Below are 72,089 nucleotides of genomic sequence, written 5' to 3'. Positions count from 1 at the left end.
CTGCGTGGGAAACACAAAAAGATGAGTGCCTAGTATTTTCATTATTACATGAAATGACTATTAACTGTGCTCTAATGACACCTGCCACATAATATGACTGTTGTTGCCCGAAAATGCCGTATTTAGCAGCGTGAGCAACACCACAATTGTTATTAAATGCTGACCTTTGTTGTGGTAGGGTTGTTAGAACAGTTCGACCAGATAGGTCGAATGAATCCCATCGATAATTTATGGGACATACATAATCAATAGGTCAGTTTCTGCCCAAAATTCTGCACTGCCGACACTTCTGCAATTATGGACGGCTATAGAGGCAGCATGGCTGAATGTTTTTGAAGGGGCCGTCCAAAGACTTGATGAGTCCACGCCGCGTCGATTTCCTGCACTACGCCGAACAAAAAGTGGTCCGACACGATATTTGGAGGGGTCACATGATATTTATTACTTCAGTGTCAAAAGTATCTCCACACCCTCATATACGTGACCTATTTCAAGATACCAGGTAAGATGTTTCTGATTTGAAATAAACATTTTGTGTTTATACAAGTATCATTTATTCTTATAGTAAGACAACTTATTACATTCATGATCATCATTGATGCAGTTCGGAGGGTTGCTCACCACAGTCGTAGTGACTCTTTCTCTCTATATATATATATTCAGTTTGAGGGCTGCAGACCCGTACTCATCGCTCCAGACTGTCCGCGAAAATAATTTCCGCGGCGGAATTTATCGACTCGCCCGCGATGTCAGAACGAGATACGTAATCCACGCATGGATGCGTCAAACCAACCCCCCCACTCGCTAATATAGTAACGGTTTAAACCCGCAGTGAAAACAGAGTCGTATAATTTGACAATAAATAGTGACGGCGAAACTCGTTCATAACCTTTTGTAAATCTGGTTTGATGGCGGCGTATGGTAATCGCGCGAGGCAACAATCGCGTGCCGGCTTCATTTGCATGGCGGCGGGCATACTCGGTGTAAAAATGACAAAAACGGCCGTGCCCGTGTGTGCTCGAGGGGCGAAAAAAGTGCCGGAGGTTTAAAAGCCAGTGGAAACAAAACAAAATAACTGAAAGGAGGAAGCGCGGTATTAGGATGGCAGCTGCTGGTCTGGGTAGACATCGCCCCATCACACAGCTGGGTTCATATAACGTGCAGTGTGCTCGCGGGCTATTCATTTCACGAGATTTCTGTGAGGGCTCTGTTTATGCCCGTCGGGAAACACGCGCCGCCAGATGAGCTATACATCAGCTGGGTGATGCACGTCGTACGTGAACGTGCTGTGCACCGACTCCCACCGTCCATTTCGCCATTTATGAATGCGACTGTCCTCTGCCACGTGACGTTATAGCGACGATACCGTTATCTACCTCTCTATTGTCCGTCGTGGCGTAAGAGATTCTTCTACCATTCTTAGCTCTGTTCCACAGTTATTTCTTTGCTGCATCTGGCTAAATCTGTTACAATAACTAAAAATAAAGAGACGGAGACCAAATCCAAAGTAAAATTTATGGTAGAATTGAGCACAGAATTTGAAATAGACACAGGAGTACAAGGGGATGTACTGTCCCCAGTGCACTTCAATTGTGCTCTTGAAAAAGTTGTTAGAGAATGGAAAAATGCAGGTGCACCAGCACACAGACTGGGACCAAGACATAAAGGCATAGAATTAGACTGTTTAGCATTTGCTGATGACATGGCACTGATCGTACAAGACATTACCGATGCACAGAAACAGCTAGAATTATTACAAGAACAGGCAGCTAAAATAGGATTACAAATTTCATTTGAAAAAACAAAATTTATGACTGACATCAAAGATGCACCTTCTGATATCAAAATTGGTAATAACTACATCTCTCGAGTAAAAGAATTTAAATATTTAGGTGAATGGATTGCAGAAAATTGTAATGAAAAGAAATCTGTCAGGTCAAGAGTCCAGAAAGTGGAGACGGCGTTTCAGTTAACAAAAAACATTTACAACAAAAAAAGTCTCTCGTGGAACTGCAAAATACGACACTATACAACAGTAATTAGACCCGAAGCTCTCTACGCATCTAAGACACTAAACCTTCAACACAGAACACTAAAAGAGGAATTAGAAGTGAAAGAACGTAAGATAATGAGGAAAATCCTAGGACCAAGAACTAAAGATGGGGTACATTATCCAAAACCCAATGCAGAAATATATAAAAATATCTCCAAAATAACAGACACAATGCGCATGAGAAGAATCCAATTCATGGGGCACTTAGAAAGAATGGACTCAAACAGGTCAACGTACAAAATCCATACATTTTTAAACAACGAAACTACAAGACCGAACTGGTACAAACAGACGGAAAAAGACCTGAGAGAATTAGGGTCTCCAAATCTACATGATAGAAATGAAATCAGAAAAATCACAAACACACGGTGTTTTGAGGAAGAAGAGAGAAAAACTAACCGACATACATTGTTTACGCAAAGAAAGCTAGCCCATTCGTTGTTTATGAAGGAATACTGGGCGAAAAGGAAGGCCAACAAATGTTGATTACGCGTGGTCCTAAGTGATCCATCCGCGAAGAAGAAGAAGAAGAAGAAAGAGGGGTTGGCATAAACAGGATATCAGATTTCGTTCTCCAGAACACTGTAAGGAAGATTCCCCACTGGTTTAGTGAAACGACACGTAGATTCCTCAAAACTGTAGCAATATTACCCTTTTATATTACCATAAACGAGACATAGGGTTTATTACACTGAAGAGCCAAAGAAGCTGTTACACCTGCCTAATATCGTCTAGGGCCTCCGCGAGCACGCAGAAGTGCCGCAACGCTGCATGGCCTGGACCCGACTAAAGTCTGAAGTAGCTCTGGATGAAATCGACAACATGAATCCTGCAGGGTTGTCCATAAATCCGTAAGAGTACGATGGGATGAAGATTTCTTCTGAACAGCACTTTGCAAGACATCCCAGATATGCTCAATAATGTTCAAGTCTGGAGACTTTGGTGGCCGTGGGAAGTGTTTAAACTCAGAAGAGTGTTCCTGAAGCCACTCTTTAGCAATTCTGGACGTGTGGGGTGTCACATTGTCCTTCTGAAATTTTCCAAGTCCAGCGGAATGAATAATGGACATGAATGGATTCAGGAGATCAGACAGGATGCTTACGTACGCGTCACATGTCAGAGTCGTTCGAGACGTATCATGGGTCCCATATCAATCCAACTGCACACGCCCCACACAGTTACAGAGCCCATGGATTCACGAGTTTGTCTCCATATCCGTACACGTCCATCCGCTCGATATTCAATTTGAAACGAGACACGTCCGGCCAGGCAAAATGTTCCCAGTCGTCAACAGTCCAATGTCGGTGCTGACGGGCTCAGCCGAAGCGTAACGCTTGGTGTCCTGCATTCATCAGCGGTACACGAGTGGGCCTACGGTTCCGAAAGCCCATATTGAAGATGTTTCGTTGAATTGTGTCTGTTTCCGGCCTCAGCGGTGTCCGTGGTTTGATGTTTCACTGGATTACTCATATCCACGGTATACTCGTGAAATGGTTGTATCTGAAAATCCACACTTCATCGCTACCACGGAGATGCTGTGTCCCATCGCTTGTTCGCCAACGTTCAAACTCACTTAAATCTTGATAATCTGCCATTGTAACAGCAGTAACCGATGTAACAACTGCGCCACATACTTGTGATATATCGACGTTGCCGCCCGCAGCGCCGTATTCTGCCTCTTGACATATATCTGCATTTGAACACGCATTCCTATAGCAGTTTCTTCGGCGCTTCGGTGTATATTACAGTGGTGTTCCAAACTTATGGACAATATTAATTTTTTTCATAATAAATCACTTCCAAGTAACACAGCACATGGAATTTGGACCATACGTGCAAAGAACTGCTACAGTATAGTACAGAAGGCAACTGAAAGAAATACACATTAGAGAAATGTCACTTTTATTGAAAAGACTATATCGAAGTCACGGCGATTTATGATTGTCCCCTGGACACTACAAATGGCCAGGCATGGTTATTAGTAGGGTGTATGATCATCGCTGACGGGGACGTATTCTCTACAAAGTGCTTTAACGCTGATGCCAAGGTTGGTACTGAGTCCTTGAGGAAGGGTTTTCCATTCGTCCTACAGTGTGGCTGGAAAGTGCTGAAATATCGTTGCGCTGCAAAAGGTCTCCCCACTGTATCCCTCACGTGATCGATGGGATTTAATCGGAGGAATGGGCAGGCCAGCTCATTTGCCGAATATCCTCTCGTTTCGAGAACTCCTCGACCTGCGCTCTTCAGTGATCTTGCGTTTTGTCATTCATATAAATGGAGGCAATGCCGCATGCACCCCTGAAAAGATGGATATGTGGCATGAGTACAGTGCAATAACAACGTTGACCTCCGAGTGTTCTGTGCTCAGACATAAGGACCAGCGCAACGCAACATTATGCATCCCCACACCGTAACACGTGGGCCAACAAAACGATCGTTTTCAGCAGTTTTGCTGTGTGCATTACATGTTTGCACCTCTCCCTGTGAGACAGCAAGTAACGCAACTAGGAACGCGGTCGAATATGTTCGTTTTGGTTGCCCAGGTGTTGTGGATTGGGGAAGCATAATGCCGCATATGCGTACTGAACACCTAACTTTTGAACAAGGCATGCTCACCGGTCACCATTATTACGACACTGTTCTTCCACCATCTACTCATTTTCGGGGCACAGTCAGCTCTGACTTACTTTTTGTGGGTGACAATTTCGATCGCATCGAACAGTGAAGGTGTTGGAGCGACAGGATATTCGGTGAACGGAGGTGCCTGCTCCGTCTCCCGACTTCAGTCCCATTGCGCAGCTCTGGAAAGCGTTGGGAAGACGCATTACAGCACACCGACATAGACTAGCGACATCCCAGCAGCCGTCGATAGTATTGGTGAAGGAGTGGAGCGCTCTACTACAAGAACTCCTCACAAAGCTTGTACCCATTTCGGGAACACGTTGCTTCCCGCGGTGACCACACACCCTATTAAGAATCATGTCCCGCCTTTTTCAATGTCCAGAGGACCGTCATAAACCGCGGTGACTTCAATACAATTCTTACCTTTGAGTAAATGTGTCAGTACAATTGTTGTCTTTAAGTAAATATGTCATTTCTGTTAGCCTCATTGCATAGTCCCTTCAGTTACCTTCTGTACTACGCTGAAGCAGGTCTTTCTCTGTATCATTTAATTTTGACCAGCTATGTTGCTTGAAAGTGACACACCACGTGAAAGTTACTTTCGTCCTTAAATTTTACATACCAGGGCAAATAGCGAAATCTTACGCTGGTAAAACTGTTTAGTGACATAAGCAAAAGCGTTCATGTCAACATGCGTCTGCGGACCTGTTGTTTGTGAGATGATCTCAAGAGTGTGCTCACTAGCCACCACTGACTTCAACATGAAATATTCTCCTAATTATTAAAGATGTGTTTACAATACAAACATTTCGATTAATTTCCGGTACAGCTGTACTCAGATTTCACCCATGCGGTACCTTAACAAGAAATCCAGTATTGGTACAGCATATTACATGCTAGAATTTACTGTACATCAGGCCCTTAAGGAAGCTGTTCCACGTGTATTGCTTGCATAGCTGCTCTCGCCAGTCTACTGTTACGAATTCCTTTAGACACATTCACACCATTTCGTAAATATTAACAGGACTGTCCAATTTGCAGCTACGGTTCCGCAACCATCTCAGCTTGACTACCGTTCACCTCACTCCTGAGATGAAGCTAGCCCTCAAGTTCATGGCGTCTGCTCCTGGTAGCTGAGTGGTCAGCGCGACGGAATGTCATAACTAACGGCCCGGATTCGATTCCCGTCTGGGTCGAAGATATTCTCCGCTCAGGGACTGGGTGTTGTGTTGTCCTTATCATCATCATTCCATCCCCATCGACACGCAAGTCGCCGAAGAGGCGTCAGCGAAAGACTTGTACCAGCCGAACGGTCTACCCGACTTGAGATCCTAGCCACACGGCATTTCCATTTCAAGTGCATAGCGGCGCATATCTGCAACATGGACTGTAAAATTATTTTGTGCACCTGTGGTGGGAATTTTGTGAACTGACCAAGTTCTAGAGATACACTGAAGCTCATAGAGAGTAACTGTACTAGTAGGTAGCTAATAGTTCGCTGCGCTGCAGACCTCCGCTAACCGCTTTGGACGAATCCACAGAAAATTTTCGAGTGCAAATTCTGCTTAGTTTCAGATTATGCTTGCCTCATTAAGAACCAGTTTAGGAAGAAGGAAGAAATCACACAAACTAAAGCTATGACCTCAAATCATATTCAACAAGGAAAGCTGTGCAAATTATTCAGCTTCGGATTTTAGAAGATAGTCTGTGTATGTTGCGCATGTGCAGCGTTCTGTGAATATTAACACACAGCTCTGATCAGGGTATTTTGCATTCTCACGATTTCTGCGTAAATGTTATAATTCAGTGGGGTCTTTTTTGCTGTTGGGTGCTACTTTTCACGCTGCTTTAGTTAATATGATAACTAATTACTAATATTTAACATGGGGATTTACGTTACGGATCAATTATACATTCACAGTTGTTTTTTGATTAAAGACGCTGATGCAGACGACGTAAGGCAGCTGCTATATTTATTTTGGCGAGTGGTGATGACCTGAGTGACTCTGGCGGTTGCAGTGATGACGATACTACGGTAAATACAAATGAATTACATGGTTACGCAAATTAAGAAAATGATTTATCAGCGCAAGATAAAACTGAATCTGTAGAGTTATCACATTTTTTTGTAAGTATCTCACAAAATGTTTAGAAATAACGTGTACCTCATTATGCTATGCAACTAACAGTGTCGCGCGGGGTAGCCGCGTGGTCTGAAGCACTTTGCCAAGCTCCGCGTGGCTCCCCCTTCGAGGTTGGAGTCTTCCCTCGGCCATGGCTGTGTGTGTTGTCCTAGCGTAAGTAGTGTGTACACGTAACGACCGGTCACCTCAGCAGTTTCGTCCCATAGCAACCTACCAAGAATTACCAACTAACCGATCACCATAGCAACAAAGCCATTGACTCTCCCCACAAGCAGTCGGATAAGAATGGTGAACCAAGAACAGGCAGCCACGCGCAGGTTGATAGCAGTCAGTTAGCTTGGGAGCCCGGCGGTGATGGTTTCGTATGGTGGTAAACAGGGATGAAACAGTACCTTGAGCAGCGTCACGGAATGGTGTGAAATGCTGCGAAGATATGTAATGAAACTCTTGGAAAATTACTAGCGGCTCATAAGATAACATAGATTCTAAGAAGAAGAACGGGTCAAACGCAAATGAATTAGCAAAATGGCTCACAAAATGATATTGATACGGGCACCGACGGAGAAAAATTGTGACCTCTTGCTGACGATGGATGAACGTGTGACGCTGCACCACAGCTTCTTGGCGAAGCTGCCAAGGACACTAAACAGAGGGTGTATCGACACCAGGGCAAAAAGTCTTCGCGACTCTTATTCCATTTACCCAGTTGGACAGTAACTATGCTTCCCAGACAGATGCGTGAACGATAAACACAGATTTCAGCATTTGAGAGAGGACATATAGTTCGTTACGCTAGTCGTGAATCTCTCGAAATTTAATACGAGCGGTGTCACTACTCGACGATGATGGAGAAAACCATGGCGGAACATAGCGGCAACAAGGAAGCAGTCTACGTAGAGAGACGACAGAACGTGAAGACCGAGCAATCTTCATCATTATCATCGATCTGACGTGCAGTTGATCCTTCAGTGACCAGAAGGACCATTAACAGAAAGGGGTGTGCCCCTTGTGCCGACTACCATTGAACTCTGTACACCAAAAAGCCCGACTGCAGTGGTTTCGGGCACTATTGGCCTAGAATCTCAGTAACTGGAGTAGACTTGTCTTCAGCGATGAGTCACGCTTCGAAATGAGCCAAGATTAAGAGAGACAACGTTTCTGGAAACTCCCCAAACTGCGGCCTGACAAAGAGGAATGGTGACCTAGACAGTCATTTTACATCATAGCAGGATCCGTTTGGTTGTAATCGGTCGCACCGTTACAGGACAGTGGTACGTCAACGTTATTCTACCCTACGTTTTGTTCCCTCCATGGCAAGCCATTTTGAGCTTCGATTTCAGCAATATAATGCCAGCAATCCTGCCTTGCCCAGAAATGTTGCCTGGTTGGTTGATTTGGGGGAGGAGACCCAACAGCGAAGTCATCGGTCCCACTGGATGAGGGAAGGAGGGGGAAGGAAGTCGACAGTGCCCTATTAAAGGAACCATCCCGGTATCCACTTGAAGCGATTTAGGGAAATCATGGAAAACATAAATCAGGGTGGCCGGAGGTGGGTTTGAACCGTCGTCTTCTCGAATGCGAGTCCAGTGTGCTAACCACTGCGCCACCTCTCTCGGTTCCCGGCAAGCTCGCATCCCCAATTTAGAACGTCTGGAGTATTATGAGCAGAGGCCTCCAACCAGATCGGTATTTTGGCCATCTAATGAGAAAATTGGACAGAAGTTTCCGCGATATCCTCATGGAACAACCTACAGTTCCACCAATCAATGTGAAGTAGAAAACCTGCTTGCATAAGGACCAGAGGCTGACCAATGTCTTAGACATTGCTCAATTTTGGAAGCTCTTTCTCTTGAACAAATTATCGAATTTTACAGAAACTGCAATCATTTGTTCGTCAGTACATGTATATCACATCTACCCATTTCCGTCTCATTCGAATAATTTCTTCGTGGTCCGTCTTTTTTTTCTTTCTTTTTCTGGTTTGTCTTAGAGTGTACGCCTGTTGTCGATGCCCTGTTCTGAAATGACCCAAGCTTGTTTGGATCTAAAGAACTTGAAATTAAACTGATTAAGATTTGTATCAGTAAACTTTTACAGAAAATATGAATAACACCTGTGTGTCACTTAAAAAAATTAACGAACTAGTACACTCCAAATGAAACATTAAACACTTAGAGCAAGATTCTGCAGACCAACACTTAAAGGGGACAGATGAGTACGTCGGTACACACGTAGGTTGAATCTTAAATATGGCAACTATTTATTCAAAGCCGATACAAAAGGGTTACATGTTTGTCCCTGTTACCTGTTTGCACCTGCCCTTCAAAGTAGTCACCAGCGTTATGTACAACCCGTTGCCAGCGATGCGGAAGGCGTCGTATATCCTTAGCAGAGCCCGTTCTGTTGATAGTGCGAATGGTGCGGTCTACTGCCTGTCGAATCTCGGGAACAGTTCTGAAGCGAATGCCATGAATTGGTTCCTTCATCTTCGTAATCAAATCAAACTCACAAGGACTTAAGTCCGGGGAGTATGGTGGATGGTACAGTACTTCCCAGTCCCATCGACCGAACAGAGTACCCACAGCTTTCTCTGTATGCGCACGCGCATTGTCGTGCAAAATGATGGGTGGGTTGCGCGGAATGCCTAATTACTTCCGTGCCATGAGGCGTCGCTGTTCTTATCCGAGCCGGAGTTGGACATAACGGTTATTAGATACGTGCTCACGATGTTCCTGCTAATCAGTGTACTCGTAACACATAATTACAGTAAATCAGAAAAGGTTTCTGACCAAGGATTCTACGGTAAATGAAAACAGAAAGGCTTAAAGTAAGAACTCTAAATACTATTACTAATCATATTCAGAAAATGGCTCTGAGCACTATGGGACTTAACATCTATGGTCATCAGTCCCCATATTCAGCAATAAGGCATCAATGTACCAAAAGTTATTACCACAATCGACATTTTAATGTCAACATAACATCTTTAAAAATTATCTTTGATACATTATTGTCTTTGATAGTATCTTGGCACCAAGTGTGGCAGTCATTCTGAATTTTGGTTAAGTTACGGACTGTGTAGGCAATGTAATTGACTTGCCACGAGATTATATGTGATAGGTTGTGGACTGAATGGACGTGGCAGCAAAGTTTTTAATGAAAAAAAATAGAGAACTACGAAAAGTATGTCAGTTATTTCATGACAAGCCAGGACCTTACTTTTGCAGTATATATGTGGGATTTAGCTTCTCCTGGACACTGGAACCACAACAAAATGAGTTAAAATGATTTTTTATGCTTTCTATCACCGCTGGTGCCATAATATAAATGTCATTCAATAAATATGGTAAACGCTTAGCGCGCAACGGTGATAATCCTTCTACACAGTTCATTATTAATTACTGCTCTACAACAGCCGGGGGTTCAGACCTTGTAAGTCAAGGTCGAGTAACTGCACCGTCGTGCCAGTCCGTAAGCAGCGGGTTCCAGACCAATACTACTGCTACACGAGTTGTTATGTCGCTCTGGCTTATTTCGTAACGAGAGCGCACAGCCTCCTCGGCGTATTCGCCTTGGCGCGCCGTCATCCTATCCGCTTCCGGTAGCCTTGCGCGCTGCGGGTTGCAGGCTTGCAGGGGGCGTGAGGCGATGTGGCGGCGTGCGGACCTGCGTTGCGGGCAGCGTCAGTGGGGTCCCCAGGGGGTCGCGGCCAACCGCGGCTGGACGGCGGGGACCACTTACTGGAGCCGGGCTGAGCCGAGCAAGGCTGCAACGCGACACCGGACACCACGCCGCCTCTTATGCCGCCCCACGGGAGGCGAACACGGAGCTCGCTTGCCTCCCCTCCACACGCTGTCAGCTCCTATCTGCTACCGCGTCCACCCCCTTTCCAGGCTCAGCCTGCTACCCACTCGTGAGGGCTCTGTGCTAGCGGCACTTCTGTGTTTAGTGCGAGCCTATCTCATATGGTGACTTCGGACTTCTTTTTATTCGAATCATTCGAGATCAGTAACATTTTATGAGTACGCTGCCGTACCATATTCTTAAGTAACCAGCAATGAATTGCCTTTCCCTAGGTTCACCAATGTACTATGTTGTTTAGGTAACTTGCACTGGCCACTCAAACGGAGACACCAGGAATGAGCGTAAACAGTATAGTTGAAAGTAAACAGTATAGTTGAAAGAAGACATAAATAAATATGGACATCGTCCGTCCAAAACGTTCCGAGACTTTATTTCTGCTGTGTACGACGACAGTGCAGCAACTTGAGCTTGTGAGACTCTTCTTGTATTACATTGAATTTTTTTCTAAATTTTACATTTTGCTGTGACTCTACTGTATTGTTTTTGTGTCACAGGTATGTAGAAATGGTTCAAATGGGCTTGAGCACTATGGGACTTAACACCTTAGGTCATCAGTCCCCTAGAACTTAGAACTACTTAAAACTAACTAACCTAAGGACATCACACACATTCATGCCCGAGTCAGAATTTGAACCTGCGACCGTAGCAGTGGCGCGGTTCCGGACTGAAGCGCCTAGAACCTCTCGGCCACCACGGCCGGCAGCATAGAAATACAATGTGTACCTGTCCTCATGCACTACGTGAAACGAAGCTTAGGTTGGCTGGTTTGGAGTATAAAGGGACCAAACTACAGGGTCATCAATCCCTTTTCCCTCAAGCAAACAAGTCTCAAGGTAAAACATTTAAATACAAAAGAGAACAGAGCTCCCCTCGAGTGGCTCCCATGGACGACCACCACATATTCATTGTCTCCTTGATAACAAGGATGCGCCATTCAGTATCCTAGATTGCGAAAACATTGCGGCGGAGGACCGATCGGAGATCAATCTCCGGCAGGCCGATTTCCAGAGATGGTTTGCCGGCAGCCTGTTTGGCCAGGCTGTCAGCAAATTCATTGCCGGTACCCCGACAAGTCCTGGGGTCCAAATTAGGGTCACTGAACGTCCACTCTTCCCGAGGGCATAAAGAGACTCCAAGATAACCATTACTGAAAGCCGTCGAGGGAAGCACTGGTTGAGAGCTTGTAGGATGCTTAAGGCGTCACTACAGATAACGAAGGATTCACCGGCGCTGGAGCAGATATGCTCAAGTGCGCGATAGATGACTAGCAACTCTGCAGTGGAAACACTGCAGCCATCCGGCAAGGAGCGCTGTTCAGTACGTCCAATGTGTATATAAGTGAAGCCAAGAAGTCTGTCGACCATTGATCCATCGGTGTAGACTATTTATGAGCTCTGGAACTCGCAGAAAAGAGAAAGAAATTGCCGGCGGAGGGCCTCAGGTGGGAACGGAGCCTTTTGGGCCTTGTTAAGTGTAAAATACGTCCTTGAATAGGGCCACAGTTGAAATTGGCCAATTGTGTGGATAGCAAACAGAATACAGTCTTCTTGCATCATGTTTTCATTCTCAGAATTTTAGTTGGACTCGATATCAGAAGTAATACGTTCGCTTAAGCAGCGCTGCAGCATATAATATCAACGAGTAAGAAGCTGGTTCTTACACATGTAACGCTAATGGAAGGATAATACAACGCAGAAGTGAATCTAGCTTTGTTATCGATACGTAGGGAAACCACCGAAGTTCTAGCACGAAAATCACAATTACATTTCTTAAATATAAGTTGTCAGGATCCCCTTTTGCCGTAGCAGATACTAGGATAAAACTATGGTTCATCAGAGCTTGAATACAAAAATACTAATATACAGTAAATAAATTAAACTTTCAATCAAATGAATTTTTCCAAAGAAATAAACCGCACCGGCTGTAGAGCACTTTTCATTAAAAGTCAGGACCGATTTCGTGCAATTACAAGATGCATCCTCAGGTCATACAGATTTTTCTTAAAATATCGCCACCGGAAAGTTATTGCTTTAGAGCCACTCCCCGTCGTTCACGTCATGTAAACAAATACGCTCTGAAACCAGTAGTCGTCATTTAAAATGAGGGGAATAGCAGAGCCTCGTAACAATCAGGAAGGTAGTTGAGCGGCAGCAGGCAAGGCTCTAAGGCAGAAACCTTTCACCAATGACCTGTTAAAAAGAATCTGTCACCTGAGGATGCGTCTTATATTGGAGGGAATCCTGTCATGACTTTTAATAAAAAGTATTCTGTAATCATGGTGGAATATTTCTTTAAAAACGTGGAAAACTGAGTTCGGTGGCCCTCAGTTTAAAATAACATGCCCTCAATGTACGGATAGCTATGAAGTTTTACGACGTATGGTAGAGATTTCGGCTGCACGCCGCTTGCTAGTGCGATGAATTCGGAGCCTGTTCTTCCGTGTTGGTCGATTTCACCATGCCCTCGAGTTTTATAAACTTCCTGAGATGAATCATTTCAGACTATTTAATTGTATTTATAATATTACTTGAAAATACAGCTCTTCGGTTGCACAGGTAAAAAATTTTCAACTTTACCTAGGTTTCAACTGCTCTAAGGCAGCCTTCATCAGAAGTAACTGTTACGGTGTTCCCTAAAAAATACATCGTAATGGCATGCCGAGATCTCTTTCAAGTAAATTAGCTATCCACAACTTCCACTTATAATCAAATGTCACCTGCTTGCATCATCTGAAGAATCCAATGAGCAGCAAGAACTTCTTCGAGGCACAACATCAATGAGAGATTCACAGATAACAGGCAGGAAGAAATCCTCGCGCCGATTCATTAAGATAATTCAAGACGTTTAGCTCAACTACCACCGTCTCGGGTGGAAGAATATGACCTGTTTTAGTGTACGTCATCTACACTACTTTCTAAGGAGCCATGTCTAAACCGATAACATTGATGAAGATTTGGTACTGTGAGGATACCTCCCTGACTATTAACTGTAAACAACGGATGTGAATTCAACCAGTCAGTTGTGAATACGCAGTATAAAAAATTAGGCCTGTGATCGTAGGTTTTCAAGGGTGTTTTGTCACAATCGCAATGGAAGAACGGACTGACGTTCAAGACAGTTCAAGACAGTCTCCAGAATATTATTAAGAAGAGAAAACTGTGTGCATATTTGTCTCGCATACACTGATTCATGATCAAATACAACGACGCATGGACGCATGCTGCGACTTGACTGAAACGAAAAATGTAGATCTTTTTCTGGAAAAATAATCAAGGTAGACGGACTTCGTAATATCAATAAAAAACTACCATAAAACGATGAAGTGCGGAAGGCGTGTCTAATGAATCATCAAGGTCGAAGAAAGTGCGAACGTGATATGCAAGATGAACAGCATCCGAAAGAAGGACTTTTAACACAGTTTCATATGGTTGTATGGACGTTCTGTATGTTGCACTCAAAAGCAGAAGACCATGTAGAACACTTTAAGCAGTAAAACCCAACCTTAACTTTTGTATGTTTTTATTAATCCATTTTCTAAACTTTTAGGAGTGACGAAGTAGGTGATTTGGTGATATACAGGTAAGAAGTTTAGTGCAGGGACCCGCCAACTCTGGCAGCAACAATGTCTCTAACACAGCTGGGCAACTGGCGTCCCAATTCCTCGCCTACCCGCGACCAGATGTTTTCAGTGAGTAAGATACCCAGTGAACACGCTGACCAGAAAAATGAACATCTCCTGTATCATGATAAGCAATAACAGCACGTTGTTGAAAGGTAACGTCTTAGAGACCTAGAAAATACTCACCCGCCAGCTTCAACACGTCAGAATTGTAAAAGCTGTTGTTCCAGTAACTGGTTATCTACATATGAGGTGACTGTACTTTTAACCAGTCGCGTCCCACACTATCGCATGATAATCTGGGCCTATATGAACATGACTAACTCAGTCTTTCAACTTCAGTTCACCTCAGAGCTTTTGTACACACATACTCCCATCTTCTTCACATCCACATCTACATACATACTAAGCAAGCCACCAAACGGTAAACTGGCGAAATGTACCACGTACAACTACTACTCACTGCTTTGCTGTTCCACTTGCAAACAGAGCAAGGTTAAAACGATATCCATAGCCCACCGACAGAGCCCTAATTTCTCTCCCGGTAGGAAGTTCGAGTCCTCCCATGGGCATGGGTGAGTGTGTTGTCATTAGCGTAAGTTAGTTTAAGTTAGCTTAAGTAGTGTGTGAGCCTAGGGACTGATGACCTCAGCAGTTTGGTCCCACAGCAACTTACCACAAATTTAAAAAAAAAAAAAATTCTGATTTCTCTTATCTTAACTTCGTGGTGCTTACGCTGAATGCACGTTGGCGGCAGTACAATCGATCTCCAGTCGGCTTCAAATGTCGGTTCCCTAAATGTTCTCAATTTAGCCTCGCAAGAAGAACGTCGTCCTCTTTCCACGGATTCCCGTTTGAGTTAACGAAGCATCTATCTCTGTGATACTTGAGTGATGATCGAACTTTCAGGTAACAAATGTAGCAACACGCCTGTGAACTGCTTCGATCTCTTCCCTTAATCCGACCTGGTGGGGATCCCATACATTCAATCAGTACTCAACAATGGGTCGCTTTAGTGTTTATATGCCACCTCCTTGACAGATGAGCTACTCCTTCATAGAACTCTCCAAATAAAATGATGTGCACCTATCGAATTCCCTTCTTCCAACCGGAGGTGCTGGTTCAATTTCATGTCGCTTTGCAACGTTACACCTAAGAATTTAATCGATGTGACTGTGTCAGGCAACACACTACTAACACCAAATCCATACTGAATTGGATTGTTTTACATTCTGTTGCGGCACAACTGATAAAACAGGAACGTTACATTCAGTGCGATGTTTCTGAGCGCACAAGGTACAGCCTTGGCGTGGGCCTGTTGACCGTAAGTTAGGCTGACCAGAGGAGCTGAGACAACGGGGATGGAGGCTGCTGAGTCGGCACATCCTGACATCGTCGAAACTCTGCGGCTGTACACGGCCGGCATGGGTCACTGAGGTAGCCCTTCCACACCAAGTCGTTTTGCAGACAGCGAAGTGGCGTCCTCGCCATCGCAGGACCCTGTGACATAGACAGAGAGGAATGCGGTACTGTAGTTGGGAATAATAAAACGCTTGAAGATCACAGCCGAGTTTTAATACGGCGCATACTGACAGTTTCCATCCACGTCCTACATTCCTCCAACGCACGCCAACATCTACATTTGGCAGTAATGGCTCCACTACTCATCCGCATTATCTTACATTTTTCTACATTTAGAGCTTGCTGGAAATTATCATTTAAACTAAACATTTTCTGTATGTCGTTTTGTATCTTCCTATGGTCACTCAACGGCAACACCTTCCCGCATACCACAGCGACATCAGTGAAGAGCCGTAAATTATTGCTGTTCTCCCAACCCGTCAGATCTTTATGTGTGCAGAGAATAAGACGCTCTGGCCACACATTCCTGGGACACTCCTGACGATACTCTTGTCTATGATGAACACTAGCCATCGAGCACCACTCATAGGGTTTTATTACATAAGGAGTCTCCGATCCGCTCACATATCTGGGAACCTAATCTGTAGCCTCGCACCTTGGCTAGGTGTCTGCAGTGGGTCATCATGCCAAACACTTTTCGGACATCTAGGAATATGGAACCTGCCAGTTGTCCTTCATCCATAGTTAGTATGATATCACCTGAGAAAAGGGAAAGCTGTATGCAGAGCTGAGAATCGTCTGAAAAGATGATGTAGTGCCATTCCTGTGTCCAGTGTTGCCGTTGGGCTTACCACGGTCACTGGTGATTGTGCATCTCTGTGCTGCGGCAGATCAAGGGGGTAAGCGATAATCGTCGCGGTACTGACATGTCATGTTATCCGAACCCCGTCGCCCTTTTCAACTGATTAATTGTCTTTCTGCAAAGTGGCCCATTTCTGTACACAAGATACGTGACATTACATGGCCGGAGAAAAATATGTATATTCTCTTGCGTGCTAGTCATGTGGCATCATTTATTCCTGTAAGGCATTATGTATGGCTCTCCTGAAACCTTCAGTTCCTTAGCCACAGCCAGCCGCCGTGGCCGAGCGGTTCTAGGCGCTTCAGTCCGGAACCGCGCTGTTGCTTTGGCCGCAGGTTCGAATCCTGCCTTCGGCATGGATGTGTGTGACCTCCTTAGGTTAGTTAGGTTTAAGTAGTTCTAAATCTGGGCGACTGATAACCTCAGATGTTACGTCCCATAGTGCTTAGAGCCATTTTAACCTTATCCACATGACAGTTTTGTAATTCCAACCAGCACGAGCACCGTTACTGCAAAATGATAAACAGCTGTCTACAGACTTCAATTCTCATCTTCTCCTAGAGTCCTTCCTTGTTCCAATCGACTACCGACATGGTCGGCATTGTTAGAACCTTGACGCAGTGTCAGTGACAGTGGGTGTCCGGACGCCATTCTTTACGCCACCACTGACCCCTCAGCACCTCCTCCCCCCCCCCCCCACCCTTACTGTGGCGAAAATCGTGTACCCCATCTGCATGTGTCTAGAGTGAAGCACATGTCTATGTGTGAGATCGTTTCCAAAATTTCCTAATTTTTGGTTTTAAAAGTGTTATTCAAGTGAAAATGTTTTCGAAAATTATTGGTGACATCTGAGGATGGACGTGCGAACCTGACTGGAGCTGTTCGATTTGGAAAATCGTCAACAGGTCAAGATTTTTCGGATACCTGCAATGAGACGATTCTCTTTCTTATATCAGGTATAACATGATCTTCTCACTAACAAACGAAACTGAAGTGTGATTTACGAATGAGGAATCTACTGTGTAATTTTTCCTTGAAGTAGGAAAGCTGAAATTGATGTGATTATAACGTTGTGACTTGTCTTGGTGTTGTATCGTATGTTGCCAGTGTAGTGTATTTCATGTAATTTAAGTATGTGTGGTTTGCATGGGTGAGTAGCAAGATAGGTACAGAGGCAGTGGGTTATGCATCTTCCTTTTTGTACCGCTCGGTCTGGAGGAAAGTTTTGTGATGATAGTTGTGAGAGTCGAAGTGTGAGATATAGCAAAAGATCCACCATCCTATCCAGAAAGTGCACTATAGCGTTAAATAATTACGAGACCATAAGATAGAGAATCACTAATGTAAAGCCATGTCCTCTAGGCGGAGTTTCTCATGTGTAATTGTCTTAGAAAAGTGTAATGGTGTGTTTAGGTTATAGAATTTATCGGAATAAAAAAGATAGTGAAAAGAAAAAGATTGGTGGCCTTTACCTTCGAATGGTATGTTGTCATGATATCCATAATTTATAATGTGTGCACCATTCATATTCAGTGCGATGGCCACGCGTTGTTCAAAGCCGTTGGGTAAGAAAGAAAATGTGGTATTGCCAGTGCGTAGTGAACAGTCAGAGTTGTGTAAATTACTAACAGTTAGATGTGCGTTATCCGTTGCGTAATATTCAAACAGGAGAATAATTTGTAACTTAACTGTGAGCACTAGAGCTCATGTTACTTGATAAATAAGAATGAATCCACTCGCTTGGCAGACCACTCATCTTGCAGGCCTGATTGCTTGTTGCCACAGTATGAGCAAGGCATGTGGGTGCCTCTCATAGTGAGTGTCAGTGAAGTGACATGAGAAGAAGATAAACTTTATGATCAGATGAATATAACAGCAAAGAGTGATATAACGGAATTAGGATTCATTAGGGTTTATGTGAAAGTAATGAACGAATAATTCAGTATATAATGGGATATCATAAGCTAATAATCGTGGTGGTTTGGAACGCAGTAGTAGGAGAAGGATCAGAAGAAAGATTTGCGAGTCGGAACGAGAGAGGAGTAACACTAACCGAGTATACAAATAAATTTCAGGAAGTAACGGCGAATACGCTGTTCAAAAATTACAGGAAGAGGAGGTATACAGCCGAAGACACGTAAAGATTCCAGCTGGATTGCATCATGGTCAGGCAGAGATTGTTGAATGGACTATAAAGCGTACCTAGGAGTAGACAGGTAGTCAGATATAGTAGTGAGATGAAGTTTAAGAGAATAACGAGGAAAATTCTATGTGGAAGGAGATGGGATACTGAAATACTGAAGAATTTTTATTTTCTTTTCTTTTTAATTACATGTCAGGTTCCGTAGGATCAAATTGAGGAGCTAATCTCCAAGGTCATGGAACGTGTCAGTACATGAATTTACAATATTAAATGTTTGTGAATCCGAAAAACAGTCAATCCATAAGCGTAAGTAAACGCAGTCAACTAACAACCAATTAAAAGCAAAAACCAACCACAATTATAAGTTTCTAATATTATTCTAAAACGAATTAATAAATAAACCCATACAAGAAGAATCATCCAACTTTTACAAGGAACTCTTCGACATAATAGAAGAGTGAATCATCTGGCAACTCTTCAGTTTCTATTTGACAACGCGTGGATTACTGACAAGATTTTTGAATTCGAGTGGTAGCTTACTGAAAATGGATGCAGCAGTATAATGCACACTTTTCTGCAAAAGAGTTAAGGAAGTCCAATCCAAATGCCAGTTTGATTTCTGCCGAGTATTAACTGAGTGAAAACATCTACTTCTTAGGAATAAGCTGATATTGTTAACAAGAAACGACAGTAAGGAATATAACACCAAACGACATAAGCGGATGAAAATAAGCAAAGTAGACTAACTTTCGTGTTAAACGCTCACTAACTTCAGATACCGTTCGAATAGTTAAAATGGCAGCATTAAGTCTTTGAGCACGATCATGAAAGAGAGCTTTCCACGACAGTTTACTATCTCTCTGAACACCTAGAAATTTGAACTGTTCAGTTTCACTAATCATATGCCCATTCTGTGAATTTAAAGCGTCAGGTTTTGTTGAATTGTATGCTAGAAACTGCAAAAACTGTGATTTAGCGTTAGTTTATTTTATACAAGCCATGAACTTAGGTCATGAACTGCCCTATTTGAAACCGTGTCAATGTTGCACACAACATACTTTACTGCCAAGCTAGAAATAGAAACATTTAAGAGTTACCTATAATATTAGCGGGATATCATTCATATAAATAAGGAACAAGTTTGTCCCAACACTTCTCCCTAGGGCACCCCCTAATTGACCATACCCCAACATAAATCCCACATCACAGCCATTCTCAACATTGTGGATGATGACCTTTTGCTGTCCATTGATAAAGTAAGAGATGAATCAGTTGTGAGCCACTCCCTGTATTCCATAAAGGTCCAACTCCTGGAGCAAAATTTTGTGATAAACACAATCAAACGCCTTAGTTAAATCAAAAAATACACCTAGTGTTCGAAACTTTTGTTTAACTCATACAATACCTGATAGAGAAAAGAAAATATAGTATTCCCACTTCTTAAGCGACTTCTAAAGCCGAACTGTACATTTGATAGCAAATCGTTTGATATAAAATGATCAATTATCCTTACATACACAGCCTTTTCAATAACTTTAGCAAACACTGATGGCATAGAAATAGACCTAAAATTGTCTACATTATCCCTTTCTCCCTTTTTATAAAGGGGCTTTACTATAGAGTATAATCGTTCAGGAAACTGACCATTCATAAAGGAAAAATTACATATATGGCTAAATACAGGGCTAACATGTTCAGCACAGTACTTTAACATTCTGCTAAGCACTCCATCCTAACCATAAGAGTCCTTAGTCTTCAGTAATTTAATTATTGACTCAGTCTCCCCCTTGTCTGTGTCACAGAGGAGTATTTCAGACATCAATCTCGGAAAGGCAAATATTTGCCAAGAGAGTTATCTGATTCCCTGTAGAAACTAACTTTTTGTTTAATTCACCAGAAATGCTCAGAAAATGATTGTCGATTATAGTACATATATCTCATTTATCAGTAACAAACATTTTTACTGCAAACTGATTTTATATTGTCGACCATATGGTGCTGACCAGAAACTTCCTTCACAACTGACCACACGGTTTTAATTTTATCCTGTGTATTAGCTACTCTCTTCTCATGCCACATACTCTTTGCCTTCCTAATAACATTTTTAAGCACCTTACAGTACTGTTTGTAATGGGCTACTGCAGCTTGATTGTGACTACTTCAAACATTTTGATATAATTCCCACTTTGTTCTACATGATATCCTGATCCCACTAGTCCACCACCTGGGCTACCTATTACTGCTAGTACCACGTTTAGAACGTTCTGATGGAAAGGGACTCTCAAAGAGCATGAGAAATGTGTTAAGGAAAGCATTATATTTATCATCTATGTTATTGGCACTATAAACATACTGACACTCTCGTTCCTTGACAAGGTTTAAAAAACTGTCTATTGCTGTTGCTTTAACTTTCCTACATGGTTTGTGGTTACATGTCAGATTTGTTTGAGTACAAAAGCGTTTTAGTGTTAAAATTTGTGGACCATGATCTGAAAGGCCTTTCAAACTTTTGCTAACAGAATGCCTATCTAGTAATGAAGAATGAATAAAAGTATTATCTATGGGTGTGCTACTGTTCCCTGCACCATAGTTGGTAAAATCACAGTCTGCAGCAGATCATATGAATTTAGAAGATCTACAAACATCCTTTTCCTTGCACCTTCATACACAAAATTTATTTCGAAGTCACCACATATAACTAACTTCCGGTACTTCCCACAAAGTGAATCAAGAGCCCTCTCTAGCCTGAGAGTTAGGGGACCTATACAACAACAATTAGAAGTTTAGTTTCATTAAATTCAACTGCCCCTGCCCAACTTTCAAATATCTGTTCAGTGCTGTGCTGTGATAGGTCTATGGCCCCGAAAGAAATACTGTTTTTTACGCCACTCACCCACCCTGCAAGGAACTCCTTGAAAAACAGCAAATTAATCTGTAGCCTCGTAAAGGAAGCCTCTAAATTGTCAAATTATTTAAGTGGTGCTCTGACATACCAATAATTTCAGAGTCAACATTTCAAGCATTTCACTAACTTTACCTCTAATACCTCTTTTATTTAGATGAAATATGCTAATTCCTTCTCTATCTGGAAACATGACGTCCTCTGAAGGTGAGCCCTTAGTTAGAGGGACCACTACACTGTCACCTATAAGCTTTGCCAGCCTCCCCTTCTCATACCTATTGAGGTGCAGGCCATGCCTAGTGAAACCTGATCTGCTGGTAGACCCCCCCCCCCCTCCTGGCACCACTGAAATGTGACCCATGCCCTCTGCCATCAATGCCCTCTCCAGCCCCATGTTAATTCTCCTATCAGCCACATTAAGATGAGGCCGATCATGACGCTGAAACACTTGCACGAGATGCACATTAGTGCCTCGAGTTTGAGTACCTATCTTTACCAGATCACTACCTACATCCTATTCCCCATCTCTATCAAGACTGTTCCCTGCTCCACCCACTATCACTACCTGATCCTTCTTTATAAAATTCCTACATAACTCCCCTATGCCGTCACTCACCTGAGCCACCCCTGCAATAGGCTTTAAAATGCTGGTGACCTGGTACTCATTCCCAAACACTTCCTGCAACTGCTGGCCCACACCTCTATTGTGCGAACTACATGGCGGCAGAACCTTCTTCTTTCTGTTTGACTTTGCAACTAGCCTAGGCCTCCTAACTGCTGAAGACTGCTGCATGTTCCCTACATCTACAGCTACAAGAGGATCCTCTCCACTCAACTCTGACAGCTGGTCAGATCTATTGCGTATATGCAAAGTATAAGTGTCTGAATACCTCCTTCTCCTAGCTGCCTTCTTGCTAACTGCCAGTTCCCATTCCCCACCGCCGTTCACCTTCCTCAACCTATATAGTTCCTCCTTTGCGCGTTGTAACTGCACCTCAAGGGCACAGATCTTACGCTCCTGCTCCTCTATCAACTTACTTCTACTACAGATTCTACTGCATACCACCCCCCCCCCCCCTCAATGAAAGTACTTCGAACAAGTCCCACACTGTAATCCACTGCTCACAAACCTATGACAGAGCCCTCAATTCTCACTCATGGTAAAATTTTACAGTTACTGGAAAAAGGTATACGTCTATGTTACCTAAGTTGAGTTAGATCAGTATAACTATGTATAGAACTAACAGTAACGGTCTCGTAATTCTCTGTCTCCTAGGGAAGGAACTACTTGTATTTGTACTACTACACCACAGCTAGTAGGAATACCAACAAAATTTCACAAAATTATTGGCTGAAACCTAAAATTCAAGCGGCCACTGGAACATTCAATGAAGTTAAAACAACGAATGAAAATTTTACAGAAGTATTTCACTAGAAACAATAAGAATCATCAGCAGAAAACTAAAGTACGAGATTTACTAAACTATTTCAATGCACAGAAAACTCTAAAGAACACAGCGAGCGAACGTTTCCAAAAGTTTATTAAATTGTTATTCCGCCACAAACAGCACGAAACACCGCCGAAAACTATTAAATTTAATAATAGTATAACAGTGGACAAATAACTTTGTCAGGACTAAGCTTTATACCCGCTACAGCTGCAACTGCACGACGCAAAATGTAAACATAGTACTGAGGCGTGAGATACGTTTGAATTTCATTAATGACGCAGACACTGCGATAATGAATACGACAGTAGGCAGTTCACATGATGAGGAACGGAGAGCTCTAAAAACAGCGATCAGAGAATTTGGCCAGACAAACGAGGATGAAAAGGCGAAATGACAGCAGGAACGACATGAAAAAAATGGTCGTCGGAAGGACTGATTCAGTGCAAAGAAAAGTCGAAGAAACCTTTGGTGAGTTTGACAACTTGAAGTGTGTAATTAAAATTCAACTGCTAAGCGCCGAGGAGAAAGAGGATAGGAGAAAAGAGTACGTTTAACGCCTGCACAAGGTGGAGAACTTGTCATGACGTGACTGAGGGAGAAATGGAAGCCATTATGGAAGATAGAAGTGATGCAGTGTTAGAGTCAGGGTTCAACAGAGTTTTGGATGTCCTGATATCAATTATGGCAATAGGGATGGATAACATTCCTGTGAAATATCTAAAATCACTAGGGCAAGTGACAACCAAACGACAATTAAAGTCGGGCGGCAGGAACCACAAGACCTGAGACATACCATCAGACTTCGGGACAAATATCTCTCATACAATCCCGATGATATCAAGGACACATAATCGCGAGAACTATCGCGCAATCGGCTGATGTTGCTGAACTGTTTACACATTTACACAAGAATTGATAGCAAAATTGAAGATTTGTTAGACGATCATGATGAATTTGGATTTCAGAAAGGAAATTGCACCACATGGACAGTACTGACTGGTTGTAGAAGGAAGACTTAAGAAAATTGTGGGCACCTTCATAGGGGCAGAAATCCATTCCAGTACGATTATGCCATAGGTGGTAAATCATTGGAAGCGGTAACGACCGTAAAATACTTAGGAGTTACTATCCGGAGCGATCTGAAGTGGAATGATCACATAAAACAAATAGTGGGAAAAGCAGGCGCCAGGTTGAGATTCATAGGAAGAATTCTAAGAAACTGTGACTCATCGACGAAAGAAGTAGCTTACAAAACGCTTGTTCGTCCGATTCTTGAGTATTGCTCATCAGTATGGGACCCTTACCAGGTTGGATTAATAGAAGAGATAGACATGATCCAGCGAAAAGCAGCGCGATTCGTCATGGGGACATTTAGTCAGCGCGAGAGCGTTACGGAGATGCTGAACAAGCTCCAGTGGCGGACACTTCAAGAAAGGCGTTACGCAATACGGAGAGGTTTATTATCGAAATTACGAGAGAGCACATTCCGGGAAGAGATGGGCAACATATTACTACCGCCCACATATATCTCGCGTAATGATCACAACGAAAAGATCCGAGAAATTAGAGCAAATACGGAGACTTACAAGCAGTCGTTCTTCTCACGCACAATTCGTGAATGGAACAGGGAAGGGGGGATCAGATAGTGGTACAATAAGTGCCCTCCGCCACACACCGTAAGGTGGCTCGCGGAGTATAGATGTAGATGTAGATGTAGATTTGTCGTGCTCAAATCAGCGTTCGATAGCATAAACTAGTGCAAGTGTTTGAAATTCTTGTAAAATTAGGAGTAAACTATAGGGAACTAAAGGTACCATACGATATGCTCTAGAATGAAAAGCAAGAATGGAAGAACATGAACGAGATGTTCAGAATAAGAAGAGTACCATAGTGGGACGCAGTTTTCTGATCCTAGTTTTGTGTCTACTCGTCGAAGAAGCAGTTACGGAAATAAAAGAGTGGTTTAAAGTGCAATGAAAATTCAGGATGATAATACATGAATGACAGGATTCGCTAGTGACATGGATATCTTCACCAAAAGTCCAGAAGAATAACAAGACGTGTTGAATGGCATGTACAGTCTAATAACAGAATATGGACCGAGAGTAAAACACAAAAAGGCGAAAGTAACAGGTGAGGTAGAAAATATGTCGTTTAACGTTCCAGTGACAACAAGGTCACTGGAGACGGGTTGCAGTACTTTTTTAAGCATAGGGAAGGAAATCACTTGTGTTTTATCAAATGAAGTGCCCTAGCTTTTGCGTGGAGTGATTTAGAGAAGTCATAGGGATCCCAAACGCAGATTGGCGGACGCGTATTTGAACAGTCGACTTCGAGAGTGCGAGCGCCACTTCCTTCGGTGAATGTAATAGGGAGTGACTGAAATGAGATTAACGATGAACATAATGTCCCAACGTAGAAGGGATTGTATGGAGTGTTAAGACATCGTTGTATGACTTCATGGTACTTGGATAAAGTAGCGCAAGACAGAAGATAGTGATGGGTCTACTCAAACTAATCATAATATTGATGGCCCAAAAATTACGTAATAATGAAAATGTTGTTCATTGCGCTTCTTCATTAAATACTGCCTATTATTCTTCTTTGCCTGTTAGTAGTTGTTAACAAGTTGTGTTCGAATTGGACAAAAAGAAAACCAGCTGTTCGCCTACTTGCCTGCTCGCCCGTATAGGTCAGTGATCAGCTCATCTCAGCCATCTGCTATTACAGTGATGTATATGAAATAGTTTTATGTAGCACTTGTATATTAGAGGATTCTGTAACTTTCCACGGGTTGCAGACTTACACTCAGTTTACTGTAGTCGGTAGTGGGCAATGGGACTATGGCAAGCAACCATTGCCTAGATACTCTCGCAACCCGTTCACACAGCGTGTAAGCCCCGAAGCAGTCGACTCCAGCATAACGATCGCTGTTCTTACTGATGGAGAGTTTCACTAGGATAAATTTCCGCCGCTGACTTTTCTGTTTATTGCGAAGTCGTTGGCAGGTATCCAGGAAATTCACTCTGAGAAATAGAATTGTCGGTTAGCATTAGCGGGCAGGTAGTATCGGTCTCGTTATGTTTCTCGGGTTTACCGCAAAACATCTGGCGAAATTCAGCGTTTGGAATGAAGTGCACACATCACTTCTGCTGTCTTCTAGGATTTGAGTGATGTAACTGCGGCGGTTGTGTCACAAGTAAGTTTTATTTGTTTTTGGTTGGTGAACGGTGTAATTTTCAGCCCCGGTTTATACTTTTTCAGGAAAGAAGCAATATTTAGTATTGATATTTAACTTGCAAAATGTAGATTCTATTGTATTATGTAACTCCGCTTACTCAAGCCAGTTTTTGTTTCAGCCATGCTTTAACGAGCGTTGTCAGCGACGTAGTACGGGTCATACCACAGTCGGGTGGTAGGAGCCATACGAGCAGTTTCTTTTGTTTTTAGGTCAGGACAGGTCTTGGATGGGGAGACGTTGCCAAAAAATAAACGTGTAAGCGTTTTGGAAGGCGAAGTGACCGAAAGACATGCTGCCGATCGCTAAAATATTCCGAGAACTACACTGCGAAGGCAATGAAAACCATTGTAGGACATCAGTACACATCTGCGACAGCTCAGGTTGGGTTTTTCAAACCAAAACTTGAAGAGAATTACGACGTAATGATATTACGACGAAATGCTTGTAGCACGTGTGAGAGATGAGGCCAATGCCGCTAGGGGAGACTAGTTTTCAAGAACTGGCATACCGATTGGCAGAGAATTGAAAAGTGCCTCACTGATTTAACAGATAAAATAAATTTGCAGATAAAGATTCGCCCACAACTATCTTGCACACAACCTCAGTCCACAGGTTCAGTGCAATATGTCAAATTCAGTTGACCACAAGCTGAAAGGTTTTTCAAGCACAACGTTTTTGAAATCTTACATTTTCGACATGTAAACAGATTAATTTGTGTATGAAGCAAAAGCACCAATTTTGTTCAGAAAGATATGTTTTGCTCTAAACTCTTTTCTTAACACCTACACTTGTAAGTCTTAGAAACTGGTTTATTGCTCTGTGTCGTTCTGGTTAGAAACTTTCTTTTCCCAATTTTCACCTAAAGAAATGTTCTAGTAAAGGTTCTATGCAGTTAGCCGTATTTCAAAACAAAGACAAGTGTTTGACACCACTTTGGCCTTATGTAGCCTAAATTAGCCCGCCATTTGGCTAATTTTTTTGAGACTAGGTACACTACTACGTCTGAGTCATAGTTTGTGATAGAAATATATTTGTTTTGATTGTGTAAATACTTGAAACATCTTAAGTAATTTTAAAAGAGGTAATCATCAGCTTTGCCATTTCAAAATGGATTATGTAAGTGTGAATGAAATGTATTTTCATGTTTTTCAACTACAGTTCTGCGTTTGACACATCTATCGTCACTTTAAGTGTCACAAGGAATTTTTATGCTACATAACCCTGTATGGTGGCTATTTGCTACATGTATATGCAGTAATTATAAGTAGCGAATGTAATTATCATAAATTAACTCGAGTGACATAAGCCTCTATGATTGCTATTTGCCACATGTCTATGCACTAATTATAAGCAGCGAATATAATTATCATAAATTAACTCTTGAAACAGAGTGACATCTCCAATACAGAACTTTGTGTTTCTCTGTAAGTTATTTCATCATTTTATGAGATATCGTAAGGAAACACCCTAAGCATAATAGGTATAGCTTACATTTTAGCACCACGGCTCCATTCCTTCACACACTAAAGTCCCACATACGACTCAGTGCAAGAACGGATGCCTGACCTAAGTCTAAAGTGGAGTGAAACATAGCTGAAGGCTTGAGAACCAACGGTGACTATGATATGGCGGGAAAATGGCTAAAGTAAGGTCAGTGCTTATTGCTATTACTAAGAGGCAATATCTATTGAAGATACAGAGCTCAAACTACATTTGTCAGCCATGCCACAATAATAGACAAACTTTTGTGTGTTATTGTAAACAAAAGCAACTGCCGTTTCTAAAATGTGACAATCGTTCCCGAATGTACACAAAGATGTATGAACTGTTATTAGAAAAAATGGTTCAAATTGCTCTGAGCACTATGCGACTTAACTTCTGAGGTCATCAGTCGCCTAGAACTTAGAACTAATTAAACCTAACTAACCTAAGGACATCACACACATCCATACCCGAGGCAGGATTCGAAACTGCGACCGTAGCGGTCGCTCGGTTCCAGACTGTAGCGCCTAGAACCGCACGGCCACTCCGGCCGGCGAACTGTCATTCGAACTTTGAAGTATGTAGGAGGTTATCGGAAGTGGATCAGAGACGACCTTGTTAAAGCATCCATCTCAGTTTTGTGTGACGGTATTACTCTTTGCATTACCATTGGTAAGTGCGCTATTCGGTTGTAAGCCATACATCAGGGAGAGTTTGTCACAGCTACATTACACACAGCTATAAATTTAATGTTGACTATCCTCGTTTAACCAATTTTATACAAATGTTTCCTTTTATGTAACTGCATGTACCATGTTAAGTGTGTTACTATTTGTCTGAATTGCGTATGAGCAGACGGTGCCCATGCTGTAAAAAAGTATTGTGAAAATTCTATAGTGAATCTTCAATGGTTATGTAAATGTATCATAGTTGTGTATTATCTCTGAACATTTTGAAATTCCACCACCATTTCAATGTCCGATAGCAAGTGACAAAAAATAAGAAACTAAAATATGGATACTGTAGTGTTACAGACTTTCTCTGATTTTGGTTATTTTATCTCGAAGGTCATTTTCTCCTGTATGGAGGCCCATTTGGTATTCCTCCAAAACTCAAACAGGAGGTTTATCGAGTGGGCTAAGACATAAATGGGAATTTTGATTGAGGAGAGAGGTAAGCTGGAGTATTCTGCGCAGTTACACGAAGCCAGTGTACCTGAATAACGTAGTGGTTGGTACATCTGCCTTGTAAGCAGGAGACCTTGATTCGAGTCCAGGCCTTGGTACAAATTAACATTCGTCGCTTCTGTCTGCATACATACATTGGAGCTGTAGATGGTAAAACTGCAGAGGAATGTACAGATAGGAGTATATCCGACAAATAATTCGGCGAATGATTGAGGACGTAGGTTGCAACTGCTACTCTGAGATGAAAGGGTTTGCCCAGGAGAGGAATTCGTGGCAAGTCCATTCAAACCAGTCAGAACACTGATGGATAAGTAACAATTTAAAAGAACCTACATTCAAATGCTGTTTTTAAATAAAGAACACTATGCGTGATCATTTGTTCTTAAAAGCATGTTTGCGTTCTTTGTACTAGTGAAGTTCTGTGAGAAAATGGGGTTGGACAGAAAGCAACATGTGACCCCTAATGTTGGGGTCCTCCTTTTTCCTAAGACATCATTATCACAGTAATTATTGTTTGTGCTCCACGTCTCTCCTTCCGACACGAAAGCGATAAATAAACAGGCGGCGTGCCGACCTGAGCGCATAATTAGGCGCGTGATTCGCTGGGGCGCGTGTGCTGCTATCTGGGGCGGAGATTAATGCGACCGCCTGTACAAAGCTTGCCCTTAGCCCGCTCGGTAAACACGGCAGGAAAAATATACCGCTGTGGCCGGGCTGGGCCCGTGTTGACTCGTTAAATAAGCAGTCGCGTCTCCAGCGTAGCGGAAACCAGACCGGCTCGCCGCCACGACCCCCATCCCCCGACGGCCACCCGTCCCCTGACCCCCCTCCATCAACCCCCATAAGGCAGCGGCCACTGCGCTTACCATGGTAGAAACTGCAGGTACGCGTCTCCGCCACCAAGGGCGCTACTGTCGTAGTCACGCGACGCCAGCGCCATCTCATGAGGCTGATTAGCACTAACTGGACGAAAAGAAAGAATAACGTCAAATAAATATCCTCCTCTAATCGTCTTTTTGATTTCTCTAATGTCCTTACCTTTCCCTTGACAAAACCTATTCCATCTACAATCCAAAACACTAGTTCTATCATCTCCAGAAAGTAGTCACTTATTAAACGTCATTCAACTCCACGATAGGATGACTGGTATAGCAACTGTTTTCTTATTGTATAACAAAAACGTTACAATGCTATTTTTGTTACAAATAACGCGTTTCGTCTGGTTAAAGCTCCAACAGATTTTATCAGAAAAGAAAATAAAAACAATCGCAAAGACATAAAAATGTCGACTAGGTCAATCAGAACAAGACCATATGTAAGATGGTAATAGGAATGAAATGGGCATTCATGTATAAAAGTTAAAGAAAGGTTTTTAGAAAACAGTAGAAGCAACGCGGAATTACTTTAGAAATCATGAACACCACGGAGCGTAGTGACGTGTAGAACAACACGTATACCACGTAATCATGAAAATCAGGTAAGTAAATCGTCTACAAGGCGGCAACATTGGAACTAAAGTGCAAAATAAACACATGTGCGCCGCGGTAGTAGAACGGAACGACCATAGTGGCGGCAAGTGCCTGAAAATGTTCGACTAAGCTACGCATAAAAAAGTGGCTAAGACAAAGATGCAAAATTCATTAAAAACATTATCATAAAATAACCAATCTGCAGAAAGCGAAAAAGACGTGTGGAATATGTGAGTAGGTAGCACCATTTCAAAAGCTAAGACCACAAAAGAGAAATACTGAGTATAAAAAACGTTGAAATTAACAAATATGAGAAACCAAATGCTTGTTTCAAAACACAGCAGTAAAGGTCCTGCGTATACCTGAATGAAAATGATTAAAAAAGGGATGTGGCATAAATCGGCAGAATAACATTATAAAAATAAGGGAAAGGAACCCGCTAGTATCTTATGAGATCGATTTTATAACAGATAACAGAAGATCAGGAAAAGCCTCAGTCTTACTGACCAACTGATCACTTAGAAACCTAACATTATTATAAGTTAAATGAAGGGTAATTTCCATCTCTTCAAGTAAGTTCAAGGTTTTCTCCCTCTTTTTCCAAATTAGGCAGTTTCAAATTAGTTATCGCCAGAGGTCCGTGGTAGATACACCTCAAATGTTTAGCAAGTGCCGAGTGGTGTATGACCTGACCTCTTTCGTTCAATAAATGTTCGCGCAATCTCGTGTTAAACATCCTACGTGTTGGTCCAGTATACCCTATAACCGTTAAATTTGTTGATTGGTGGTGTTAACCTTTTCCAAGGTAATTCCTCGTTGCTTCAGTCGTTTTATAAAGACTTTCCTTTTACTTTTGTACATTTACTTACACTTTATTCCTATTACAGACCTATGTATGGCATTGTTTCATGTACCTAGGCCGACAGAAATCACTTTTAGATTGTTTATTCGCTATCAGTTCTCACCACGAACCTTTTCTGTCTTTTCTGATTTTGACAGCTTTTCAAGACTGTTCATTCATTCTTTCGTTTTCGAAAATTCTGAGAATAACATTTTAGCTTAGCTTATGTTAGAACCATTCCCTAGTATTACACTTTTGTATGACTATGCGTTTGTTTTTCTTTTCTGTTTAGATAAATTGCTGATGAAGCCTTAAGCAGGCGAAACGCGTTATTTGTACGGTAAAAAAATAATTTTGTGGTTGAGACTGTTTCTTCATCTAAAGTCACATAATTAATTCCATATTCATCAAATATATGAAGTTTTTCTCTGCACCAGCCGTGATCAAGAGTTCATGAAACAGAGATAAATGTTTTTTCGCCCCTACATTAATCCGCAAGATACAGACACAAACTTGATTTCTTTCCAAAAAGTGGAATATGATGTATTTTAGGTAGAACAGCAGATCTCTATGACAAAAATTAAGTGAAGCAGCTCTTTTGTAGGATCAAACTGTGCAGTAAAAAAACACGTAGTGTGGTATTTTGTACTTCTGTTGCAGCTGTTGATTTGGTTCGACTCCTCGATGGTTACTCCACTCTCCACAGGAACAAACATCGCCTAGTTTAAAGCAGGCTCAACGGAATGCTTATGAGTATTTCGTATGAGAGTGCCAATTACAAATCGGTAACAACTGATTTAATTTTGTTTTTTAACCTAAATTAAATGCTGTCGATATCTTTAGTGATCTAAAAAAGAAAATGATAGTTATGATGATTCTTAAATCACCGAAAATATTTTTGAAATGGTTGGGAGGCCAGATCTTGGAGTGGTATGATGCTGGACGTGCAAGACTCAAACAGTCCTTACTTTTATATATATATACTTTATTTCATTTTCTATTTTCTCAAGTTACCGCTAAGGCATTCAAGGCTGTCAACAGTAATTTTCGAAGAGATTAGAAAATTGAGAAACATTTAAGAAAATGTACATTTAAAAAACAATCCACCGTACACCACCATCAGGGAAATTTAATACAGACGTTGAATAATCATCACTGCAATTTAAGAAAAAATACATGTAGCTCTGAAAATGCTTTAAAGTAGAGAACAAAAGTTATGTAGTTGGAAGAGGTTGTAATCGATTAAGTTTCCCAAAAAAGACAAATGCTCTGATTAACAGATTCGCAGAGTATTTGAAAGGGAGCTAAAATGTACGTAACCTTTCCAGGGTTACCAGCTTGAACTCAGGCCAGGAATCAAACAGTTGCTTGATTCAACTCAGATGCTGAAATACACGAAGGTACACATTAAAATAATGTAACAGATACAAATTATGGACCTCAAGTGGGTGCCTGCTCCCAAAACAAGGGAAACGTACCCGTTTATCCCACAAATACCAACAGACAACTGAATCTAAAAAATATTCTGAAACAGTTTGAACACCTGATCGTTTAGAATAAAATGCGGCTATAATTCAAAAGTCTCAACCCACTAGTGCCTTAAATACAAAAAATATGAGAAGATTTATGCTCCTGAACGGTTAAAAATATGCCGCAGGTACAGATGTTCAAGAAACAACGTCCTTACTTAATGAAGTGGTAGTGAAACAAGAGTCGGTCATAATGTGACCACTTACAACTGTGTTAAACATAATTCGGACATGTACCAATTACTAATGATGATGATCCACCTAATCCGTGTCAGAGAACAGCCGCTAGCAAAGACTACACAACGCTGTAGGTGTGAATCCGAAAGAAGTCCCATTTAGCAAGCCTCAACGAAACTCAAGTTTCCGCAAATCGCATCAACAGTTCGTCACAAGCAAACGTGATGAAATAGTACAGACATACCTTCGATTGTTCATCCAATAGACCTCAAAATGGATGACATCTCTGGCGTACAGACACAACTGAAGGAGTTGAAAACAAGTAAGTCACCTGATTCGGATGGAATCCCAGTTCTGTTTAACAGAGGGTAATCTACAGTATTGGCTCCTTACGTAGGTTGCATTTGTCGCAAATCCCTCGCCTGGAATGAAGTCCCAAGCGACTATAAAAATGCGCAGGTTACTCCTGTCTATGAGGAGAGTAAAAGAACAGACTTTCAAAATTACAGACCAAAATCCTTGACACTTGTTTGCTGCAGAATCCTTGAACATATTTTCGGTTTGAATATAATAAATTTTCTCGAAAGGGAGAAGTTTTCGTCCAATAATCAGCAAGGTTTTAGAAAGCATGGCTGATGCGAAACTCAGCTTGCCTTTTCCTCACATGATACACTGCGAACCAAGGATGAAGGGTAGCAGCCGTATTTCTAGATTTCCGGAAATCATTTGACACGATGCCTCACTGCAAACTGTTAATGAAGGTAGGAACGTATGGAATACGTTCCCAGATATGTGACTGGCTCGAAAGCTTCTGAAGTAAAAGAAGTAGATATCTTAACCTCGACAACGAGTGTTCGTAGAGAGAAGGGTATCATCAGGAGTGTCCCAGAGAATTGTGATAGGACCGCTATTATTCTCTAGGGTGGGCAACAATCTGCGGTTCTTTCCTGTGGTGTACGATAAGGTGTTCAAATTGAGTGATTGAGTATCTACATCGATACTCTTCAATCCACTTTACCGGACGCGGTGTAGGGTACCCTGTTCTACTACGTCCAGTCATTTCCTTTACTGTTCCACTCGCAAACAGAACGCCTCGGTGTGAGCCCTAATTTCTCGTATCTTATCTTCGTGGTCCTTACACGCAATGTATTTTGGAAGCAACAGAATCGTTCTGCAGTCAGCTTCAGATGCCAATTCTCTAAATTTTCTGAATAGCGTTCCTCTAAAAGGCCATCACCTTCTCTCCAGAGATTTTCATTTGTGATCTCGAAGCATCTCCTTAACACTTGGGTGTTGTTCTAACCTACCAGTAAAAATCTAGCAGCCCGCCTCTGAATGGTTTCGATGTCTTACTTTAATCCGACCTAGTACGGATCCCAAACACTTGAGCAGTGGTGGCCTTGAAGCCTTTCCAGATGCAAATATTTTGACATGGAAGACATGGAGTATAGCAGAGACAACTGGACTTTTGGCTAAACAGCCTTATGGTACACTTGTTCCCAGTATGCCATTTGTTTTGAGTACCCGAAGGAAGAAGAAATTGAATGCAGACGAGTACCTGTTTATATGGGCCAAGATTGGTAATGGAAATTGTAAAATAAAGATCAATGGTGACTGTATGTTATATTACAGACAATAAAGTTTGTCCTACAATAGATAGCACTAGCGTCCTATACGCCGCCCCTTTACTGATTAATCACACTTTCCTAAAATTCCCCCCATAAACCCATGTCTAAGTCATCTTGTATCCTTCTATAGTCACTGAATTTCAGAACCTTGCAGTACGCCACAGCAACATCAGCAGACAACAGTAAATTGCTGCCCACCCTGTCCGCCATATCATTTATCTGAAGCACTCCTGATGACACTCATGTCTCTGACGATCACACGCCGTCGAGACCAACGTACTGGGTTCTGTAACTTCTTAAGTCTTCCAGCCACTCAAAAATCTGATAATCTACTCCATATTCCCGTACCTTTCTTAAGAGCATGCAGTGGGGCACAAGTTCAAACACTTTCCGGAAATCTACACTCATTCTCATAAATTAAGGATAATTTTGATACATGGTGAAACAGCGCTCTGGTGGGCGGTTTGCGCGTTTAAATCACCTCGTGGTATGACCACGCGGTGCATTTGACTTGCGTTCGTCGCACGGTGGTGCTGGCAGCAGTCCTCATACGCAGAGGTGTGTTGGTGCATGTCAGAGTACGGTACAGCGATTAAGTGTGCAGATGTTTTAAGACGTGCTAATGGTGACTGTGTGCTGACAATGGCTCAGAGATCACATATACTAGGGCGACTAGAGGCTGGTCAAACACAGCAGGTCGTAGCAGGCGCCGTCCGTGTACCACAAAGTGTGATCTCAAGATTGTGGCAACGATTCCAGCAGACAGGAAACGTGTCCAGGCGCTACAGTACGGGACGTCCACAGTGTACAGCACCACAAGAAGACCAATATCTCACCATCAGTGCCTGCAGACGGCCACGGAGTACTGCATGTAGCCTTGTTCGGGACCTTACCGCAGCCACTGGAAAAGTTGTCTGCAGACACACAGTCTACAGGCGACTGAAAAGACATGGTTTATTCGCCCGGAGACCTGCAAGGTGCATTCCACTGACTCCTGGTCACAGGAGAGCCCCTAAAGCCTGGTGTCAAGAGCACAGTACATGGTCACTGGAACAGTGGTCCCAGGCTATGTTCACGGACAAGTCCAGATATAGTCTGAACAGTGATTCTCGCCGGGTTTTCGCCTGTCGTGAACCAGGAGCCGGATACCAGCCCCTTAATGTCCTTGAATCGAGGTCGTGATTTGATGGTATAGGTTGGGATTATGATTGGTGCACGTACACCCCTGCATGTCTCTGACAGAGGTACTGTAACAGGTCAGGTGTATCAGGACCTCAATTTGCACCAGTGTGTCCGCCTTTTCAGGGTTGCAGTGGGATCCCACCTTCCTCCTGATGGATGGTAACGCACGGCCTCACCGAGCTGCCATCGTGGAGGAGTACGTTGAAGCAGAAGATATCAGGCGAATGGGGAGGCCTGCCTGTTCTCCAGATCTGAACCCCACCAAGTACGTCTTGGACGCTCTAGGTCGACGTATCACTGCGTGTTTTGAAACCTCTACAATACTTCAGGAGCTCCGACAGGTGCTGGTGAAAGAATGAGAGGCTATACCCCAGCAGCTGCTCGACTAAGTGATCCAAAGTATGCCAATCAGTTGCGCGGCCTGTGTATGGTGATCATATCCTACATTGACGTCGGGATACATGAGCAGGAAACAGTAGAGTTTTGTAGCACATGTATTTCAGTGTAGTTTTCTCAACTTATCACCAATACTGTGGACTTACAGATCTGTGTCGTGTGTGTTCCCTATGTGCCTATGCTATTAGTGCCAGTTTTGTGTAGTGCTACGTTGTATGGGACCACATTCTGCAATTATCCTTAATTTGTGAGCATGAGTGTAGATACATGGGACTCTATAAATATGTAATCTACCTATTGCCCTTGACCCACAGTTCGCCGTATATCATATATAGGGGGACAGACAGTGATAGACAAATTTTATTGTTGCTGTGACGAATTTCATCTAGCTCTAAATGAAGAAAAATGGATGTTAATGAGGATGGGAGTGAATGCTAAAACCGTAATGTGCATATACAACATTATTATGAGTTTCCTGCTTGAGTCAGCTACGCCGTTTAAATATCTGGGCGTAACATTGCAAAGCGATATGAAATGGAACCGGCATATTAGGATTGTGGTAGGGATGGAGAATGGTCGACTTCAGATTACTGGGAGAATTTTGGGAAAGTGTGGTTCATTTGTGATGGAGACCACATATGGACGCCAGTGCGACCTGTTCTTGAGTGTTTGGGATCCGTACCTCGCCGGATTAACGGAAGCCTTCGAAGTAATTCAGAGGCAGGTCGCTAGACGTGTTATCGGTAGGTTTGAAGAATAGGCAGCTGTTACGGAGATGATTCAGAGATGAAAAGGGACTCCCTGGAAGAAAGGCGAGGTTCTTTTCGTCGAACACTATCGAGAAAATGTAGAGAATCGGCATTTGAAGCTGACTACACAACTATTGTGCTGTCGCCAACTTACCTTTCGCAAAAGAGCCATGAAGAAAAGATACGAGACAGTAGGTCTTATATATTGAGGCATATAGACAGTTATTTTCCCCTCGCTCTGCTGGCGAGTGGAACGGGAACGGCAAAGGAAACGACTGGTAGTGTTAGAGAGTACCCTCCACAACGCACCGTACGTTAGCTTGTTGAGTATGTATGTAGATGCAGAATCGAGGATCTCATCATTCATTTCTACGCCGGGCCGTGGAGGATCAAGGAATGCTGGCAGGTCCACATCCATCCACGAATGCACCGGAAATGCGAACTTGCCGACTAAGGAATCGCTACCCGCGTTTGCGATGACAGAGGGAAGCAATGAATCTTCCTTTGGCGTCGGTACACTCTAAACGGTAAACAGCGGTCAAGCTCTACACTTTGTCCACGCCACTATTCTCGGCGAACGAACTCTCTGGGCGTGCGGTACAGCCAACAACATGAGACTGCCAGAGAACCCCACATGCTCACTAAAATACCTTCGAGCTGCCGCAAGGGTGTCCCTTGTGTGTCGCCGCAAAAGCCGTCGCATGGGAACGAAACCAGAGGGCCTGAACCACCGGTCGGAATCGATAAGAGTGCAAACACAACTAAGTCCTATTTTGAGTAGTTAATCTAGACTGATATCTAGCACTTCTAGATATTAGTGGTAAATAAAGTACAGGATGATTATAATTAAACTTGCGAAACGCTGTAGAAATAACACCACTGGTGAGAATGACGTCAAGTTGCAACGTAGTATAATCGGAGAAGAGGGAAAAAGTGTGGCAGAAGAAAAAAAAGTGTGAAAATCGATCAAAAGATGGCGCTGTATGTATCAGAATACGTAAATTAAGACACCTGTCATGCGCACGACCCATTGAAGTTGGTATGGACACGCCGAATACACGGCTTTTCCTCCATTCGCGGCTGCGACGTTCGTCATGACTGTATCAATGCAGTATCGAGCTCTGCTTCTAAATCTGTATTACAAGAATGATGGATGTGTACACGTCGCTCTGCACTAAAGGGTTTAAAAACACGCGTTGGTCCGATGGCTGCCGTGGCTCTGGAGAAATTGATCGGGAAATTCGAAAAGGTCTTTTGGTATGCAACCTAGTAGAGGGAGGAAACGAATTGATTCGACGTCAGTGGAAGCAGTGGAGGCAATGTGGTAGTGTGGAAACTTGTAGTGTACAGAATTTCTCGAACATTGGACATACCCGTGAGCACGGTGAGTAAAATCCTACGAAACATCCTACTCTGCTATCCATTCAAATTACCAAAGTGCACGAGTTGCTTTCAGTTGACCTGCCAACAAGAGAGACCTTGATCGCATGGAAGTGGACAATGACTGGCCGCGGAAGATTTTGTGGACAGACGAAGCCTACCTCCATCTGATAGGATATGTCAATACACAGAAATGTCGAATAAGGGCAACGGAAAATCCGTAAGCAAATCAACCAGTAGCACTTAAGGTCACTGTGTGGTGTGGATTTACGGTACATATCATTTATCATAGGGCCATATTTTTTCGAAGAGACAGGTGCGTCCGGTTCTGTTACCTGTACCGTCACTGGTAAGCAATATGAGTGTCTTTTGCACAACCACGTCATTCCATCCCTCCAGCAGCGTGGATGTGTGGATAAGAACGTGATCCCGGAAACACTTCGATCCGTTGTGAAACATCCTGCATCTCTATTTCAACTTGTTGCCGAAAACGGTGGACAGCATACACAACATGTTTTGCGTCAGTCGCTCGGAAAATACTAATCCGATTTGACTTTGATTGATGGTTTCTATACGGTTTTTGGCCTCAGAATAGTTCAAAACCGATGTGAGTGATGCTTTTTATGCGGTTTTGGTCTCAGGACAGTTAAAAACCGATATGATCAATGTTTTATGCAGTTTTTGCCCCAGGACAGTTTAAAACCGATGTTAGTGATGCTTTTTATGGGGATTTTGGCCTCAGGACAATTAAAAATCGATTTTTCTCATCCGATGTGATATGACCTTCCAAGGGTGGATGGGCTTACGTAACTAACAGTGTTACACCCGTACACCCATTCACACTGAACAGTACAGTATGTTTAACGTCAAACGTACACCTTAGGCATTGTTGTACGATTCATTTGTCGTTTGTAGTCGACCACTATCAAATTGCTATATTTTGTAACTATTTATTTTTCTTCTGCCAAACGTTTTCCCCTTCTCCGACAATGTTCTGTTGCAATTTGACGTGATTCTGACCAGTGGTGTTATTTATAAAGCGGTTTTAAATTTAACTTTAATTATAGTCACCATGTATGTACGTTTAACACTGTAAACCTCCAGTTTCGATATGTATAAGGGGCTGGCTGTGATTTTATATTTGATGCCCTGAAAACAAGTAAAAAAACTTCTTCAACTTAAAGCAACGGATACAAGCACAATGTGGCCTTAGAGGAGACAAACACAATGTTCAGCGGTATCTCATATTTCTTAATCTACTGCCTGATGCATCTGAAATTGACCTGGAATGCTTGTAGTAAAAGACTAAATTCAAACCTTTCGGCTTATTAACATTTACCTTTACATGATCGAAATCTGAATTGCCAATATTCATAAATGCTACCGTCCCTTACGAAATGAAGACTTGACAACTTAGCAGACAAAGTGAACAGCACTGGGGTCGAGAGGGATGGGAATTTATGAGCTTGTTTGTGATCCAACAGAGATATGCGTTGCTGACATCAAAGAACAAGAGAGAAAGTTCTGTTACTCATTCACAGAGATTCCCTTGATGATAAAATTACAGTTTCCTTAACCTATCTGTACTGGACGATAGCAGAGGGGGGGGGGGGGTTAATATTAATTAAAATAATGAAGCAAGAGATCGAACACACGGGTAAAACTGTAAAACGGAGTTGTAACGATTTTCCGTACGACATACGTGGCAGTGATTCCAGCAATTCTGAAAGAGTTTGGTACACAGGACTGTGACTAATAGTAATTTCTGTTCGCTACCTAAGTAGTAGTACGGCATCAAAGAGTTACATTTCATCTCTCCGTCATTGCCTTATGGTACAATGTCCAGTGAGTCCCCACCAGCCAGAAGCATCTCTCACACTTCCAGAATGCAGCTCGTCGCGTCTTCAACTGGCCACAGTTCGCTCCTCAACACCCCAGAGAGAACGCACGTTTTACTGCACATTCCGGCCAACTATAGGCCTAGTTTCCGGGGGCCAACACAGCGGTTCAGTAGGCAGGCGTCAAAAGCGCGCCCTACAGATACGTTGTTCACCCGTTAAACTCACAGATTTCCTCGATACGTCTCGAAACCTCCACCGCGAACTTCGAGCAACCAGTGGAAACACGCGCCCACGAATTTGGTGGGAAAGATAGTTCCACCTACGCACCCCAAGTCACGTACGCCAAGACAGAGAAGGCTGAGGTGCTCTGCCACCATTTCTCTGCTTGTTCTTCGATAAGAGCCGTCCCCGCTCCCCTCCACCACGCTGCTGTCCTGAGCCTTCTAGATTTCCTGCATGCTGTTTATAACCTCGAAGAGGGCAGAATGTTCGACATAGTCCACAGTGTTCATGGAATAGAAGCAGCTTGTCATAAAGAGAAATTTAGGATTAAATAAAACACGTACCCTACTGATCACTTCCTACAGGCATTAGTCCGAGTAGAATACGATAAAGATGACGTGTAAAAAGTATATATGTGGTAAACTCTAATGATAGATGTGCTCAAAATGATGTACGCCTTTCACATGTAATAATAGATTCGCCATTAAGTACTTCAAGAGCCAAAGCGCTGAGATTTGTTCTCCGCTTTCACGGTACTGTTCTCACCGCACTTCACCTTGCATGAGGCTTCACGGGAATCTGTCGATCGTAGCAAGTAGCAGTGGTTTGGGGATGATATGTCGATGAAGGATTGTGTGGTATTACCTGACAAAAGGATGTAAGGTAGGGCCAAGAAGCTGAATGAAACCTTATAGGTTCAGAGGTTGCTTGATGGCATTTCAGTGTTTACACTAGCGTGTCAAACTTACAAATAAACTGAAAGTATGTGCCTACTTTTCAGTATGACGTCGTACCCTTTCTGGCTCGTATGTATGCACTGAGAGGGCTGAGAAACGTGTGATAAAGCCATTGCATTATCTCCTGAGGCACGCCGCCCTACACCTGTTTTAACTGGTCCTTGGTATCATGGATACTGAAGCTGGGACGGAGTTGACATTCGAGGCTCTGTCTGGACAGAGGTGGGGATTTTGATTGCCATCCCTGTGTGATGTCGTCGAAACTCCCAATTCCCGGGATGGATGCACTATCTACATACATAAATAAGTCCATACGAAACACTCGTAGCGCATTTCCTATTCGCAGTTTTTGGTTTCTTTATTTTCATTTTTTTATTTTTGTTAACAAGTTCAACAATCAGCAACGCGTAAACTATGTACTGACCATGTAGTGTCTCGGAAGATACCACGGAATATGTTAGATGAATCTATAAACGAAACGAATCGCAGAGTAATCATACAGGTGTAGATGAACTGCAAAATCTCAAGAGTGAATTGCTGAGTAATCAAGTACACGCAGGTGGAGATTATAACGGATCTTTAACGTTGAGATAAATTTATTTTATTTTTTGTTAGACGTTTTCGTTAAATATCTGAATAAATTATAATTAAGAATAATTTAATTAAGCAGAGTAGAGAAGGTAAAGTCAAAGAGATGTTCATTGGGCGGACATTGTCGGAATGTAACGTCATTGCGTTGTTCGGTTGTTAAAACAAGTCGTTTGTGTTCCGTTCTGCTGTTCGGTAGCGCGTATCTGAAAGGAATTAATTGGGAGACTATAATAAACTTTCACATAATAGTTACGATTCGATGTTCCGACAAAAGGGGTTGACGTCAGTGTTAATTTGAATTGTGGGCGACAGGATTGGTTTTGACAGATACGTGAAAACGGACGTAACGAAAGTTGTTCAAATATCATCCCTGGACGTGGCTCTTTGTTTAATTACCGACTGCGGGCTCATTAAAAGCTATTATCTCATGATTAGGATCAATCCCTCTTTCCTCCTAGATAGTGATCATTCATTAACATTTACGTCATAAGAAAAAGGATTATTCATAAAACTGGTGCCAAATGACAATTGTGTGTAATTCCGTTAGTGTGGAACCGACGTAATATCTCTGAAATGACATTGATATATAATTTGTGTTAAATACTGAACTGAGATAGAAAGTAAATTGAAATTAATGAACATTTGATACTGAGACTATAGAAGCAGAAGCGCTTCAGGTTTTTCTTCTCTGCCGGCCGGTGTGGCCGTGCGGTTCTACGCGCTTCAGTCTGGAACCGCGTGACCGCTACGGTCGCAGGTTCGAATCTTGCTTCGGGAATGGATGTGTGTGATGTCCTTAGGTTAGTTACGTTTATGTAGTTCTAAGTTCTAGGGGACTGATGACCACACATGTCAAGTCCCATAGTGCTCAGAGCCATTTGATTTCAACCATTTCTCTTCTCTAAAATGGCAAAATAGGTACAAACTTTAACTCAATAGTCAACATTATGTATTGCAAAGACATTAGCATTTCATACTTATTTTGACGACGCGCTGTTAAACAAAGGAACGTTGAGTATCTGTACGAGTAATAAAATTAAATCTAAAAACATAGTTAATAACGGCGAACTCCGCTTTAACAAACTGTATTACGTGTCGTCATCTGGCAATAACTGCTCAACCCTGGAGACTTGTGTGGTGAAATTAGAAGTCGGGCATATAAAACAAACTTAAAAATCCATTCAAGCTACAGTGGAGTCGGCACAACACGACGTGGGCAGTTATAAGATGAACTGTTACGGACAGCAAGCACATTTACCATTTGCGCTGAGATCCATTAGCGCTACAGCAAATATGACCTCTTCATTTTGGCACAGCTTACGTCTTCCGCATTCTACATTTCTTTGCCTTCGTAGCCTTCTCAGTTTCCACACAGTAAATCAATTTTGGCGAGGTTCCGGTTAAAAATGCCAGATTGTACAGTCTGGTAAGGTGAGAGGAGGGAAGATGAGGTGCCAGAAAGTGCTCTGGATGAACAAATGGAGATTGCCGCCTGCCCTGGCGCGGGGTAGCGAGCTGACGTGGGCAGACAGCTACGGCAGCCGAGGGCCACCGCATTAGCGTCGGCAGCGCCCCTGACAGGCCGGCAACCCTCCTGCCAGCGTCGTAAGCCGCATCCCGGCTCCCAATCACTCGGCCCTAAATATTTAATGGGCTAGTCAGCCCTCCCCGCGCCCCAACATGACGGCTACCGCAAACTGCATCTCGCGATTCCTGCTTCGGAGCAGCGGCGGGGGGTCGGGGAGACGAGGCTATAAGTCTTTGTTCTTAAGATGAACGTAACTTCCTAAGCCGGTCCAACAAGTCGATGTACATTAGCATCGCTACACTTGTTGCGATTACGACTGACGCTAGAAAAAACTGAGGCAAAGTGCTTCCAGGCCTCGTCAGATATAAAGTGAAAGCTCCGGGCCTCGTCATAACAAGAATAGCCGTATAAAGATTACTTAGAGAATCAAACACTATTATGCGTAGTGGGTCATGCACATAATGCACGAGTTGGCAGCTTAAAAGTTATGTAATTACTTACTAATGTCAGAAATAAAAAGTAAACCGCTGCGTACATTTATGTAGCAGATTCACACACACACACACACACACACACACACACACACACACACACTGTAACACTACGATACTTATTAAAGCCTGTACTATGGTAAGTTAACGGGCTTCACCTTATAAGAAAGGATTTTGGTATATATGTTGACCGCGTGCACCTGAATGGAGGCAAAATCAGACTTTCACCCACTCAGTAACAACAATGATACGTCAAGCAAGTCTGAAGTGCAACTACACGTTAGGACGGACAAGAAACAACACATCAGATGCTACCAAATTGTTAATAATACGGTCGCCAGCCTAATTAGGCATTAACTGAGTTTCTTCCCAGTACAAGTTGAAGTACGTTCATACAAAACAACACGTAATAACACTGCATACTATGGTAAATTTTAGAACCAGAAAATTTACTGAACTAATGATTTCACTTTCTGTACTAATATGGACAAGCCATAAATACACAACAATACACTATAATGTTTACTACAAACTTCGTATTGTCTATTGATCTGATTAAAATCTGGCATAGGTTACCCTAGAAACAGCACTTTCGAAGCACACATACAATATTAATTTTGAAGAAGGTAAAACTCTAATAAATTTTGGTTTCATATTGACTTTAACTTTGCTGGTCAAATCAGTTCAGTACACTTCAGAATTTAAATGAATAGAAAAGAAAGGGGGGGGGACCCTGAAACTGTTATGATCACTGTATTGAAATTATTGATTAAAGGATTCATTAAGCACTCAAGATTTCCAATAGGTGAGTTACTACTCTTTTTAGTTTATTTCCTGCTCATTTAATTACCATTTTATATGCCTCAAATAATTAAACTTCATTACTAAACCAATTTCAACATTATCTTCGAACTTTGCTAGACCTATATATTCATTAACAACAAAGTTCTTTAAACATCATTCTAACATAGATAGGTCTGCAGGTAAGTATTATTAACATAAACTTTAAATCTTCATCTTGGGACACTCGGATTGCACAACATGTGGAAAGGACCCTGTCTAGGTTAGTGATGAGGATAATTAAATGATAGGACAGTTCTGGTAAAAGTTAAGTTGTTATTGAACAGTCAGGAACAAAAGTAACACTGGTCCACACGAATACAGTACTAAAAGTTTCAACCTGTTCGTATCGAAGCGGCGGTTGGCGGGCGGCGAGATGACGAGGCGCAGAGCACACATACAAGCACAGCTATGGCTCTTGATGTATCGGCACTTTACTTCTTCATAGCGTCGCAATATTTTTCCATTTAGTGCCATGCTGTATAGGCGCCGGAAACGGCACATCCGAGGCTCAACGAAATCGCGATTTCCAGGAGAGCCTCCTCGATCCAGAACGTGTTACTGAGACCGATGCCCAACTCCGACTACTACTGCTGAGCCCGTTATGCCGTGCAGCGCCCGTGTGCATTTTCCCGCGCTCGCCTGCCATCCACCTTTTACCGCTCCCCTACAGACAGGGTATTCACCAAAGGTTTTGCATTCTACATATCCTAATACATTGACTACGCATGGACCAGGCGCACAATTACAACTTTAACATCTTACAAGAGTTTCAACATATCTTACATTTCCATTTTGTTATAATATTGCTTGCAATTTGACATAAACATTAATATTCACATCGAAAATTGCTTACAGTTTCTTTAACATAATGACATGAAAAGAAAAAAGAAATGAAATCAGAACATCGCTTACACTAATTTATCGAAAATCAGAAGAAAAAATTATTATATGTACAGTTGTTGTTGTTACATCACAGAGCGAGAGAGGTGGGGCAGTGGTTAGCACAGTGAAATTGCGTTCGGAAGGATATCTTCAAACCCGCGTCAGACTATCCTGATTTAGGTTTTCCGTGATTTCCCCAAATCGGTATATGCCGCAATGCTTCCTTTGAAAGCCTTTCCTAATCGGAGCTTCAAGAAATGGTTCAAATGGCTCTGAGCACTATAGGACTTAACATATGAGATCATCAGTCCCCTAGAACTTAGAACTACTTAAACCTAACGGTTTTAAAGACATCACACACATCCATGCCCGAGGCAGGATTCGAACCTGCGAATGTAGCGATCGCGTGGTTCCACACTGAAGCGCCTAGAACCGCTCGGCCAAACTGTCCAGCATCGGAGCTCCTGCTCCGTCTCTAATGACCTTGTTGTCGACGGGACGTTAAACACTGATCTCCTCCTCTTCCTCCTCTCTCTCTCTCTCTCTCTCTCTCTCTTTCTTTCTTTCTCTCCCGTCGTAAGAAGTACTGCTGCCACATCTGTGTTTTAACCTATCGGGTGGAGAGGGGAGGGGTGGATACAGCCAAATAGATAAGCTGTCTGTGAATTGTGTAAGATTTGTTCGTTTATGTCACCAGTGCTCCGGTTTAATTCTGTGTTCCACGATTCCTCTCCCTCTGCCAAACTCTTCATCTCATATCTCAAAGGAACATTACGCACAACGTCCTCCATTAGTTGTTGGCTGCTTCCTATCCCTGTCTAGCTCTACAATTCTACAACCAATACCATGAAAGTTATGATGAGCTGTCTTAACCTATGTCCAATCATTCTGTCACTTCTGTCAGCGCTTTCCACAGTGCAAGTTTCATATCCATGCAATGCGGTTCCCCAGATGTACATTTTTCAGAAATATCTTACTCCAACTAAAGACACTTTTTAATACTAGTATACTTGTTTTGGCCAGTAATACTGATGCTAGTATGTTTCTTCTGTCCTCTTTGCTTCGTCCATCATATTTTATTTTCACATTAAAGGAGCATAAGTCCTTCATTTCTCCTCCTTCGTGGTCTCCAGTTTTGATTGCAAGTTACTCACTAATCTCGTTTCTGCCTGTTCTCATTACTCTTGTCTTTCTTTGCTTTGCTCTCAGTGCATATTCTGTGCTCAGTAGACTTTTCATGCAACATGTCTTGTCATGATATTATTTTCAGCGAATCTTATGTTGTTTCCGAATGTTAATACCATTCTTGAACTATGTTTCATTTTCGTAGTTGCTTCTTCCATGTGCAGAACGAACAGCAAGGAAGAAAGACTGCGTCTTACACCACTTTTTATCTCGGACACTCGGTTCATGATCTTCCATTAATTTTTTTCCTTCTTGTTTCCTGCACATATTTATAATTCCAATCTTTAAATACAGCTGACTCCTATCGATCTTGCATCGTCATAAATTCTCGAACGCTTTCCTTAGATCGAGAAAACTTATGTTTTGATGCCGTGATTTTCCTTAAGCCCAGTTGACATTATGATGTTTGTAAGCCTCCCATTCCTTTTTAAATTTAATCTGGGGAAATTACTAGTGTGACGTTGACAACAATGCACAGAAAATATTTCCATTTTATATCATAAACGAATATAAACACGATCTGGTTTCTTCGTTATGAGACATTCAGACGAAATAAAAGCGTACATCGTACAACTTTAAATGCAGTGTATCTGGAACACATGCTCAAGCAATACAGAAATTACGTCGAATATGCTCGTAGTTTACTAACACGATATGAAAGTGTATAGCATCCTCCCTTGCAGAGAGAACACGTGTTATGGAGATGCGGACTCCTTCTTGTATAAACTTACGATTAATTCCCGAGAAAAGATTAAGGAAGGCCCAAGACACATGTTGCCTTCATCGACTTAGAAAAACAATTTGACAGGGTCGACTGGCGACATCTTTTCGATATGCTGAGAGAGAGAGAGGCATAAAGTACATGGACAAAAAAATAGTCCAGAGACTGCACAGAATAGAGGTGTTTGTGATAAGATGTTGACAACATCAAGAAGAAGTTAGACGCAGCCCTCAGGTGGAAAAATCATGGTCACAGTGTTCTGGGACGCAGTTGGTGTTATTCATGTTGATTTTATTTAAAAAAACTTGTTCATCGTTGGCAGAAATGTATCCAATTGGCTGGTGATTATTCGAAAAATTGAGTATTGGTAATTAAAGATCACATTCTATGCATTATTTCTGCGTTTGATTTATTGAAATATTCCCATACAAACCCAATTAACGAAGGTGGAGGCATTACTTTTCCTTCAACCCTCATATTAAGCAGAGTGTATGACAGGGCTACTCAATCTCTCCTAAATTGTTCAATGAGTACGTTCGGAGAACAATATATGATTTATATTAAAAATGGAAAATTCCTCCAGCTGTATTTAAGGTGTCGATTTTACTTTGGCAGCTAGTTTCAACATTGTAACAACGTCATCTTCAGTCCCATACACTTGTTGACGTCAACTGCGTGCGGCTGATACCAGATGTCAGTGGTGAGATACGGACCGTGACAAGGTGCCCCAGATCGCGCGGATACATAGATCGTTTTCGAATAGTAAAAAAGCCCGCCACAAATTTCTCTCTTTCGCCAGCTTATTTATGTCAGGGTAGCTCTTGCGACGTACGACCTCAATTGCATGCTGGATGTATTCAATATCTGCCTTCTACAGTTTTTACCCTCTATTGCTTCATGTAGTTCCCGGATAGTTACTCGCTGATGTCTCAACATACCTTCTGCCATCATGTGCCTTTCTCTTGTCCATATTTTCCATATATACCATCGCTGATTATGTCGAAAGCTTATTCATTTTTTACTTTAGCAGTCCACCTAATTTTCAACATTCATCTGTAGCACCACATCTCAAACGCTTAGATTCTCTTCTGTTCCATTTATCGCACATTGCTGTGCTGTAAAAGTACACATTCAGAAATTTCCTCCTCATATTGCGACGTCTGTGTGACATGAGTACACTTTCCTTAGTCAGGAATGCTTTTTTTGCCGGTGCTAGTCTGCTTTTTGTGTCCTTATTACTCCGTCCATCACGAGTTGTTTTGCTGACAAGGTGGCAGAATTCCTTAACGTCGTCTGCTTCGTGATCCCCAGTTCTGATGTTAAGTTCTCGCTGTTCTCATTTCGCCTACTTCTCATTACTTTCGTCTTTCTTAGATTTACTCTCAGTCTACATTTGATACTCATTAGACAGTTCGTTCCGTGCAACAGATCGTGTAATTCTACTTCCCTTTCACTGGGGATTGCATTGCCACCAATTCATCTATCACTGATATCCCTTAACCTTGAATTTTAATCTCACTCTTTAACCTTTCTTTTATTTCTGCCATTGCTTCTTCGTTGTGCAGACTTAACAGTAGGGGCGAAAGACTACTTCCCTGTCTCACACACTTTCTAATCCGAGCACTTCGTTCTTGGTCTTCCATTCTTATTATTACATCCCTCTTTGTTCTGGTACATATTTTACATTTTCGTCTTTCCCTGTAGCTGACCACTGTTTTTCTCGGAATTTCGAAGAAGTTGTACGATTTTAAGTTATCGAGAGCTTTTATCAGATCAGCAAATCCTACGAACGTGCTTTGATTTTACTTCATTCAGGCTCCCATCATCAGTTGCAACGTAAGAACCGCCTCTCTGGTGCCTCTGACTTTCCTCAAGGAAGAAATCATCAATTAACTGACCCTCAGATTTCTTTTCCATTCTTCTGTATGTTAGTATTGCCAGCAGTTTAGATATAAGGGGTGTTAACCTGATTGGGCGATAAGTCTCTCGGAGTTTCTGTGGATGATGTTTTTCAGAAACTTCGATGGTATATCGCCAGTCTCATATATTCTGCAGACCAATGTGACTTGTTGCCACTTCCCCGAATATTTTTAGAAATTCCGATGGAATGTTATCTGTTTCTTCTGCCTTCTTTGATCTTAAGTTTTCCGAAGCTCTTTTAAATTCTGATTCTAATACTGGATCTCTTATCTCTTCCCTACCAATGCCTGTTTCTGCTTCAATCACGTCAGAGGAATTCCCATTACACTCTTAATGTTACCGCCCTTGCTTTTGATTTCACCGAAGATTGCTTTGATTTTTCTTTTTTCTGAGTTCCGACAACCATTTATTTTAAGATTTCTTCACATTCTTAGTGCTGCCATGTGGTTTAGCATATCTGCACTTCCTATTTATGCACTTCATTGTTAAGTGACGAGGTAAGCAGAACTAAATTATTTCAGAACTTAGTAGTGAGAATAATCGAAAGACTTAAGTAAGGGGTCATCTAACACCTACTTTCTTTGATTTATACGTCATGGTTGTAATAAAACAATTGCAGAAATCTTCCGGAAACATTTTAAAATAAATAGCGCTACTGCAGATACAAAGCTGTTTGCAGATGACGAAGCTGCTTCAGCTAGGATCGGAAATGATATTCAACGTGGGTTTCACCGCCCTCTGACAGTAGTAAATTATTATAAATTAAATATCTCCACATCTAAAATAAAAGTCATGGCTCTCAATCACTAACAACGAATCAAATTATCAAGCTAACATGTCAACAAACTTCTTTACATAGGATGAAAAATTAATTGCATATAATATGTTGATGTAAGTAGAAAGCCACAAACCTTCCAGTACCTATTTGCACACTCAAACGACACTTTGAAAGGAGGACACGAGATTTGTAGCTTAAATTATATCACGTGATGTCTGTACCGACGTTATTGTATGGGTGGAAATATTGGACACTTATCAAAAGATAGATCCAATGGATAGAAAGCGCAAAAAGCAAATTTTCTGAAGACAGTAGCTAGTCACATATTATTTGTTATGCGTAAAAGGAATGTATCACGAAAGACTGAAACATACTTTACCTCAAAGAAGAAATAGGGAAATACAGGAATAAACTGAATAATACTGAGAAAATTTAGAGAACCGGCATTTTAAGCTGACTAGAGAACGATACTACAGCCAACGACGTACATTTCGTGTGAACACTTCGAAAATAAGGTAAGTGGAGTTAGGGCCCGTACTGTGGCACATAAACAGTTATTTTGCTCACGCTCTATTTGCTAGTGGGACAGGAAAGGAAATGAGCTGTAGTGGTTAATGCTACCTTCTGCCATGCAACATATGGTAGTTTGCGGAGTACGTATGCAGATGTAGATTTTTACCAAGAATACTTGTAGGTCAGACGGGTCTACGGTTGTAAATCTTCCCGACGCTTACATTCCGTTGTGGGATTTGCTGTTGAAAGTATTGAATTGTTCACAAAAAAGTGAAACTTTTTGAGAGACGTGTAGGCTGTTTTTAAATTGTGAAATAAACTATTTATTAACTAATTTAACAGTTAGCTAATGTCTACCCCTTGGGCATTATCACACTCTTTCACAGTATAATGCGTTTTGTACGAAAAACTCCACACATCCGTGTGATGGCATCCACAATAAAGGTTTCGCACCATCATGGTAGGCACAGGCATAAATGCATCAGACGTGAAGTCCGAAAGTAAAAGGAAGAAACCAAACCGCTATACGGGTTTTGTCACTGTATTGCCATACAACACAACACAATAAGTTAGTGTATTTAAATGAAGGACAAGTAGTATATCATGCTAAATACTTTTTTACTGTAATTTAAGTTGAAAATGCGTAGCGGGACGAAATCAGCAGATCCCATACTTGCAATGGCCTGTAATACAAGTTTTTTTCTGTATGATAGTAGTGTTATATAATGATAACAGATAATGATCACAGATTTTTGTTATTCTGTTATTGTTACGAAAGAAAGAAGTTTCTGCAGCGTTAGTTTTGTAAGTTTGATGCTACTTCTCATTTTGTGGTCTTGTTATTACATATGTGTTGGCCTGGATTTGTTCTTTCTTGTCCTGCCTCACTTTCGGCTTTTTAGAACACATTTCAATTCAGTACTTCTCTGTGACACACGCACTACGTAACAAACAAACGGAAATCGAACTACGCCGACACGTAACAACGCAAACAAAAGACGAACGGAAGACACGCCGCGACAGTTGGCAGCTATATATACAGTAAACACAAAAAACCAACACCCAGTGAAAGCGAAGTCTTCAACTTACATGCACGGAAATCACCGAAAACCGGTAGTCCTAGTGTATGCAGGCCAACTAATCAGGACTCCTGGACGCCACATATGCAATAATTCAATCACAGTACCGTAAATAGAACCAAATACTACTTTAACCTTACTAAATTTTATCGCCTGACTATAAGACAGAACAAAAAAAATGTAGTAACTTACCTGGAATCATTACATGGAAGTCCGTTTGGATGGCATAATCCTGAATTCTCGAGAGCTCTAAGGGGCTGCGAGCCAATGAGGCAGAAGATATAGCCTAAACAAAGTTCTCTCGAAATTTATATCAGTGGGGAAATGGCAATTAGACGTTTATTCATGTTGCTTTGTAAAATTTCATCTATTCAATTCCGAAAAGAACAAGTGCATATAACTGCGATAACCATCGTACAGTCAGCTCAAGCATCCAAGTTGCTGACAAGAAAACTATATAGAGGAAAGGAATAAACTGAGAAGTTCTTAGATGAAAAACAGTTTGCTTTGCGGAAGGTAAAGGTACCAGATAGGCACTTCAAATGTTACGCTTGAAAGTCGTTCCTTGCTAAATGCCTTCTATTGCATTTATTCTTACGTGAGATACAAGGTTCTGGTAAGGTGCAAAGACAAACTATACGCCGGCTTCGTCTGTTATGAATGCCACAGACCCTGGCGACATAGCTCAAGCACATGTTTAAGCTATACTTTGGAGGCGCTGACTGACTGCCAAGTCCTGTGTCAGACCATATGAGATTTAAAATAGAATGCATATGTGGAGTGGGAGACAAAACGCAAGCGTTTCTGAAATCGCTAGAGCGACACGCATCGGAAGGACGATGCACGATGCCTTCATTTTCATGGTTCTACTGGTTCAAATTCATTGACTTTCTAATATTTCAGTTTCATGCCACGCTGCAATCTATAACAGTTGCTGGTGAGAACGCTTTCCCCACGCGCGCTTTGGCGTAATATTCTATTTATTTTTCGGCTTTATAGATGCACTTCCTTTGTGATCAAAGCCAGATCAGCTGTTCAGAGTGAGACATCAATATCAGTACTTCATTAAATCACCTGTCGGAGGTTGGAGTCCACCCTCGAGCATGGTTGTGTGTGTTGCCCATAGCGTAAGTTAGTTTAAGTTACATCAAATAGTGTACATTCTTAGGGACGGATGACCTGAGCAGTTTGGTCCCATACGACCTTGCCACAAATTTCCAATTTCCATCACAGACAAAAAAAACCTTTGGAGCAATTAAAAGGAAAAGCATCAATTTGAAGAGTGCTACAGTAATTCCGATGTTAAATTCAGTAGGAGAGAGTGGATGGGCGGAATACACAGAAGGGCACTACGAGAGGAGGAACATTGTGTTAATGCGAGTCAATATTGAGGACACAGGGGATCCAGTAGAGTTTAAGAGAGCTTCGGAAGACTTTTGAAGATATAAGGCGAAAGCCAAACGTAACGCTCCTTTCGAATTTGTAAGATCAGTGGGAGGAAAGTGGCGATCAAACGACTCTAGCCACTGTTCGTCGTGAAAACGCCTCCCTTCTTGGACTTGAATCTTTCGCCGATCGAGATGTCATCGCCTATGAGACCTGGCATCGTGGAATAGATCCCAAGACCCTAAGTAGACCTAGTTATGTATATAGTAATACGCCATTTACATTGTATACACGCTCTTGTAGAAAAGTGAATGAAAAAATAGATTTATGGATGAAAGGACTTGGTGTACTTGCTTGAAATGTAACTGTAACTGGAGATACTACTTTGTACTATAATTATTAATAAAGTGTTATCCTTGACTTCTGTAACCTGTAAGTGTACATCTGGTGAACGGGTGCTCAAGGATGCTGTGATCTGTGAGCTGTATATGCAACAAAATTGAAGCACTATGCCTCGTCGACGTGTGTATCGTCATCACCGTCACCGCATGCCGGTCTACAAACACATTGTTAGCCTCGAGAATAAACTTGGAGGAAGTGGGACTGCCCAAGCAGTTATAGTGAATGGACCTATTTCATTTCCTGGCTGCAGGGTTAATTTTACTCTCGATGTCTAAATTGAAAGCCGTATTAGGGTTGATACAATGAGTCAATGTCTTACCACAAACTGAGTACGGATCGGTAATTAAATATTTTATGGAACCCTCTCTGTTAGTGTCGCAACCAACTGATCCACAAGCTCTACCAGGAATCCACCAAGTCCCTAACGTTGTGCGCCAAGACAAGAACAGGCACTGAAGTAAATGTCGGTGCACTCCCCCAAATTGAGTGGTAGAAGACCACGAATAACAATAGTCTGTCGATTACTCAAATAAGATTAGGTGTTAATAATTACAAAGCCGCTTTGCCAAACCCCGAACAAGGGCATTGGTGCTATTTGCATAAATTGACAAAATCCGTGGCAAGTCATTGGTATCTTGGCGCCGTATGTAGCTGGCCTACTGATCGTATCGATGGCTCTGGCGTGCTGTGAAGTGTGTTAGCTGGCAGTAAATGAAATAAGAAAATAGTAATAGCATCTCCCTTCGCCGTCCCGTCAGCTCAAACCCCTTCCTAACTCAGCGCAGCTACTTGGAGTAGTCCTCGTTGGCGGTGCAGTGAGGGTGACGTCGAGGGGGTCGGCGAGAGTAACGGTGGCGGCTGAAGCGGGGGCGGCGGGGGTGGAGGGGGAGGCGTGGGTGGCGGCGGTGGCGGTGACGCCGCGGGCAGGTGGCCGCCGCGGCAGAGTGCCTGGCTGAGCCGACTGTCAATAACATATTTCTTGCGGAATTTCACGCTCCGCTTCGGCCCAACTTGTTTATTCAAGTCGAAATTTCAGCGGCGCGCCCACCGCACGGAGGGAGGGTAGGGGTGCTTTACATAACGCCAAGTTAACGTCGCGGAGGCTGGTGTTGCGCCCTCGTTGCCGCTCGGATGCGCCCCTAGACGGCTGTTCGCCAGCCGCGAGGGTATTTTTGCCTCCCATGATGTGTCCGCAAGACGTTCTCTCGCCCTGTCATACGAGGCCACAGCATTCCTTCTGTGAGGGCTGTCTCCCTCCCTCTCTCTCTCTCTCTCTCTCTCTCTCTCTCTCTCTCTCTCTCTCCCCTATCTCTCCTCTACTGTCTGTGTGTGTGGCGGGAGACGGGGGGGGGGGGGGGGGAGGGGGGTGATATGTGTATGTTTGTGAGGATGGGTGTCTATTTGACGGTGTGCGCATTGCGCACCTGCTTCTACATCCTTATACTTTCAACACTGAGAAGTCTGTGTTTGCAATGCGAATGATATCACACATAGGAGATATAAATATAAAAAAACTGGCATATTTTGCTTATTTTCACTCTATTATGTCTTATGTTATCATATTTTGGGGTAACTCCACAAACAGAGAAAAATTTTTAAAGTACAGAAGCGTACAATAAGAGTAATGAGTAGTGTAAATCCAAGAACATCATGTCGTAACCTATTCAAAGAATTGGTCATATTAACCACAGCTTCTCAGTATATTTATTCCTTAATTAAGTTTGTTGTAAATAATACATCTCTTTTTCCAACTAACTGCTTAGTACACAGTATCAGTACCAGGAGTAAGAAAAATATACATAAAGATTTAAAATCACTTACTCTTGCCCAGTAGGGAGTCCAGAATTCAGGAACGCATATTTTCAGTAAGTTACCAGCAAACCATTAAGAGTTTAGTTTCAGACAAGGCACAATTTAAACATAATTTAAAAGAATTTTTGGTGCCCAACTCCGTCAATTCCATTCATGAGTTTCTCAACAAGTGCCGTAGACAATTTGAATGAAAATTTATTATACTTTAATTTTTTACAATATTTGGTTGTAACAGCCAAATAACTACCTACTGTGTGAATGATGGATGTATGGAAAGCAGATGTAAGTGTTAAGTCTATAAATAGTGGTAGTTTAATTTTAAATCTTGTACATAATCTGACTGTTCTTAACTGAGGATCACTGAAATGAATAATTTACTTTAATTTTTGACAATACTTGCTTGTAATAGCCAAGAAACTAGCAAATGTCTGAATGATGGATTTAATGAAAGCAGATGTAAGTATTAAACCTGTAAATATTAGAGGTTTAAATTTAATTCATGTACATAATTTTACTGTTTATTGACTGAGGATCATTAAAATTAATGAAACTCATGTTTTTCTAATTACATTTTAGTGATGTATTTATCTGACATGTTCCACACCAAGGAGGATTCCCTCTTTTATGAGTCTATGGAATGAATAATTAATCTAATCTAATCTAATCTAACAGAGGGAAAGACCATTTGCACCAGGTATTTGGGCTTCCTCCCGTTCCATTCACGAATGCGTGCTGTAATTACTCTAATCTTCTCTTCATGCTGACACTGTAGTACATTCACCATTTAAAGTTGGTTGTTGGGACCTTGTAAATAAGCTTCCTCGGTATAGTTTGCAGCTAAGTACTACAACACCTTTTTCTAGGCCTATTTCGATTGAAAAAGTGAGGGGTTTGTTGTGGGACATCGGAGAATATACCAGCTTCTGCACCCATCGTTCCATAAAGTTCCGATAGGTGACGGCGCTATACGTAGCCATTAAAAAGGCGTCTGTAACGAATGTCTGTTCCAAACAGAGATATATTATTGAGTTTCTGGATGTGCAAAACCTGAGCATCGTAGCTGTTGACAGGCGCTTACGGAATGTCTTCGGTGACCTGGCAGTGAACAGAAACACAGTGAGACGTTGGGCGACGCAACAATGTCTCTAAAACCTGCCTGATCGGCCGCGTGCCGCCCGGTCACACGCAGCTGTGACATCAGCATCGTTCACTATACGTGTGTTGGTCACAACAGAAATGCAAACAAGCTTCTGCTTCTCCATGACAAAGCAAAGACTCAAAGAAGTCTGCGTACACGACAGGAGCTGTCACAACTTCATTGGACTGTTCTTCCTCATCCAGCCAACCCGGATCTCGCACCTTCCGATTTCCATCTGTTTGGCAGAATGAAGAATGCACTCCGCAGGAAGCTGCACGTGGATGATGGGGAGGTTATTGATGCGGCAAGAAGTTGACTCCGGCGTCGACTAGCAGACTGTTACCATGGGAGCAACAGGCTTTCCTACACCCGGGCCGCTGAAACATGTCACTTCGAGGTCACTCCCCAAGCGCCGTAGAGTTGGTAGTATTACTAACAAACAAGTGAGAAACGGGAGGCGCCGCGTCTTCTGAACCAATAACAGCACCGAACAAAAGCCGGTTCCGGCGTCGACGCTACCACGTTTTATGTACGTCTGCAGGCTTTCGTGGCCGTTGTCACTGAAGTTAAAATCTTCTGGGTTATTAGGTCGCGTCATGTTTCTTCTAAAATGATCGAGGTTTCGACCCCTCTCCTGGGATCTTCCTCAGGATCTTTTGGTGTCCACTACTGCTAGAACACTGTCAGAGACGAGTGTCGCGTCCACTTATAAAGGGGGAATTTTCTGGCGTTCCTGCTGGAGAAGTGATAGTATTGATTAAAATTCATATGGCTACCACTGGTGGACCATAGTCATAAGCTAATACAGAAGAAGGGGCGTTGGTAGCTCATCTCCCGTGGATGCCATTGGCGGTCATTGTCATCGAATAGAAAGGCACTATTCCACACTTAGCTGGAGAAGTGTTATTGGTTGAAATACCTGCTACTGCTATTGGTTGGTCGTCATCAGTTGCTGGCATCTGTCTAAACACTGTATGTTAGTGTGCGAACGCTTGCTGTTGTGTTGTGTTACCACCACGACTACAGTTTTTGTTTGTTAAACAATGTCACCAAAACGAAGTCGTTCACCAAGCGACAATCCGTTTCGCCGTGGAGTGCCAATAAAAAGTCAGGCTTTGGAATTGCTAAGGAGGACTCATGAGTTTTACGAGCAAGAAAAAGAATTTGTTTCTGTTCATGGGCATGCGTCGGTTCCTGGCGATAAAGTTTTAGAGCGTACCTCAAAATCTCTAGGACTCAGTGCAAAAACAGTTATAAGGAAAAGGGTGCTACTTCAAGACTAACAAGACAGTGAAGTAAACAGTGTGGAGTAAAGCCCCTGTGGAAGAAACAGCGTGTTTTTAAGTACTCCAGGCAAGACAAAAAGCAGCCTCGTCCTGTTAAAGATATTGATTCCTTCCAATCCTATGCAATTCGTCGGCACATATACGGATATTATAACAGGAAAGAATACCCCACAATTGCGAAGATGCTGATTTCTTCAAAAGAAAGTGAACTTATCTCAGGGGAGAAAACGTCACTTAAGATGATATTAAAGAGAATGGGCTTCCGTTTTAAAAAGTTAGATGGACGAAAACTGTTACTAGAAAAGCTCATGACGTTGCAGCTCGTACCATTTTCTTACTCAAAATTGTAGGAAAGGACATATACTCAGTCATATGGTTAGAAGAAACCTGGGTCAACGCTGGAGAATTAGTTGAGAAATTCTGGACAGATGATACTTCGAACAGCAGCGGTTATCAGCCAACAGAAAGAGAGTCCTGATTAATAGTGGCCCATTCAGGATCTTCAAACGGCTTTGTGCCTGAAGGGCCTCTAGTTTTTCGATCGAAAAAAACCAGTGATTATCATGCGGATATGGAGCACCCACGGTTTCTACAGTGGTTTAAAAATTTGTTGCTCCAGCTTAGTGTTCCGACAGGTTTTGTGATGGACGATGCACCGTTTTAAAGAAGAAACGTCGAACAGACACGCAGAACTATAGATCTATATCTCTAACGTCGATCACTTGCAGAATTTTGCAACAGGTATTATGTTCGAGTATAATGACTTTTCTGGAGACTAGAAATCTACTCTGTGGGAATCAGCATGGGTTTCGAAAAATACGGTCGAGTGAAACCCAGCTCTCGCTATTCGTCCACGAGACTCAGAGGGCCATAGACACGGGTCCCCAGGTACATGCCGTGTTTCTCGACTTACGTAAGGCGTTTGATACAGTTCCCCATAGTAGTTTAATGAACAAAGTAAGAGCATATGGACTATCAGTCCGATTGTGTGATTGGATTGAAGAGTTCCTAGATAACATAACGCAGTATGTCATTCTCAATGTAGAGAGGACTTCGAAGTAAGAGTGATTTCAGGTGTGTCGCAGGGTAGTGTCGTAGGACCGTTGCTATTCACAATACATATAAATGACCTTCTGGATAACATCGGAAGTTCACTGAGGCTTTTTACGGATGATGTTGTAGTATATCGAGAGGTTTTAACAATGGAAAATTGTACTGAAATGCAGGAGGATCTGCAACGAATTGACGCATGGTGCAGGGAACAGCAATTGAATCTCAATGTAGACAACTGTAAAGTGCTGCGAACACATAGTAAAAGAAAAATCCTTTATCATTTAGCGACAATATAACAGGTCAGCAACTGGCAGTAGTTAATTCCATAAATTATCTGGGAGTAGGCATTAGGAGTGATTTAAAATGGAATGACCATATAAAATTAATCGTCGGTAAAGCAGATGCTAGACTGAGATTCATTGGAAGAATCCAAGGAAATGCAATCCGAAAGCGAAGGAAGTAGGGAACAGTACACTTGTTCGCCCACTGCTTGAATACTGTTCACCATTGTGGGATCCGTACCAGGTAGGGTTGATAGAAGAGATAGAGAAGATCCAACGGAGAGTAGCGCACTTCGTTACAGGGTCATTTAATAATCGCGAAAGCGTTACGGAGATGATAGATAAACTCCAGTGGAAGACTCTGCAAGAGAGACGCTCAGTAGCTCGGTACGGGCTTTTCTTGAAGTTTCGAGATCATACCTTCACCAAGGAGTCAAGCAGAATATTGCTCCCTCCTACGTATATCTCGCGAAGAGACCATGAGGATAAAATCAGAGAGATTACAGCCCACACAGAGGCATACTGACAATCTTTCTTTTCACTCACAATACGAGACTGAAATAGAAGGGAGAACCGATGGAGGGTAGACAAGGTACCCTTCGCCACACACCGTCAGGTGGCTTGCGGAGTATGGATGTAGATGTAGATGTAGATGTATTATTCCGTGATTTTAGATAGAACTCCGACACCTAGTGACCGTAAAGAAACTATGGTGCAGTTGTTGCGGGCGAGAGACATTGCTGCGGACATGAGCATGAAAAAGCTGCTGTTATACTCGCTAGTGAAACAAAATAAGGTTGTGACGCCTAAATACGTTATAGATGAAATTGCAAGTGAACAGGGTCACTTGGTAATTAGGCTACCGCCTTGTAACTGCCATTTTAAACCAACTGAATTGGTTTGGAGTGAAGTCAAGGCGTACATTTGAAGTAACCACGAGACGTTTACTATAACAGAAGTGGAAAGACTGCTACGTGAAGGCCTTGCAACTGTAGACGATACCTCATGGAGGAAAAATGTAGACCATGTTTCTTAACTGATAAGAGAAGCACAGACTATAGTTGGCATTATAAATGAAAACGAACAATTAATTATTTCTCATAACGATGTTGATGATGACGAAGACAATGGTTTTCGTGCCGATTCCGTAGATAGTGAAGGAGAACTGGATGGAATTGCGCCATTGACATAGCAAATTGGTGAGTTTAAATGTATACAGAATTAATTCTTTTTCCCTCTGCGATCGGGTAGGGTATGCCTGTTTTGCTTTATTTCTTTCTATGAGTGCGGATGGCGTGTTATTTGGAATGCTTAGATTTACATTATTACACGACGTTTTACATACAGCTATTACTGCAACAGTTTGGAACGACTTTTCACAGATATTGTCATTAACTTCGGGGGTTTTTATTTCCCTGTTTCATATACTCTCAAACCCTTAGTCGCCGCCTTCGATCTCTCCGTTGTTAGAAAAACGTACTTTGTTGCACTTACGTATAAACGTTGATTGTAGCTTACATTTACAAAACGTACTTCGGAGTTGTGGGCGTATGCAGTGGCAGCTATTGCAACCTCGCAATCGCAGGGTAGCCAACCACACGCGAGCTCTCAGGTGACATATTTCACCGGCCCGGGGAAAGTACGGTGGCACAAGGTCGCCGCACTGGGCAGGGATTGTGTTTCGTAGGGTTTCGTAGCCCAAAGAGAGGGGGAATAATATGGTGTATTGGAATCCTGAATAAAACCAACTTGCTTTGAGAAAAAGAGTGTAGCATTACTTACGGAACTCCTTTAGTATCTTAAATCGTCTGCCATTGAATTTTCCTCAGGTCCTTCGGAACAGCCTCCCTTGGGTCAAAGAAATCTGACACCGTCCGTGCTACCCTTAGTAGCGTATATTTCATAGTTGCTACGCTAAGCTGCATAAGTTCAGTATCCACTGTTCGTCCTAATTAGTACGGGTACCACACATTTGAGCAATTTGCTGCGATGGATCACACATGTGGTTTGTAAGCAAGTTGCTCAGGAGACATCTCATTTTCCTCGTATTTCTACGAATCAACCCATGTGACCAACCTTATTTACCTGTCTTTGCCTATGTGATCGCTCCATCCCATATCACTCGAAACTGTAACGTCCAGCCAAGTGTTTGCTGTACACATATTCATCATGTACTCTTCTGCTCAATCACAAGCATATTTACGCAAGTTTTATATCGATGAAAGTTTCTTTGCCTTTAGGAATGTTACAGCACGGCCACTCCTACTACCAACGCTACGTGTGCAGAATGCTGTTGAATAGGTTTTGCAGTATTGCGGCGAGTGAGAAGTCAAGAGTGATCACTCAACAGGTACATTATTACTTGATGCCTCACATGCCGCATTCCAGCGTCAATGTCCCAGGAGGTAGTCCTGAATAATAGGCAGGCTATTACGTCCCCAGCCAGACGCTGAGACAGGGTCGGCTGCTGACGGGCAGCAAGTGGTTCAAATGGCTCTGAGCACTATGGAACTTAACATCTGAGGTCATCAGTCCCCTAGAACTTAGAACTACTTAAGCCTAACTAACTTAAGGACATCACACACATTGTAAGTAGGCTGTTTATGTTTTCTTATTGGCAACGTTACGTAGCGCTCTGTATGACAATCACTGGCTGTGCTGTGTGCAGTCTGTGGCCAGTTTGCATTGTTGTTTGCCATTGTAGTGTTGGGCAGCTGGATGTGAACAGCGCGTAGCGTTGCGTTGCGCAGTTGGAGGTGAGCCGCCAGCAGCGGTGGATGTTGGGAGAGAATGGCGGAGTTTTGTAAGACTGGATGTCATGAACTGCTATATATATTATGACTATTAAGGTAAATACATTGTTTGTTCTCTATTAAAATCTTTCATTTGCTAACTATGCCTATCAGTAGTTAGTGCCTTCCGTAGTTTGAATCTTTTATTTAGCGGGCAGTAGTGGCGCTCGCTGTATTGCAGTAGTTCGAGTAACGAAGATTTTTGTTAGGTAAGTGATTCATGAAAGGTATAGGTTATTATTAGTCAGGGCCATTCTTTTGTAGGGATTATTGAAAGTCAGATTGCGTTGCGCTAAAAAATATTGTGTGTCAGTTTAAGCCCAGTCACGTGTACAATTGTTCTAAGGGGAATTTTCATAACATCCATGCCCGAGGCAGGATTCGAACCTGCGACCGTAGTGGTCGCGCGTTTCCAGACTGAAGCGCCTAGAACCGCTTGGCCACAGCGGCCGGCTGACGGACGCCGACCTTGCTGATGTACTAGGGGCGTTCAGTACGTAATACAACACTTTTCTTTCTGCAAGAAGGTCCGTTTATACAGTGTTGCAGTACTGTGTATTAGTCCCCACACCTCTGGCTACAAAACACTATTTTTCAACAAAATCTCCGTTCAATGGGACGGCCTTACGGCACCTTACTGGGATGACCTGTATGCAGACCTGGTACCTGTCAACTGATCGACGTCGGAGACAACGTCTTACTGCAGCAGTAACCTTCCCATCATGCTCGTATTGCTTCCCGCAGAGTCCATCCTTCATTAGACCAAACATATGGAAATCGGAAGGTAATGAGGACGAAGGAGAACAGTCCAGTGAAGTATTGTGAGCTCCACTCGGAGGGCAGATTTAAGTGAGGGCTTGCGTTGTTGCGGGGAAGAAGTTCGTTCTCATTTTGTGTTGATTAACAAGGTGAAGCCATTTCTTTAGTTTTGTGAGGGTAGCAGAGTAAAGTTAAGAGTTGATCGTGGCACCATGAGAGAGGATATCAAGCAGACTAACGCCTTCAGTATCACAGAAAACCGCCTGAAGAAGCGGCTTTGAACATTTTCTTCAGAGGAGAGGTCGTGTCGCACCACTGCTTCGACTGCCGTTTTGTTTCCCGCTCGAAGTAATAAACACATGTTATACACCCTGCTAAGCCCGCAGGACAGGACAGGTAGTTTAAGTTGTGGAATGGGGCCAAAATAAGCAGCTGTCAGTTACACTTGAACATACAACCTTTTATTTGATCAAACATTACAAGAGCCTAGAAAATTTTCTTTAAAAAAAACACAGCCTCAGTTTTGGAACTTAATTAGCGGTTGAATGCGCCGTACAATCTCATGCCTTAAGGGCAACACCACTTCAATTTGAAAACGGCTGAAAGCCAATAACTTAAAGCTCAACCAAAATTGGAAATTTAAAAGGCATGCCTTATCTTAAAACAGTTCTTAAATTAGGTTCAAATGGCTCTGAGCACTATGGGACTTAACATCTATGGTCATCAGTCCCCTAGAACTTAGAACTACTTAAACCTAACTAGCCTAAGGACATCACACAACACCCAGTCATCACGAGGCAGAGAAAATCCCTGACCCCTCGTAAATTAGGCTGAAGGCTCAAACCATCTGACGCCTTAAGGGCAAAACAACCATAATCTAAAAATTGGCTAAAAGCTATACAATTGCAAACAACAATAACAAACAAGAAAAGGCAGTACACCAAGGGCGCCCAGAAGTTCCAAAGGTCGCCCTGGAACTCAAACACTAATGCTCGCTTAGGTGAGACAGGCAGTCGGCCCAACCATTGTCGATCCGACGACAACCCATCTGACAGACAGTCAACGGACCCACCAACGAGATAACCTCCGCTACACCTGACCAGCACTTAACAGGAAGTTCAATGGAACAAGGTACAAGGTTTTGGTGCCCACAACCAATTACACATATAGCTGTCAGACTACACACCATGCTGGACAGCGACAACACAATGAGGAAAATACACTGCCTGAATTTACGTCAATGGCCAGGGCAGGTAACCGGAACGTTAACGGCCACATGGCAGAATATTCCTCTGGTGCACTTCAATTCAAATAACCAAGTACAGTTAAACTCCACAAGAGGGTGGCTAAAATTTACCAACTTGAAAGCACACGTTGTTGCTTGCAGGAATTTCTCAACAGCCGACAATGAACTCCAAATGACACATTGTGTACAGTGTTGACTTGCTGGTAGATTAAGTCAAAACTCAACTTTCATGTCCAGGATCGGTGAGCCACGAACCTCGTAGCAATGGGAACAGCACCACACACTCCGACTTCACATAGAGGCCGCCAGCGGGCCCGGCGAAACCATGTACTGTGGAGATTTCCTCGGTGCTCCAAACCAACCGCCCAACTGCCCGCACACAGCCCAACCGGAAACTATAAGCGCCAGGCCAAAGATAGTCCAAGGTGCGAATAACAATACGCACCGCTGCTCCCACCCGCAGAAGGAGAGGATACAGCATAATCGCTATAACTGCGGGAGACTAAACACAGAACAGTAACTCAGGTTTAATGCAATGCATAGCAAGAGGCAGCCACGGATCAGCATCTTTCATCGCCTGTGACGGTGGTCGACAGAAAATTGTCACGATAAGCCTCCTCTCGTACAAGCAGTTCCGCACATTTCGACCTTCCCTTCTCTTTTTGGTCTGTTAGGTGGCGAGGAACCCAACAGGCACACTCCTCTCCTTTGTGTACCCCAAGTGCTAGACGAGTGGGTCAGCACTTTCAACAGAGACGTTCCATTATAGAGCGAGGTGTTTTATTGTGATCCGTAGATCACAACGAACAAGAGTGTCTGAGCGTTCCAACATCGGACCCTTTGCCGCGACGTTCTTGCGATCATGACAGACGCCTTACCCAACGGCTGTGTGTGCTTTTGATCGCTGGCAGGTCTCACTAGACACTCTGCAAGCGTCTATGAATATCGGCGATGCTCCAGTCTTCCACCAAATGAAACTCAATGACAGCTCTCTGCTTGGAACGCCTCCGTTACAGACGACATTTTGAACGCTCCTCATAGCGTCACTACCTATCGGAGCTTCGTGATACTAGAGGGGCTGAAACTGGAGTATTCCATGATGTCCCGCAACAGATTCTGCATTTTTTTCAGTCGAAATTCAGCCGAGAGAAAAATATGTTGCATTGCTTATTGGACGCCCCTCGTATTAGTCGCCTTGTCAGATTGGTGATGTAAGGCCAAGCTAGAAGGAGTCCCGCCGGCGATCTGTGGCGTTCGCGAGAAGTTTTCAGGCCCCACGTCGAAACCAAGACACTTGTAGAACAACTGCAGTGTGGGGTTATCCACATATACAGGTGTACACCTACATGACTATGCTACAGTTCACATTGTCTGGCAGTTGATTCATCAAACAACCTTCAAGCTGTTTCTTACCGTTGCGTTCTCGAAAAGGGGGCGGGAAAAAGGCACGCACAAATATTTTCGTGCGACCTCTGATTTATTAAAATAATCTTCCTCCTTATGAATGAGGGCTTGGTGAAAAGTAATGTCTCCGATTTTTTATGTGAAAACTCTTAAAGCTTTTTGGATAAAACAAACGATTCTTCATGCCTACATATACGCAACCATCTCCAGCTAGAGGGCTCACATTGAAGCGTGCAACGTAACTATGTCGGTGTGCGAGAAAAAGTTCGCATTATTGTAGTTTAGAATTCGATGAGTTCGTCCACACATGGAGCGCCCTCTCCTTCAGCATGAAATTGCTAGGCCACCTAGGAACACTGTGGCATATGCAACAATCGGAGGACTTGGATTCACAGTTATCAAAAAAATTGCTCTAAGCACTATGGGACTTAACATCTGAGGTCATCAGTACCTTAGAACTACTCAAACCTAACTAACCTAAGGACACTACACACATCCATGCCCGAGGCAGGATTCGAACCTGCCACTGCAGCAGCAGCGCGGTTCTGGACTGAAGCACCTAGAACCGCTCGGCCACAGCGGCCGACCTCCACAGTTATCGATCGTACTCCATACAGTAGCGATTTGCTCACACCAGATTTTCACCTGTTGCCAAAACTTAAAGAACAATTCCGATAACTTTATTTTGACAGTGATGAAGCTGTGCGAGCAGAGATGACGCTGTGGTACCGTGACCAACATATAGCGTCGGTATCGAAAAACTGGTCGTACGTTGGGAGAAATGTGTTCGTCACCACTGTGACAATGTTGAAAATTAAACAAAAAAAAGCTTGTCTTATTGAAAAAGCTTTAAGAGTTTGCACATAAAACATTTGGACATAAAACATTTGGAGGCATTAGTTCGCAGCACACTCTTGTAAATTGGTACCAACTAATTTATGGGACTGTCTTAATTTATTCAACATGGCGGACCACCATCCATCCGTGTTCCCTACCCCCTGGTGTAGATGTAGCAATGCAGCAATGATGACGTCACCAGTTTTCCCTCCTCCTCTTCTCTAGCCCTCCCATGTCCACACCTTCAATATTCCACCCCTACCCACCCTTCCCATAAAAATATTGGTGGGAAGAGTTGCTCAGTCTGTTCTCAGCCATTGGAGTGCGATGGACATGAGTGGTTTTCGTCATTATGTTGGTGTTTATTTAACATTGGAAGGTGCAAGTGTTGTAAAATAATTGGAGAATATATTCGACCTGTTAAAAAATAATTAAATAATTAGATAGATCGCTTTTTCCGATCGTATGCTCAATACAGCCACGAAATCGGCATCAGCATCAGCATAAACACTCACGGTACTTAATTACACTACTGGAGGTCGCTATCGTAGCACTAAATATAGTCGGTCAAGATATATCAGGCAAAACGGAGATATTTTTGACGGTAAATGTTACATATCACAAAATAACTGGTAAACATCATTATCACTGGTAAAAATAATCGTCGGAAACTAAAGTGACACTGATGGTGCATGCAGGAATTGGTGGGAAATCATATGTATTAGAAAAAAACGTACAGTTGAAAACATAGTCACAGGTAGAAATAATCACAGGAAACTGAACTGACACTGACCATACATGTAGAAATTGACAGTTAAAACCAATACAATACACCATGTTAAACATGTTCCATTAAGTTTCGGGTGCGGCTGCACACCCGAAACTTAATGGAACAGTCTTTGCGCCGCCAAAACCTAAATATTCACAATGTTAAACATGTCTTACATACTGCATTCTGTGCATCGTACACGCGCGTGTGATCCCGTTGACTGTTCTGCACCGTGTGTGACCTTGTGCGCCCAGAGTGCTCCCAATAGGACTTGTCTCGCCCACTGCCAGCCAGAGACTGACAGACATGCACAGAACCAGCGCTGTGACAGCATCCTAATCCAGGCGCGGTCATGTCAGAAACTACCGTGGCGTTCGTGTGGCACTTTGCATACAGACCACAAGTGGCTCCCCTTTGTTGACCTCTTGTGGCCACTGCATGGGTCCCACTTTGACCCTGTCCGATAGCTTGTACTGATTACATCAAAGGAGTGCTCACTTAACAAAATATTTCCAGTTGTTCTTCCTGAAGGATGCTCTTCACTTGTGAAATTGTGATCCCCCCCCCCGCAAACACCAAACGTGTTTGTTGAGCCAGCAGATCTGTGCCAGCAGCTTCAGAGGCCTTCCTAGAAAGACAGACAAAGAATGGTGTGTTTCTCTGTTGTCACTCACACACACACACACACACACACACACACACACACACACACACACACACATACACACATAAGTGGGTGCTTTGAGGTGTTTCTCACCTTATCCTATAGTTCTCAGAAGGAAGGAGACCACCTATGAACTTGGAAGAGTCTGAGAAGAGCACGAAGTGGTTCCTGGAAGGACAGTACATTCACTCTTTCCACACACTACCGCTTGCTTCAAAGGCAGCTGGAAGAGTTACATGTCAAACTCCAGGACGTTGACCTAGGTTTTGATGTACCCAACAACCGGTTTTCGGGGGTGGACTGACGAATGCCAACAAAGACATTCCTGCAATGTTGACCTTGGGAAAGCCACCTGTACCATGGATTTTGCGCCAGCTTTGAGGCAGCTGACAATGTTTGTCAGAAGATCTCACTAATCTCGATGGCAGCTGTCAACTGTGTAAAGCGTGGCATCTGATGATTTTGTTTAATATCTACAGAAATGGAACGTTTTATGAGTAGTGACGTGTCTGGAGACAATTGATTTGACATATGAGTTTTAACTCCGCATTCCGACAGAGAGCGCGCATGTGGACCACCTTACGGAAACGTATGCAGGCCACAGATGGAGCAATTTGAAAGAGGGCGCGAAACTCAACAGAGGTCGCTCATGTAGCGGATCCCTTTAGGCCTGCGTCTCCTTGCCATTTTTTGGTATAAAATTAGCGACGTGTACTAGCTATCTCTACTGCTAAACGCTCACCAGAAGATGGCTGAATGATCAGCCTAAATACCGTGACAAGAAGTCGACGTCATCAGCAAACATGAAATTGCATGCAATACTCTGTTCGACGGGAAAATTTCAAGAATCACATCAGATACCTGTTTGGGGAAAAGGCTTGTCACTCCTATGCCTAGAGCCTTGCCTTTAACTGATTTCATGAGGTCTGTTCTCTGTGTATATACCGATGGCTCCAAAATTCCACAATAAGAGTGTACAGGATGCGCTTTTCTCTGCCCTCAGATCCAGATCCGCAAAACCTTCAAACTGCCTACGAGCACTTCTATTTTTACGGCGGAGACAGTGGCAGTTTTGGAAGCACTTAAGTTTGTCTCTAGCACTTCCTTCCCCAAGATATTGATAGTATCTGACTCGCAAAGCGTTCTTAAAAACATTCAGTACAGTCGATGGAACAAAACAACCAACAGTTATATCTTGGATGTGATATCTGAATATATTCGCAGCATACGCACGGGCCGGACGATCCATTTGTTGTGGGTACCTTCCCACTCTGGTATCCTCTATAATGATGAAGTTAATGCATTAGCCAAACAAGCGGCAACCTTAGGCACCGTCCTGGATCTGCACCTTCCTTATGCAGACTACTTACGTGAAGTCAAGGATCACGCAAGACAACAATGGCAGGAAATGTGGAACGCTTCTCAACAGACAAAAGGCGATTATTACGCAGTGCTACAACCTCGGATTCCTTCACAACCGTGGTTCATGAGGACACATCTGGACCGATCCACGATTTCTACCATCATAAGACTCCGCTTCAATCATGCCTCTTTCCCACAACATCTACATCGCATTAACGTTTACAGTTCAACAGCATGTCAGTGTGATCCTGAGTCGGAAGCTGATGTCAACCACATCTAATTTATGTGCCCCAAATTTGACCGTGAACGGTTCGTCTTTCTGAAGACATTGCTGAGTATGGGCTACCATCTTCCTCAATCAGCTTCTTCACTTTTGTGTACTAAAGACGTTCGTCTATATAAAGTGATAGTTAACTTCATCAAGAGTACTGGTTACAATCTTTGGGTTTTAATGGTGTACGTAAATTATAAATACACTCCTGGAAATGGAAAAAAGAACACATTGACACCGGTGTGTCAGACCCACCATACTTGCTCTGGACACTGCGAGAGGGCTGTACAAGCAATGATCACACGCACGGCACAGCGGACACACCAGGAACCGCGGTGTTGGCCGTCGAATGGCGCTAGCTGCGCAGCATTTGTGCACCGCCGCCGTCAGTGTCAGCCAGTTTGCCGTGGCATACGGAGCTCCATCGCAGTCTTTAACACTGGTAACATGCCGCGACAGCGTGGACGTGAACCGTATGTGCAGTTGACGGACTTTGAGCGAGGGCGTATATTGGGCATGCGGGAGGCCGGGTGGACGTACCGCCGAATTGCTCAACACGTGGGGCGTGAGGTCTCCACAGTACATCGATGTTGTCGCCAGTGGTCGGCGGAAGGTGCACGTGCCCGTCGACCTGGGACCGGACCACAGCGACGCACGGATGCACGCCAAGACCGTAGGATCCTACGCAGTGCCGTAGGGGACCGCACCGCCACTTCCCAGCAAATTAGGGACACTGTTGCTCCTGGGGTATCGGCGAGGACCATTCGCAACCGTCTCCATGAAGCTGGGCTACGGTCCCGCACACCGTTAGGCCGTCTTCCGCTCACATCCCAACATCGTGCAGCCCACCTCCAGTGGTGTCGCGACAGGCGTGAATGGAGGGACGAATGGAGACGTGTCGTCTTCAGCGATGAGAGTCGCTTCTGCCTTGGTGCCAATGATGGTCGTATGCGTGTTTGGCGCCGTGCAGGTGAGCGCCACAATCAGGACTGCATACGACCGAGGCACACAGGGCCAACACCCAGCATCATGGTGTGGGGAGCGATCTCCTACACTGGCCGTACACCACTGGTGATCGTCGAGGGGACACTGAATAGTGCACGGTACATCCAAACCGTTATCGAACCCATCGTTCTACCATTCCTAGACCGGCAAGGGAACTTGCTGTTCCAACAGGACAATGCACGTCCGCATGTATCTCGTGCCACCCAACGTGCTCTAGAAGGTGTAAGTCAACTACCCTGGCCAGCGAGATCTCCGGATCTGTCCCCCATTGAGCATGTTTGGGACTGGATGAAGCGTCGTCTCACGCGGTCTGCACGTCCAGCACGAACGCTGGTCCAACTGAGGCGCCAGGTGGAAATGGCATGGCAAGCCGTTCCACAGGACTACATCCAGCATCTCTACGATGGTCTCCATGGGAGAATAGCAGCCTGCATTGCTGCGAAAGGTGGATATACACTGTACTAGTGCCGACATTGTGCATGCTCTGTTGCGTGTGTCTATGTGCCTGTGGTTCTGTCAGTGTGATCATGTGATGTATCTGACCCCAGGAATGTGTCAATAAAGTTTCCCCTTCCTGGGACAATGAATTCACGGTGTTCTTATTTCAATTTCCAGGAGTGTATGTTTTGCTGATGAAGATATTTCAGAATTGGTGTGAATTGTAAGCCAAGACACTTTTAATTATTTTCCAATTCAATTCAATTCAATTTTTAAAACATTATGTACAAAACTGTAACAGTTAAGCTTTTTATTCTTGTAAATATGCATTTCTGTATTTGTTTATTCAATTATGTGTACATTGTCACAATGTGATGCCGGTGGCTAAATTGAGTACACACTCAAAGGCCAAATAAAAAAAGGAAGCTGTTAGCCTTCTTTTCACTGAACTGAACGAGAGCTCCACTTCAAAAGTGTAACATTTCTTCCGTGGAAATGGCTGCACTACTCAAGCTACGAGAAAGTCCTCACATGGTGGTCCTTCCGGAGGGCGATGGAAACGCCACTGTACTGTTACCACGTGAGACATATGACTTAAAGATTTATAGCTCGTTGAGTGACCCCGACGATTGATAAAAACACCACAGTGAGTTTCGAAAGGATAACATCAGCGTTGTTGATTTCCTCTTCCTTTCTGCAAGATTTTGCGAAAAGATGAAGGCATCACGGCTTTGCTCCACAGAGGGCATATCGTCTTCCAAAGATACACTTTAATAGTATGGCCCCACGGTGAAGAAGAACTGCCGCGCTTTCAACGCACGAGATTATCAGGATTTGCGATGTAAGTGGAGAACAGCGGATATCTTCCATTTCTGGATGTCTTGGTCAGTCGGAAAAGTGGATGGACCTCTGGGGCATTCCGTTTACAGTAAACCAGTTTACAGTAAACCTTTGTTTTCAGGCGACGAGCTGCCGCCACACATCACGAACTATGGATCCATCAAAGGTTGGTCGAGCGACCAAATGCTCTGCTTGATGGAGATAGCATTGCAAAGGATCTGGAACTCATACAAGCTGTATTTACAGATAATGGGTATGCTCCACATCATATATGCATAGTATTAAGGAAGAATAAATATGACTCTACATAAGATCAAGATGAGAAGGAGTGGTTCAAGTCCAGGGCGTTCCTCGCATATGTCGGTAATATTTCGTTGAAATTATGAAGAATATTAAGAAAACATCATCTGAAAGTAGCCTTCCCCCGAAATACAAGACTTGCGCTCTTATCGGCTCGGTTAAGGACGATCTGACATTGCGGAGGGCTGGAGTCTACAGAATACCTCGTCAGTGTGACAAAACCTACATTGGTCAGACAAAGCGTACAGTACGTGAAAGGTTCTTTGATCATGATCGGCATACTCGACTTCCGCAGCCCAGTAAGTCAATCACAGCCGAGCATTGTATATCCACATGACATTCGAAGGATTATTCTGCTACCTAAATCTTAGCGCCAACGCGGTCCTTCTAAGATTCAGTTATTAAGTAACTGGTGGAAATACGTTTGGCG

Source organism: Schistocerca americana, chromosome 1 (assembly GCF_021461395.2).
Source record: "Schistocerca americana isolate TAMUIC-IGC-003095 chromosome 1, iqSchAmer2.1, whole genome shotgun sequence".
Classification (NCBI taxonomy): Eukaryota; Metazoa; Arthropoda; class Insecta; order Orthoptera; family Acrididae; genus Schistocerca; species Schistocerca americana.
Note: the sequence above shows the minus strand (reverse complement) of the source record.